Here is a 72,089-nt window from a genome sequence, read left to right as displayed (position 1 = left end):
TGATCCCGATAAAATTTATGACGCGTTACATTGGCAAAACAGAAGCAGATGCAGTGATGAGTGGTGTAGTAAAGTGCGACAGCCTCCTACCCCATTGAAACTATCTGAGGGCAGGTGGGAGGGTGAAAGCGTATCACGTGACGAGATAGGATACTTCCCGCTTGATTATCACAAATACTTGGCTTATCAGCTGTGATTGCTGCCTGACACTAAACGAAAACGACGGAAGCACGACCAATACAAACGGACATGATGCGTTTGCTTCATGTGACTTTCTTCGCACTCCGAGTTTCGCGTGGGAACAGTTCGAAGTGTTCTCGAGTGACCTCTGCGTCACAATCTATAACTGCTCAGCCATTGGATCACAGCACTCAGGTCCTCTTCCTCCAATGGGATGCACCATTAGTTGTGAGTAAGCGCTTGTCTGCCTCCTTTCGTCCTTTTTATATGTGTGCACTTGTTAAAACCAACTTGTCAAAACGGCAAGATCTTGCTATTAGGACGCCCCTTTTTATTCTGGCGCAGTATCTTCTTTTGCGCTGTGATTTTGCCTGTATTAACGCTGTCTCTGTGAAAGAAAAATATGTGAAGGTGAAGGCCTGTAAGTGGATGACTACAAAACGTTTCTGTGGAAGTGTTTCTTTTTGCAGCGCATCTTTACGGTAACTTTTAATCGGCTACGCTGCTGCGACCTTCTAGTGTGTTGGCAGGAAAGGCGTACCTCCTGTTCTGGTACCAAGTCTTGACCTGCGTCTCGGTGAGTCTGAGTGCCTCGGCTACTAAACTGCGGTCGGAGACGCTCAGGTACTTCTGGTAGCGGAACTTGGCCTCGAGGAAAGCCAGCTGCGCCTGGGTGAACGCCGTGCGGCGCCGTCGCGGCTTCTTGCTGTCCGCCACCACCTTCTTGGTTGATTCGCCACACTTGGCGCTGCACGATCTCCGGGCCTTGTTCTGAGTAGAATCTGCGAATGTGAAACGTCACATCCTAGGCGGCTTTAGTGAGTTTGGCTTGTCCTCATCTGGCAAGTTTCATTGTGCACCTGCCTCGCTTGGCTATATCAACTTGAGTGAAAGTTCGTGTGACCCAACTTGGACATCAGGGGCCCTATAACGTAAAACTATTCCAATATGTTTTTATTCCAATCTCCTGACGTCAAATTTGCGTAACCGCCGACGGAAGCATCGGGCGGTGACCCGCAGGGTTGTTTAAAGCGACCAATCAAATGCTTTCCTCGTTCATAGCAGGTCACTTTTGTTTGCTTTAAAACACTGCCTAAATAGAGCGCCTTGTCTTATCTAGAGGCGAGGAGCACAGCTCAAATGGAGAGGGGTTCTATGGGGCCGAGCCAGTGCACTGAATATCGCTAACCGGATAAAGAGGGTGGTGCTGTGTCTGCGGTTGGTCCGCTTTCCCTTACTTAGCTTAGGGTGGCTTGTCGAAAATCGCAGCGGCATGCAACGGAAGGTTAAAAATGCTGCTAAAAAATGTTATCAGCAAAAAAAATTTGACAGAGCAGGGTCGTAAACGTGCCGAAAGTGCTCGAAAACGTTACACAGCCACGCAAAATGTATTATTTTACGCAAATAAACCCATGCTCTCCGGCAGGCGCGAGTAGTCAGTGCCTCAGCGATCGGCGGCAGCCATCTTTTATTCCTTTCGGAACGGGGCAGCCTACGGCTATTCAGAGAAAATAAAATTCCGTTTTGTTCGCCATATTAATGCATCTTGAACGCGTACACGCCTCTTTGACGCGTTGAGTTTTCGCGGTATTGTGACGTCGCGTGACAGGCAGGTGAAGTGGGTGCCGCCCGAAAATTGTTGACCGATAACCGAGGTCTAATGGCGAAAAGGCGTCTAATCAGAAATAACTATCTTTCTTTTGTTCTTTGCAGTCAAGCATAATCAGCGTGTTCATATCATATCAGATGGGGAGTTACCGCGGTCTTCGTGACGTCGCGTGGCAGACAGGCGAAGTGGGGATGGTTAAAAGAAGTTGTTAGCCAATGGCGGAGGGATGATTTTAGAATTGGAATAGAAAAGTTTGGAATAGCTCTACGTTATAGCGCCCCAGTTGACAAAAAAAAATTATGAGGGCAGGGTGCCCAACTAAATATTAAGCGGAGACCGTGCCCGAATAATAATTTCAGCTGGTAGTTAGCCTCAACCACTATTCTTCCTACTTTACTCGAGTCAAGCGTTGCCTCTATACTAGAAAAGGCGTATGTTTTGCCCCAGACAAAACATACAGCGTAAGTTGTGTGCTAGAACGCTGGAAGGTACGGGAGAAGCGACGCTATTCACATCTAGTTGCCGTTCGTTTAACCAAAAGAATGGGCAAGCAGCAGGCATATACCTGTAGCCTACAGCACCATATTCGTCACCGAGGTGGTTTAACCGCAAAATTTCACAGCTTGGGCCCCAAGACGCCAGCCCCCAGTGCTGATATAGCAATTCCTTTAGTGTATGAAAAAGTTCCCTATTATAAGGGGAAGTCATAATCTTCTTTCTGATATATCGGAACGAAGAAACCGTTTTGGTCGCAATTCACAGCGCAACATTTCAGGAGGCTTCTAGCGCTACCAAGAAAAAGTTAAAATTATTCAGTAGCGTGTATAATGTTTGTTTAGGTTCCCAATTAACATTTGAAAAAATTGTGGAAAGTAGCATAAGTTTAGAAAGCTGAAGCATATAAATTACAACTTCGCCTAAAAACTGACATTTCCTAATCTTATAAAGTGGGGTCTTTTGAGACGCCTAAAATAGATACACTTATTTGCGTGTAAAAACAAGCAATCGGAAACGCGTCACGTCACCTGTTCCAACCCTCCGTGGTTGCTCAGTGGCTATGGTGTTGGGCTGCTGAGCACGAGGTCGCGGGATCGAATACCGGCCACGGCGGCCGCATTTCGATGGGGGCGAAAACACCCGTGTACTTAGCTGCAGGTGCACGTTAACGAACCCCAGGTGGTCGCAATTTCCGGAGTCCTCCACTACGGCGTGCCTCATAATCAGGAAGGGGTTTTGGCACGTGAAACCCCAAAATTTGATTTTTATATTTACCCACTGCAGATGGTCGAACAGGTGCATCAGCAACATACTTCGTTTTCTGTATGAAGTTGCGGATGCATAAACTTTGTGATTTAGCTCTTGCTTAGCCATAACAATATTTCCAAATTATTGTAAATATATTCAGGCTTTAAATAAAGAAACACTGCATGCACACACGGTAGAATTGGCTCTTAGATGCAGGGAATTAAATTTATTTGGTTCAGTGGTTCACAATTTATTTGATTAGGTGAGAGCGTTCCTTAGAACGACAGAAAGCTGAGCTAGTTGGTACGGATACATTATGCAAAATAGAAGTGAGGCGTGCAGACAGGACACAAGAGTAGAGAAGTGGACAACACGAACGCCGGCGTTCGTGTTGTCCACTTCTCTACTCTTGTGTCCTGTCTGCACGCCTCATTTCTATTTTGCATAATGAAAGCGTTCCTGCATTTTTTTTTTCTAATTTCAGACGCCAATAATAGAAATTAAACAGGGCGTACCGCAGGGATTAAAATTAAGCCCACTGCTTGATCCCGCTTCTATAAATGATATAGTAAATATACGCCATTACCCAGACGTAATAATGTAAGCAGATAACACCAACTTGTTTTTACGTCAAATAATATCAGTGAATTAGAATACCGGTAAATGATTCTTTAATATGTCTGTCAGTAAGCTTCAAGGAGAAAAAACCTAGAATAACTTATATAATTTTCTGGCGATTGCCAAGTGAATACAAGCACAGCCGCCAAAGAGTTTCGAAGGAGCTACATTGAACCGAAGTTGTTAGGTGTTTGGTTGAGCGAGTAAACTTGGAACTGCTACATTGATAACTTCTCCAATTAGTGGTGCCAAGTCGTAAAGATTGTCGACGAGATATCGCCTATACTACCACTTTCGGTATAAATACAGCTTTAATTGGCTTTTTTATTCTAGACTTTGCTATGGAGCAATAGTGTAAGGAACCGCGAATAGGTATAACACATACAAATCGTGACGTTACACACACACAAAAAAAATATTTCTCTAAATTACCTATCAAGGTCGACAGACAGGTCTAGCAACTTCGACTCTCGTACATGCATTTTTTACCTTGTGTACGTATCACATGCACTATTTAAAGGTATTCTATATATTGGAGGCCTGTCCCGGAAATTCGGGCAGAACACTTAAAAAGATTGCATTTCACAAATTGCCAGACTCATCAATGCGGTGACCTTCGCAATAATCCCACTTACACGGAATGCATGAATTATACCTCTTGCCTCTTGTTGTATTGCTGGGGGCATCCTGTTGAAGTGCTCTTTCTGGCAAACGCTCCTGAAGTAATGTCGTTTCTTCTTGAATTTTCGTTAGATAATTGGAATCGTGCCCCCGGAGCAGCAGCTTGCATATAGGGATCGAAACAATCAACAGTCGCAAGCGGGTAAATCTCCCACCAGGGAAAGCGTTCCACCACAGTTATGAATTTGTGTGCCAGATTCCCGGACTATTATTACAAGGTGCAGGTGCATTATCAATGATGATAATGATGATTTATGTCATACCCTTTTAAACGGACCGGTGACAAATAGTCATCAAGCCTACTTGAGTTAAGCAGGCATGGTTTTTATTCTAGCATATTTATACATCGCCTTAACCTTTTCTTCCTGAAAACTTCTATATGCACCTTGTGCCGCTACCTGTGTATTAAAATACCGAAATATACCCAAATTATAGAACACATTTTTTGTGACAGACATAATGTTATTAGATTGTAGCAATGGTAGAGAGCTAGTATTATAGGAACTAGAGGTCACAATTCTAATTGCTTGGGTTTGTAATGTTTGAAGTGAACTGAGGTGAGTATTATAGGTATTTCCCCAACATATTAACCAGTAGTTAATGTGTGAGTGTATAGTAATATAGCGAGACAAGTGTAGAACGGTTAAAGAATTGGCGGCCTCTGATCAGTAACCGAATGCCGTAAGCAACTTTCTTTTTAATATTCGAGACATGATAATGAAACTTGAGGTTAAAGTCTAGTTCCACCCCTATGTATGAGCAACGAGTGCTAGAAGGGATTAAATTGGAACTAAGATTCAGCAATGGAACTGAACAAGATGGTTTCTGGGGGGAATTAAATACAATAAACTTGGTTTTCGAGGGATTAATAACAAGATTATTATTTATACACCAGTATCTAACCTGAGCTAAGTCATTATTGAGTTTAGTAACCAAGGATGGAATATTTTAGCGTAGATAATTATGGTTGTGTCGTCGGCGTAGAATACGCAGTGTGAGGATGTTAGACAGTGAGGCACATCGGTAATGTAAATTAAAAATAATAAAGGTCCGAGAATAGAACCCTGTGGCACCCGTAGGTTAATAACCTTAGCTTCGGAAAAAACATTAGAAATTTTAACTATCCTGCAGATAGGTTCGTAGTAACATTAGTGCTGGCCCAATTATGTCTATACCTTCCAACGTTGAACGCAAATGTGATGGTTAATAGCATCAAAAGCTTTCGTAATATCAATGAAAACTGAACCGGCAAAATACCCTTTATCAAAACCACCCTTTGAGCGATCCGTTAGAAAGATAAAAGCAAGGTCGGTCGAATAGTCAGGACGAACACCATACTGAGAATTGGAAAGAATACTAAGTTTAGACAGGTAATTGGCTATTCGAGTAACAGTGAACTTTTCAATCACTATACTGAAGAATGTCAGTATACATATTGCGCGGTAATTTATTAGTAAAATATGATCGCCTCTCTTTAAAACAGGAATTACCTTTGCTGGTTTCAGCAGGTTTCATCTCAGATGGAAAAATGCCGGTCCTGAATATCAAATTGATAATAAAACATAAAACATCACATATGACATGTGCAAGAAATTTTACGTTACTAGGATGAATATTATCAAGAACTGGCACTGGTTATTTTCAGTGTGCGAATGACATCAAGAACCACATGGGGAGTTGTAGGCTAAAGAACAAATCAATGCGGCACACGATTCGGTGAAAAAGGACCGCTACTGATGACTCGTTTGTCCGAAAGAAAGGCATCACTGAACGCTCTTGCTATCTCAAATGGTTGATCATATGCAATGTGATCGTTTGTGATAGTATCGATAAATGAGAGTGGTTCATTTCTGCGCAAAAAGGAACTTAAAACTTGGAACTTTTGTCTTGAGTTTCTGCCAGACTGACCAAGTTTGTGCTCATAGTAGCTCTTCCTTGCATCCTTTATTTTGCTGAGTGCGTTGCAAAATTTTTTGTATCGTGCAGAGAGGGTGACATTAAAAGGTTGCCTTTTAATTTATTATATAGGTTGTCACGTTTCCGCATATTGGCTAGTATGCATGTATTTACTGAAGGGTTTTGAGGAAGGGAGAGGATTTCCTTGCATTTTTTCTTGACGGTATGTATCAATTGTGGATAACAAAATTGCGGAGATATGCAAAAAAGCTTCTTGCGGATCATTACTTTCAAGGACAGCTGACAAGTCAGTTTTAGTAACAGATTACCAAAACGTATATTTGTTCAGTACGTAGCTGAAGTATGAAATAGTGGGTGACTGCGGCTCTGAGTTGAAGAAAACAAAGATCGGGTAATGATCTGTTATGTCGACATCAAGGATACCAGCCTCTGGCGGTGACGTCATGTTGTTTAGCGCATGATGTAGTAGTGTGCCCTCATTTAGCTTATTACAACGAGTAGGATCTCTCCAATGCTATACACAGCGTGTATTCAGAGACCTGGAATGGGAAGACTTGGGGATAAAAGTTTATGGAGAATACCTTAGAAACTTGCGATTCGCCGACGATATTGCCTTGCTTAGTAACTCAGGGGACCAATTGCAATGCATGCTCACTGACCTGGAGAGGCAAAGCAGAAGAGTGGGTCTAAAAATTAATCTGCAGAAAACTAAAGTAACGTTTCACAGTCTCGGAGGAGAACAGCGATTTACAATACACAGCGAGGCACTGGATGTGGTAAGGGAATACATCTACTTAGGGAAGGTAGTGACAGCGCATCCGGATCATGAGACAGAAACAATCAAAAGAATAAGAATGGGCTAGGGTGCGTTTGGCAGGAATTCTCAGATCATGAACAGCAGGTTGCCGTTATCCCTCAAGAGAAAAGTGTATAATAGCTTGCTTTACCAGTACTCACCTACGGGGCAGAAACTTGGAGGCTTACGAAAAGGGTTCCATTTAAATTGACGACGACGCAACGAGCTATGGAAAGAAGAATGATGGGTGTAACATTAAGGGATAAGAAAAGAGGAGATTGGGTGAGGGAACATACATGAGTTAGTGACATCTCAGTTGAAATCAAGAAAAAGAACTGGGCATGGGCAGGACATGTAATGAGGAGGGAAGATAACCGATGGTCATTAAGGGTTACGGACTCGATTGCAAGGGGTGGGAAGCGTAGCAGGGGGCGGCAGAAAATTAGGTGGGCGGATGGCATTAAGAAGTTTGCAGGGACGGCGTGGCCACAATTAGTACATGACCGGGATTTTGTTGGAGAAGCATCGGAAAAGCCTTTGCCCTGCAGTGGGCGTAACCAGGCTGATGATCATGATGATGAGGTAGCGTTGCCAAACATTCAAAACCATAACTCTGAAAACAGTTGTGCTAAAGGGAGGAGGTAGGGGAAGTTTTATTGGATAGGTGAATATCATCAGCGGATCGCAAGTTAGTGAAGTGTTCTCCATTAATCATTATCCCCAATTCTTCCATATCCAGGTTTCTGAATACCTCCTCTGAAAACGCTGTGAATAGCATTGGAGAGATCGTATCTCTCTTCTTGACGCCTTTCTTTATTGGGATTTTGTTGCTTTCTTTGTGGAGGAATACTGTGGCTGTGGAGCCGCTATATATATGTTTCAATATTTTTACATGCGGCTCTTATACACCCTGATTCCGTAATGCCTCCATGACTGCTGAGCTTTCGGCTGAATCAAACACTTTCTCGTAATCAATTAAAGCTATATTAAGAGTTGGTTATATTCCTCACATTTCTCTATCACCCGATTGATAGTGTGAATATGGTGTATTGTTGAGTAGCCTTTACGAAATCCTGCTTGGTCCTATGCTTGAGAGAAGTCTAAGGTGTTCCTCATTCTGTTTGCGATTACCTTGGTAAATATTTTGCAGGCGACCGACAGTACGCTGATCGGACTGTAATTTTAAAGGCTTTGGCGTCCTCTTTCTTATGAATTAGGATTATGAGGGCGTTCTTCCAGGATTCCATTACGCTCGAGGTCATGAGGCGTTGCGCGTACAGGGTGGCCAGTTTTTCTACAACAATCTGCCCGCCATCCTTCAACAAGTCTGCTGTTACCTGATCCTCGCCAGCTGCCTTCCTCCTTTGCACAGCTCCCAAGGCTTTCTTTACTTCTTCCGTCGTTACTTGTGGGATGTCAAATTCCTATAGAATATTGTCTTTTCCATTATCGTCGTGGATGCCACACGTATTGTACAAATTTATATAGAACTCCTCAGCAACTTGACCTATCTCATTCATATTAATAATGATATTGCCGGATTTGTCCCTTAGCGCATACATCTGATTCTTGCCTATTCCTAGTTTCTTCACTGCTTTTAGGCTTCCTCCGTTCCGGAGAGCATAACCAATTCTATCCTTATTTATCCTTCCTTATGTCAGCTTTCTTACGCTTGTTGAATAACTTCGAAAGTTATGCCGGTTCTATTCTAGCTGTAGGTTTGGAGGCTTTCATGCACTGGCGTTTCTTAAAAAGTTATTTCGTCTCCTGCGATAGCTTACTGGAATCCTGTCTAACGGAGTTACCACCGACTTCTATTGCACACTCCTTAATGATGCCCATAAGATTGTCGTTCATATCTTTAACTCTAAGGTCCGCTTCCTGAGTTAAAGCCGGATACCTGTTCTGCAGCTTGACCCGGAATTCTTCTATTTTCTCTCTTAGCCCTAACTCATAGAACCAGTACCAGTTTCTTCCGTTCCCTCCTAAAGACTAGGCAATTCCAGTTTTGACCATCCTATGGTCACTGCAGCGCACTTTTTCCAGCACGTCCACATCTTGTATGATGCCAGGATTAGCGCAGAGGAGAAAGTCTATTTCATTTATAGTCTCGCCATTCGGGCTCCTCCACGTCCACTTTTGACTATCGCGCTTGGGGAACAAGGTATTCATTATCCGCATATTATTCTGTTTCGCAAACTCTACTACTAACTCTTTCCTGCTATTTCTAGAGCCGATGCCATATTCCCCTACTGACTTGTGTCCAGCCTGCTTCTTGTCTACCCTGGCATTGAAGTCGGCCATCAGTATAGTGCATTTATTTTGACTTTACCCATCGCCGATTCCACGTCTTCTTAGAAGCTTTCTACTTCCTGGTCATTATGACTCGATGTAGGGGCGTAGGCCTGTACGACCTGCAATTTGTACCTGTTATTAAGTTTCACAACAACACCTGCCACTCTCTCCTTAATGCTATAGAATTCATGTGTGTTAACAGCCATTTCCGTATTAAGCAGGAATCGGACTCCTAGTTCTCGTCTCTACGCTAAGCCCCGGTGGCACAGGACGTGCCCGTTATTTTGCACTGTATACACCCCTTTCTTCCACTAACCTCACTGAGCCCTATTATATCCCATTTATTGCCCGCTAATTCCTCCGATAGCACTTCTAGACTCGCTTCACTGCATAACGTTCTAGCGTTAAACGTTGCCAGGTTCAGATTCCAATGGCGGCCTGTCCGGACCCAGGGATTCTTAGCACCCACTGCTGCGTCACATATCACCGCACTAACATTACTGACACATGCATGCATTTTCTGAATAGTGCCCCACTCTATCATGTTAAATTCTACAAGTATATCGGCCTTTCTACCACTGACGATCTATCGTTGCACAAGCATGCTGAACATATAACCTCTAACGCTGGTCGCACGCTAGGCTATCTGCGCAGAAACCTTTACGCCGTTCCTGCATCTTTAACGCTGACGCTGTATGAAACACTTGTTCGCTCAAAGTTAGAATATGCCTCGGCCCTCTGGGATCCCCCTGAAGCATCACTAACCCTCTCCGTCGAAGCCATTCAGAATCGCGCGTCCCGCTTTATTCTATGTAATCACTCTCGTCATGCTAGCGTAACACTCATGAAGCAACCCATAACATAATGGATCTTTCAGTAAGCCGCGCATACAGTCGCCTTTGCCTTTTCCACAAGATTTACGACAACCAGGTAATAAAAGAGGAACTTCTAACACCTCCTTCTTATCCCACTTCTTATCCTTCTTATCCCACTTCTCATCCCACTGCGATCCCCTTCATAAAGTTTCCGTGCCATCTTGTCGTAGGAACGCGTTCTATTACTCGTTTCTTCCTCGTGCGTGCAATTACTGAAACCGCCTTCTAGAACTGGTACAGAGCAATATACAAAGGAAGAAACAAGCCGAGCCAGCCAGATAAAGGTACAGTGCTGACTCCGCCTTCCTGCATCGGTCGCCACTATTACAGACGCATGGAGGTTCAATACTGCTGCTCTCAATGCCACCTAACAATTCCTTTATTGTTTGTTCTGCGTTCCTTGTATGTGTAATACCATTCCTTTCTGTGGCGCCTACGGGCCTTGAAAGTATCTAAAATCACTAAAGTTAAATAAACAGAAAGCAATGCTAGGCAAACGGAGCGCGACAGATCACGATTAGGTAATTCCAGCAACACAGGTGGCGCCACGTGGTTCTCCTCCGAAGCAGTCACCCGGTGGTAGAAATCTGCGACACAGTTTGGTCTGCAGTACGCATGGACGCGCCGATGAGGAAAAAGAGGAATAGTAATCGCATGGGCAGGGTGCCGCAGTGCTCGAACCATGTCGTAGCGAGTGTTCACTGCTTATGTATTTTTAAAATGCACTTCAAGACAGGCGTAAGGACCTGAGCCACTGGAACCTGTTACGAAACCCGTACTACATAAGAGAGTTTTAGCAGTGCCATATTACGGTAAGGTAAGTGCGGTATACTGTGTGGTATTACCGTTCCGTACTAACCTACCGCGATGACCGGTGACGTTTTAGCTGCGTGTGGCGCTCGATGCATACGGTAATGTCACAATTACGATAGTGGCTAATACTGCGAAAACCATCGTCTTCCAGTACCTTCCAGTCTCAAACCAGCAAGTTAGTTCGGCACTGAATCGCACTGGGTACGCTGGCGATCGCTGGCGCTCGCTGGGACTCACTGGTACACCAGTGAGAACGCCAGATAAGAGCTGGGTTACACTGGAAGAGACGCTGGTTCCACTGTCATGACGCTGGGGCGCACTGGCTTGTGCTGTAAAGGCGCTGGTTGTCGCTGCAGTTCGTTGGCTCGCACTGGAAACTGCGCTGGTTGTGCTTGTACCGCCCTGGTTCCAGTACGCAAGGATGAGCACTGCTCTTTTATACAATTTCAACGCTTGATATTAGACTCTTGTCCTAAATAACGCTATATATCGGGGTAATAAAACTATATTTCGCGTCGCAGCTTGGAATAGAGACGCATGAGCTGCCCTGTATATTCGTGCACATTTGGCACTAAAAATGACTTTCGGTTTTTTTTTTTTGCATCTCCCCTTTTGACAGGGCACATAGCTAAATTCTTGCACGAAAGCACGCAAACGCAGAGGACGCCTAGTTTTTTAGTAATTCGACGTAACATTTGGCTGGGAGTTGTCGCCGTTGTCGCAGTGTTGTCGAGTGGACATGAAATCCAGAAGTCGTCTAGACGCGCTCGAACGGACCCCGAGTTCGAAGCTTACCGCTGATAGATATTATCGCGCTGATAACAAAGCTGAGGCGATTCGCGCGCTTCAACTTTCTCTTTTGTACTAAAAAAAGATTCTGAGGCTCAAATACACACATTTTTAGCTTTCGCCAGCTACCCGTGCCGAGATCGGTCCCCACCGAAGCTTAGGCCTAGCGTATCCGCCGAGTCCGTCTGCACGCTAAGGCCCATCAAGGATCAGGAATCAAGAATTCAAACAAGGATAAACCACTCTATATTTTAGCTTTCGCGTCAGTGTTCTTAACTAAACGATTTTTTCATGTCTACAGCGCCAGTAGAAGAAGCAATGTGCGCCGATTTGACGCGTCATAAACGCAGGTATATGTGCTGTAGCCGAAGGCTCCCAGCACTAGCCTGCGCTTCTATGACGAAGATATATGATTAGACAGACGTTTCGACTGAAAGGCGTCACTGAACTAAAAAAACGTTGCATATCCCTCGCGTGAAGAACAAGAAACGGCTATCCACATCGGCAGTAACAGCCCATACAGCATCCCGGGTATGTGGTTCGTTTAGAACTTTTTTCGAAGTTAAAATATCAACTGCAAGTGAAAATCGATGTTGTGGCACTTCCCAGCATGCTAGCGACTACAGACAGTAAATTTTCTTTGTGGTACAGGCGTGAGTTTTAGTTGCTGGGTGATAGCGCATCTACCATGTTTGTGCGAGACGTCTCTCTGTGAAACTTGAAACTGTTTCTCGATCTTAACATGGCAAATTATCCACCCGTGATCATCTGCTAGCATGGTGTAATGATGCAAGCTTAAAATTTCTTCAAATTCACTAGATTTTCAAGGGGAGTACGGTAGCGGAATCCTGGTCGGAGCCTTTTTATTTTTACGTTTTCTTTCTTTCTTTTATTGCATCAGGACGCTCTCTGTTGCTTTCTGTATTGCAAAAAAATATATGTGGTGTCCAGGCACCGCGTACTTAACGCGCTAGAGATGTTTTCCGCACCAGTAGCCAGCGCCTCCCAGTTCGCCGCACCTGCCCAGCGCCCCAGCATCCAGCGCACGGCACTGGGCCCATAATCCGGCGGTGCACTGGACACTGGATACTGGGTATTGGGTGTTGCAATAGGGTGGGGCCTTGCAGATTATAATAACTATGTGCTGAGCGCAAAATATTCATTTTGGCGAATACTAGCAAGGTTTAGCTTCTCCCCACATAAATAATTCTTTACGGAAGTGCCGTTTACGACAAACGTAGACGCCAGTCACAAGGCCTGTAGCGACCTCTTGTGACCCTTTGTCCTTTAACACGTGAAACTTTTTTTTGTTACATAGGTGTTTTTCTCTAAGCAATATATAAATATAGAAGCGTTTGTGGTCAGTTGCACCACTGCCGGCACTTTACACCAGCAGACAAGTATATTACAGTTAGTTACGGCAATCAAAACTCTGCGTCTCCTCTACGTAAATTCTGCGTCACTGGATAGCTCCACCAACCTGGGCTTTTTATGCTGATTTCTATTTTGTTATATATATATATATATATATATATATATATATATATATATATATATATATATATATATATATATATATATATATATATATATATATATATATATATATATATATCTTTGCTCATTTGGTTAACGTATATTATTCGCCCGTTACGAAGGGTACGTACTGCTACATGTTCATGGTTATATTGCGCTCAGTTTTACACAGATGATGTTAAGGAAGGACAGTACGTGGACGGACGTAGCGCAAACTACCAACTGTTTATTACTGTTGGTCTTCCTTCATGCACACCAAATAATCGTCAACATATCTGAAGCAGGTAGTTATGTTAGTTTCTTCAAACAAGGTGGTAAGTTTCCGATCCATTTAGTGTAGAAACTGTCATCAGCATGTTCAAAAAAGCGCATGAAGGTTTAGAGTTCACGTACGAGACTCCTACCGAAGGTCGTTTGCAGTACCTTGACATGAACATTATGCTCAGAGGCTCCCACATCTGCTGGTGCTACAAAACTAGAGAAAAAGAAATCCTGAGGTATGACTCATGCCATTCTAAAATCATAAAAAGAGGCATCGCCAAGGCTTGCATCAGGCAAGCAATTGAAAAATCATGCCGCCATGCGGTGAGGGAGAGCATTGATTTGCAAGTAAGCCGCTTAAGAAACCGCGGGTACCCAAATAGCATGGTGGTGCAAATCTGTGAAAACTTGTTGCCCGAAATCAGAACCAACAGGACAAGGCAGAAAACACAGGAAAAAGAAAAATTGAAAAAACGCGTGGTGTTGCCTTACATTCATGGCTTGTCACATAGGATAAAAAAGACAGCCCAACGCCATGACGTTCAAGTTCTGTTCTCCGCTACACAAAAACTAAAAGGCATGTGCAAGAGCGTGAACGCAGGATCCAAAGAGGCAAACCCTAGTGCTACGATCTGTCAGACTAAGCACGTGAAAAAGTACGTGGAATGTGCAACTTCAGTTGTTTACCAAATCCCACTAGATTGCGGGAAAGTATACATCGGGCAAACTGGACGTTGTCTAAATGATAGGTTACGGGAGCACAAATACACACGCCAGCTTCTGACAGCACCCAGCAACCTGGCTGCACATTGCAAACAATGCAAATGCTCTCCGCTTCTAGAAAGCGCCACAGTCATTGGCACATCAAAAACAAAAATGGAGCGAGAAATATAGGAGGCGCTTGCGATAGCTCAAGAAAAAGAAATGTGCGTAAGCACTTTGTCCATCGCGCTTATCAAAGCTAAGGTCGAGTTTGCCAGGGCGAACGGGTGCCAGTGAACGACGTATGCCTTACCCGAACTATGATCACATTCCGTGAACTTGTCATATCTTTTATACCCCCCCCCCCGCGCCATATCTCCTTGTATATAAGCGCGTTATTTAACAGTAATAAACAGGTGGTAGTTTGCGCTACATCCGTCCACGTCCTGTCCTTCCTTAACATCGTCTGTGTAAAACTGAGCGCAATATAACCATGAACGTTCACCAACTAGCCCCCTTCATTGCTTTACTAAGCTACATGTTCAGTTCAGTGAATCCCAAGTTTCCATCCTGGTTAGAAGGTCTGTCTTAACTGCTGCTACTTCGGTGCGCCGCAGAAGGTGAAATAAAATTAATTTGTGCCTTGGTCCTGTCACGGTGGAAAAGGCACGCGAGCCGTGGACATTCATAATGTGGACTCTGTGGCTGACGTCAGTTCCTCTCTATTTTGGCTTGATGCGACTCGGCTTGCAAAACACGGTGCGAGCAGAGCCTTACCGACTCCTTACCGTCAAGTATGCTGTACGGAAAGCCTTTCCGTACGCTAAAGTTCGCGCATACGCAGTACTCGGCCGGTACGGTGTTGCCGCACTTACAGTACAGCACCTTGGCACTGCTAAAACTCTAAATTTACATGACACTGAATCGCATACAGAGGTCATCCCACTTGTCTACAGTGATCGAGCTGAGCTCTGCGCATGGAAGAAACAAATTTTAAGGGAGGTGCCGAGTTACGAAGAAACCACTCGAAACGCAAGTGAAAAAATGTGAAACCGGTTCAGGCACAACCACTTCGTCCTTAGTTTGACAGCTACGCTAAACTTCAGTTCATTTGCTCCACCGTACGCTGCTCGAGGCTGTAGACAAGCGTGACCACCCCTGTACGTTACGAGTTTCGTAAATTGTTGTAATTTACAGCACTTCTTTGTTTATATCTCGAAATGCACTAAAGTTTGTTTCTTACTGCACAGGATTAATTAGTTAAAAACAGGAGCCTCCATCTATGAAAACGGGCCACCCACCGCTGCCGATGCGGCGGAGACCGCAGCCTCCAACGATGAAAACGTGCCACTCGCAGCTGCCGATGCCTCGACCTTGATTCGAGACTGCAATTTCGGAAGATGGTAGCCTCCATGCATGAAAACGTGCCGCCCGCAGCTGCAGACGCTGCGACCCTCATCCGAGAGAGCGAATTGGGTAGGTGCAGCCTCCATCTGTGAAAATGTGCCACCCGTCGCGGCCGACGCTGCGACCTTGATCCGAGAAAGCGATTTGGGAAGATGGCAGCCTCCATCGATAAAATCGTGCCACCCGCAGCCGCCGATGCTGTGACCCTGATCCCAGACAGCGATTGGAGAAGATGGCGCCCTCCATCCATGAAAACCTGCCCCTCAAGTTGCTGATGCTACGGCACTGATTAAAAAAACGATTTCGGAAGATGGAAGCCTCTATCTATGAAAAGGTGCCACCTGCTGCAGCCGATGCTGCGACCCGGATCTGTAACAGCGATTTGCGGAGATGGCAGCCTCCATCGACTAAAACGTGCCACCCGAGGCTGCTGATACTGCGACCCTGATCCCAGGCAGCGATTTGTGAAGATGGCAGCTCATGGTTATATTGCTGGTAGTTTGCGCTACGTCCGTCCACGTCCTGTCCTTCATTAATATCGTCTGTGTAAAACTGAGCGCAATATAACCATGAACGTTCACCAACTAGCCCCCTTCATTGCTTTACTGAAGATGGCAGCCCCAAATATAAAAATGTGCCACTCGCCAATGTCGATCCTGCGACTATGATCCAAGACAGCGATTTGGGAAGATGAGAAGCTCCATCTAAGAAAACATGCCACCGGCAGCTGCCGATGCTGCGACCCTGATCCGAGAACGCGATTTAGGAAGATGGCTGCCTCCATCTAAGAAAAGGTGTCACCCGCTGCTGCCGATGCTGCGACGCACATCGGAAACGGCGATGTGCGGAGATGGCAGTCTCCATCGATGAAAACGTGCTACCCGCGGCTGCCGATGCTGCGTCCTGCATCCGAGACTACGATTTGGGAAGATGGCAGCCTCCATCGTTGAAAACGTGCCACAAGCTGCTGCAGGCGCTCCAACACTGATCCGAGGCAGCAATTTGGCAAGGTGGCAGCGTCCATCTACGAAAGCAGGCCACCCGCAGCTACCGATGCTGCGACCTTGTATCGAGAGAGCGATTTGTGAAGATGGCAGCTTCCATATATGAAAACGTGCCACTCGCCGCTGCCGATCCTGCGACCATGATCTCAGACATCGATTTGGGAAGATGAGAGGATAGATATGTGAAAACATGCCCCTCCAGCTGCCGTTGCTACTGCACTGATTCAACACAGCGATTTGGGAAGGCAGCCCCCATCTACGAAAACATGCCACCCACAGCTGCCGATGCTGCGAGCCTGATTCCAGAGAGCGATTTGTGAAGACGGCAGCTTCCATACATGAAAACGTGCCACTCGTCACTGCCGATCCTGCGACTATGATGCCAGAGAGCGATTTGGGAAGATGGCACGCACCCGCACCCTACCAAGAAGATGAGGGGCACGCCACCGCAACAACAGTGGTCACAAAAATCCCCTTCTTGACGCAGGTTGTCGTCCTGTGGTTCGTACTGTCGCTTCAACTGAGCTTTCATGGCAGCAACACGTTTCTGGCTTATCACCAAAGCGCACAAACCCAGATGCTACCCATGGCCCCGAACGATTCCTCGCAAGTCTCTTCACACAAGACGTGCCTTGCCAGAGTCCGGTTTTTTGTCTGGCAACATCGAGCAACTATGCACGAGGGACAGCCACATCGACTACATATTGCACCGCCGGACTGGGGCCAGTTACGGCACGCCACCGCAACGACAGTGGTCACAAAAATGCAATTCTTGACGCAGCTCACTTACCTTCCCATCGCGGCTTGTGTCCACTCTGGAAATCGTTGTTTTCTTGCAGTGTCGTGCCCCCCCTTGTGTTATTGGAACTTGTTGTGGGCTGTTGTGTGAAATGTTATCTTTATACACAAATGCTAAAACAATTACTCTGCTCCTGTTGCTGTTGGGAGATGTAGAATTAAACCCAAGACGAAATGACGTTTTACCGCCGTCCATTGAAACTATTGCAAACGCCATATCTCGCATAGAAACATCACAAAGCTCTGTTCTGTCGGAACTTTCTTTATTCCGAGTATCACAGAATAGCCTTGAGGCCTTCATGACCAGCATTTCGGCTCGCGTTGATGCCCTGGAGAAGATTGGTTAGTCGACTCAGTCAAACGAAATAAGTTTAAAGCCGGACGTGATTGGTAGCCCTGCAATACTTTCCACTGAAATCAAAGTTCTTACCGAAAAATGCGATGATGCAGATAATCCACTGCGTCGCTCAAACTTACTTTTTTTGTGGAATTTAAGACACAAAGGGTGATACTTGGCTTGAGTCCCGGACAAAATAGTATAATTCTGCTCCGAGAAACTCGGTTTATCCGTAAGTACAGACCGACTTGGTCGTTACCAGGAAGACAAAACTAGGCCTATTATTGTAAAATATGCAAGATTTAAAGATAATTCAAGAATTCTTGCAGTGGCTTCTAAGCTCAAGGGCAATATTTTTTATTCTCGAGGACTACTCAGCCACAGTTCGACAGGCACGAAGGAAACTTTATCTTCATGGACAACAGAGCGGAAGATCAATTAAACTTCGCTTTGACAAGTTGCAGCTTCATGGCAAGAAATTCACGTAAAATGCTGAATCTGATTGTATAGTTGAACTGAGGGAATAGCGGTCACTGCATCTCTCCAGGCATGCGCGTCCCTCTTCTCACCCTCAGACCTGCCTCGCCTCGATTACTGTCGCTGTTTATCAGAATATGTCGGTCTTGCTCGCAAACATGCATAGTTATCTGCCAAAGAAAGACGCCCTAGCATCAATTTTGAAAGACAACAATACTGCCCTCGCTATACTTGCGGAATCTTGGCTGCATCCAAATGTTGCTGACCACGAGCTACTAAATGATAGCCAAACATACGCTGTTCGCAGGCTTGACAGGCTAGGGCACAGGGGAGGCGGCATTTTGATTTTTGTGAAAGATATTGCTCCTTCATATGTCGCCATACTGAACTGTCAACACGAAGTTTTGTGCGTAAATATATCACTTCGGTCAAGTATGACGGTGATTATTCCTTGTTATCGCGCTCCTGGCTGTGATGTTTCTTTCAACCATGAACGAATTTCTCTACTAGCGATTCTTTACTCATGATTCTCGTCTGCGAATTTTATGTTCAGTGGTGATTTTATATTCAGGACAATAACTAGACAAATATAGAGGCACATAACCAGCAATCCAAAGATTTTCTTCACACAATCCCTAGATCCAACTTTACTCAGATCATTAACATGGCAACCCGTTGGGAGGCCATTCTAGACTTTGTCCTTGTTTCTAACCCCAAAATAATAAAATCGCCATCATCCGTTGCTGGTCTAAGTCGATGACAGCCTCAATCAATGAAAACGCGCCACCCGCAGCTGCCGATGCTGCGACCCTGATTCGAGATAGCGATTGGGGACGCTGGCAGCCTTCATCAATGAAAATGTGCCACCCGCAGCTGCCGATGCAGAGACTCTGATTCTAGAGAGCGACTGGGGAACATGGCATCCTCCATATAAAAAAACGTGCCACCCGCCGCTGCCGACGCTGCGACCTTGATTCCAGACAGCGATTGGAGAAGATCACGCCCTCCATCCATGAACACATGCCGCTCCAGCTGCCGATGCTACGACACTGATTCAAGAAAGCGATTTTGGAAGATGGCAGCCTCCATCGATGAAAACGGGCCACCCGCCGCTACCGATCCTGCGACCATGATCCCAGACAACAATTTGGGAAGATAAGAAGCTCCATCTAAGAAAAGTGGCCACCGGCAGCCGCAAAGCAGCGACACTGATCCGATAAAGCCACCTGGGAAGATGGCAGCCTCCATCCAAGAAAAGGTTTCACACGCCCCTGCCGATGCTGCGACCGCGATCCCAGACAGGGATTTGGAAAGATGGCAGCGTCCATCTATAAAAACATGCAACCGCCAGCTGCAGATGCTGCGAACCTGATCAGACACAGCGACTTGGGAAAATGGCAGCCTCCATCTAGGAAAACATGCCACCCGCAGCCGCCGATACTGCGACCCTGATCCGAGACCTTCATTTGGGAAGATGACAGCATCCATTGATGAAAACGTGCCGCGCGCAGCTGCCGATGCTGCGACCTTGTATCGAGAGAGCGATTTGTGAAGATGGCAGTCTCTATATCAGAAAACGTGTCACTCGGCACTGCCGATCCTGTGACCATGATTGCAGACAGCGATTTGGCAAGATGGCAGCCTCCATCTATAAAACCAAGCCACCCGCAGCCGCCGATGCCGCGACCTGGATTCCGGAGAGCGATTTGTGATGATGACAGCCTCCATCTATGAAAAGGTGTCGCCCGCGGTTGCCGATGCTGCGACCCTGCTCCCAGACAGCGATTTGGGAAGATGGCAGCCTCCATCTAAGAAAACAGGCAACCGGCAGCTGCAGATGCTCCGACCCTGATCCGAGACAGCGATTTGGGAAGATGGCAGCCTCCATGTATGAAAACATGCCAACCGCAGCTGCCGATGCTGCGACTGTGTATCGAAAGAGCGATTTGCGAAAATGGCAGCCTCCATATATGAAAACGTGCCACCCACCTGTGCGAATCCTGCGACCACGATCCTAGACAGTGAGAGGATCCATATATAAAAACATGCCCCTGCAGCTGCCGATGCAAGACAGCGATTTTAGAAGATGGCAGCCTCCATCTACGAAAAGGTGTCAGGCGGCGCTGCCAATGCTGCGACCCTGATCCCAGACAGCGATTTAAGAAGATGACAGCTGCCATATATGAAAACGTGCCACCCGTCGCTGCCGATGTTGGGACCCTGATTCGAGAGAGCGACTTGTGAAGATGGCAGCCTCCATATATGAAAACGTGCCACTCGCCGCTGCCGATGCTGCGACTCGGATCCACAGATAGCGATTTCGGAAGATGAGAGGATTCAAATATGAAATCATGCCCCTCGAGCTGCTGATACTACGACACTGATTCAACACAGTGATTTGGTAAGATGGCAGCCTGCATCTATGAAAACGTATCACCCTCCGCTGCCGATGCTGCGACCCTGCTCCCTAACAGCGATTTGGGAACATAGCTGCCTCAATCTATCAAAACATGCTATGGCGGTTGCAGATGCTGCGACCCTGCTCCCAGACAGCGATTTGAGAAGATGGCAACCTCCATCGATGAAAACTTGCCACGCACAGCTGCAGATGCCGCAACCCTGATCCGAGACAGCGATTTGCGAAGATGGCAGCCTCTGTCTACGAAAACATGCAACCCGCTGCTGCCGATTATGCGACCCTGTATCGAGAGAACGATTTGTGAAGATGGCAGTCTCTATATAAGAAAACGTGCCACTCGCCGCTGCGGATCCTGCGGCCATGATCCCAGACAGCGATTTTGGAAGATAAGAGGATCCATATATGAAAACATAGCCGTCCAGCTGCGGATGCTACAGCACTGATTCAAGAGAGTGATTTTGGATGATGGCAGCCTTCATCTATGAAAACATGCCTGCCGCCGCTACCGATGCTGCGACCCGGATCCCAAACAGCGAATTGCGGAGATAGCAGCCTCCATTGATGAAAACGTGCGACTCGTCACTGCCGATCCGGCGACCATGATCCCAGACAGCGATTTGGGAAGATGGCCGCCTCCATCTATGAAAACGAGCCACGCGCAGCTGAAGATGCTGCGACCCTAATCAGAGTGAGCGATTTGGGAAGAGGGCAGCCTCCATCTATGAAAACGTGCCACCCTCCGCTGCCGATGCTACAACACTGATCCGAGACTACAATTTGGGAAGATGGCAGCTTCCTTAGATGAACACGTGCCACGCGCAACTGCACATGCTCCGACCGTGATCCGTGACAACGATTTGGAAACATGGCAGCCTCCATCTATGAAAACCTGCCACCCGCCGCGGCCGATGCTGCTACCTTGATCCGAGAAAACGATTTGGGAAGATGGCAGCCTCCACCGATGAAAACGTGCCACTCGCCACTGCGGATCCTGCGACCATGATTCCAGAGAGCGATTTGGGCAGAGATCGATTTGGGAAGATGAGAGAATCCATATATGAAAACAAGCCCCACCAGCTGCCGATGCTACGACACTTATTCCAGACAGCTATTTGGAAAGATGACAGCCTCCACCTATGAAAACATGAAACCGGCAGCTGCAGATGCTGCGACCCTGATCCGAGACTGCGCTCTAGGAAGATGGCAGCCTCCATCGATCAAAACGTGCCACGCCCAGCTGCAGATGCTGCGACCTTGACGCGAGACAGCGATTTGGGAAGATGGCAGCCTCCATCTATGAAAACATGCCACCCGCAGCTGCCGATGCTGCGACCTTGTATCAAGAGAGATTTGCGATGATGGCAGCCTCCATATATGAAAACGTGCCACTCGCCGCTGCCGATCCTGCGACCATGATCCCAGACATCGATTTGGGAGGATGGCAGCTTCCATATAATAAAACGTGCCACTCGTCACTGCCGATCCGGCGACCATGATCCCCGAATGTGATTTGGAAAGATGGCCGCTTCCATCTATGAAAACGTGCCACCCGCCTCTGAAAACGCTGCGACCTTGATCCGGGAAAGCGATTTGGGAAGATGACAGCTTCCATCAATGTAAACGTGCCACCTGCTTCTGCCGATGCTGCAACCTCGATCCGAGACAGCGATTTGGGAAAATGCAGCCTCCATCTAAGAAAACGTGCCACTCTCCGCTGCAGATGCTGCGACCATGATCCCAGACAGCGATTTGGGAAGATGACAGGATCCATATATGAAAATATGCCCCTCTAGCTTCCGATGCTATGGCACTGATTCAAAACAGCGATTTTGGAAAATGGCAGCCTCCATCTACGAAAACATGCCAGCCGTATCTGCCGATACTGCGAACCTGATTCCAAGGAGCGATTTGTGTAGATAGCCGCCTCCATATATGAAACCGTGCCACTGGTCGCTGCCGATGCTGCGACCCTGCTCCCAGACAGCGATTTGGGAACATGGCAGACTTCATCGATGAAAACGTGCACCCCGCCGCTGCCGATACTGCAACCCGGATCCGAAACATCCATTTGCAGAGTGGCAGCCTCCATAGCTGAAAACGGGCCACCCACAGCCGCCGATGCTGTGACCCTCATCCGAAACAGCGATTTGGGAAGATGGCACTCACCATCTACGAAAACATGGAACCCGTCTCTGCTGATGCTGCGACCGTGTATCGAGAGAGCCATTTGTGAAGATGGCAGCCTCGATATTTGAAAACGCGCCACTCGGCGCTGCCGATCCTGCGACCAATATCCCAGACAGCGATTTGCGAAGATTGCAGCCTCCATCTATGAAAACGTGCCACCCACCGCTGACCTACTGCTACCCCGATCTGAAACAGCGATTTGCGGAGATGGCAGCCTTCATCGATGAAAACTTGCTACCCGCAGCTGCCGATGCTGGAACCTGATCGCAGACTGCCATTTCGGAAGATGGCAGCCTCCATCGATTAAAATGTGCCACCGGTCGCTGTCGATGTTGCGGCCATGATCCCTGACAGCGATTTGGGGAGATGAGAGCCTCCATTTATGAAACGTGCCACCTGCACCTGCTGATGCTGCGACCCTGATCTCTGAATGTAATGTGGGAAGATGGCAGCCTCTATCGATGAAAACGTGTTACGCGCAGCTGCTGGTGCTGCAAACCTGATCCGAGAGAGCGATTTGGGAAGATGGCAGTCGCCATCTGTGAAAAGATGTCACCCGCCGCTGTCGATGCTGCCACTCTGATCACAAACAGCGATTTGGGAAAGTGGTAGCCTCCACCTATGAAAACATGCAACCGGCAGGTGCAGATGCTGCGACCCTGATCAAAGGCAGCAATTTAGGAAGATGGCAGCGTCCATCTACGAAAACGCGCTACCCGCAGCTGCTGAAGCTCCGACCCTGATCCGAGACAGCGATTTGGGAAGATGGCAGCCTCCATCTACAAAAACGTGCCACCCTCCGCTGCCAATGCTGCGACTCTGATCCGAGATAGCGATTTGGGAATATGGCAGCCTCCATCTGCGAAAACATGCCACCCACAGCTGCAGATGCTGCGACTCTGATACGAGACAAACATTTGGGAAGATGGAAGCCTGCATCTATGAAAACGTGCCAACCGCCGCTGCCGACGCTGCGACTCTCATCCTAGACAGCGATTTGGGAAGATGGCAGCCTCCATCTAAGAAAACGCGCCACCCGCAGCTGCTTAGGCTCCTACCCTTATCCGATACAGCGGTGTGCGAAGATGGCAGCCTCCATGTATGAAAAGATGTCACCCACCGCTGCCGATGCAGCGACTCTGATCGGAGACAGCGATTAGGGAAGATAGCAGCCTCCAGCTGTAAAAACGCGCGACCCGCAGCTGCCGATGCTGCGACCTTGATCCGGGAGAGCGATTTTGGAAGATAGAAGCCTCCATCCATGAAAAGCTGCCACCTCGAGCTGTCGCTGCTGCGACCCTGATCCGAGACAGCGATTTGGGAAGATGCCAGGCTCCATGTACGAAAACATGCCACCCACAGCTGCCCATGCTGCGACCCTGATTCGAGAGAGCGATTTGGGAAGATGGCAGCCTCCATCAATGAAAACGAGCCACGCGCAACTGCAGATGCTGCGACCCTGATCCCAGAGAGCGATTCGGGAAGATGGTAGCCTCCATCTATGAAAACGTGCCACCCGCCACTGCCGACGCTGCAACTCTGATCCGATACAGCGATTTAGGAAGATAGTAGCCTCCATCGATGAAAAATTTCCACGCGCAGCTGCCGATGCTGCGACCCTGATCCAAGACAACGACTTGGGAAGATAGCAGCCTCCATCTACGTCAACATGCCACCCTGCACTGCCGTTGCTGCAACCCTGGTCCCAGACAACGATTTGGGAAGTTAGCAGCCACCATCAATGAAAATATGCAAGCGGCAGCTGCAGATGCTGGGGTCCTGATCCGAGACAGCGATTTGCGAAGATAGCAGCCTCTATATTTGAAAAGGTGCCACTCGCTACAGCCGATCCTGCGACCATGATTCCAGACAGCGATTTCGGAAGATGAGAGGATCCATATATGAAAACATGCCCCCCCAGCTGCGAAAGATGGCAGCCTCCATCTATGAAAACATGCAACCGACAGCTGCAGATGCTGCGACCCTGATCCGAAATACCGATTTGGGATGATGGCAGGCTCCAGCTACGAAAACATGCCACCCGCAGCTGCCGATGCTGCGAACTTGTAACGAGAGAGCGATTTGCGAAGATGGCAGCCTCCATATATGAAAACGTGCCACTCGCCGCTGCCGATCCTGCGACCATGATCAGAGACTGCTATTTCGGAAGATGGCAGCCTCCATCGATGAAAACGTGCCAGTCGTCGCTGTCGATCTTCCCGCCATGATCCCTGACAGCGATTTGGGGAGTTGGGAGCCTCCATCTATGAAAACGTGCCACCCGCAGCTGCTGATGCTGTGACCCTGATCCGAGACTCCAATATGGGGTGACATGGGAGCCTCTATCGATGAAAACGTGCCACGCGCAGCTGCAGATGCTGCGATCCTGATCCAAGACAGCGATTAGTCAATATGGCAGCCTCCATCTATGAAAACGTGCCACCCGCCGCTGCCGACACTGCGACTGTGATCCGAGAGAGTGATTTGGGAAGATGGCAGCCTCCAGCTTTGAAAACGCGCCACCCGCAGCTGCCCATGCTACGAACCAGATGCGAGAGAGCGATTTGGGAAGATGGCAGCCTCCATGTATGAAAAGATGTCACCCACCGCTGCCGATGCTGCGACTCTGATCACAGACAGCGATTTGGGAAGGTGGCAGTCTCCATCTATGAAAACATGCTACCGGCAGCTGCAGATGCTGCGACCCTGATCCAAGACACCAATTTTGGAAGATGGCAGCTTCCATCTAAGAAAACGCGCTACCCGCAGCTGCTGAAGCTCCGACCGTGATCCGAGGCAGCGATTTGGGAAGATGGCAGCCTCCATCTACGAAAACGTGCCACCCTCCGCTGTCAATGCTGCGACTCTGATCGGAGACAGCGATTTGGGAATATGGCAGAGTCCAGCTATGAAACTGCGCCACCCGCAGCTGCTGAAGCTTCTGCCGTTATACGAGACAGCGATTTGCGAAGATGGCAGACTCCATCTATGAAAAAGCGCCACCTGGAGCTGCCGATGCTGCGGCCATGATCCGAGACAGCGATTTGGGAAGATGGCAGCCTCCATCTATGAAAACTTGCCACCCGCCACTGCCGACGCTGCGACTCTGATCCGACACAGCGATTTGGGAAGATGGCAGCCTCCAGCTATGAAAACGCGCCACCCGCACCTGGCGATGCTGAAACGTGTTTCTCGTGCGCAAGGTCCATGACGGACCTACTGATAAATATCTGGGAGGACCGCTTGCGCACGTTTAAGACTCAATGACGGAGCTTTTGATTAAGGTGGCCGGCGGAACTTCTTTCACGTGAAAGGATCTACGCCATAAGCTAGAAAATTTTGGGAACAGTACAGGTGACAGGATAATTCGCATTGGCGCGGATGTTAGTCACACTAGATTTTCCTATGAGCTGTATCCGCCCCGGGCGGAACTGCAAGCCTCGGCCTTTCCGATATATTGGCTACGTGCCGTAGTCGTCACATTGTCGCATTATGGAAGCAACATATTTGTAATGCTGTAGCGATGAAATTAGGAAAATATCGGGCGCTAGTTGGAATCGGTTGGGGCAGGACTCGGGTAACTGGAGATCGCAGAGGCCTTCGTCCTGCAGTGGACATAAAACAGGCTGCTGCTGCTGCTGATGATGATGATATTTTGTATGCATATTTGAAAGCGCACCGTTATCCCTACGCAGATGGGCTTTCCGCAGTCAGGAAAATATTGGTTGCGAGGGTATTTTGTCATCTCCGAAGGATACACGTGCCATCACTAGTTATTCGCGCTCGCGACCATATTTACGCTCAGCATGCCGACCTATCACGCACTCATCCACCGAATACAAAGCATGCGGATGAGCATAATATATCTTAAAGGGGAGTAGGGTAGCGCGCTTCGAAGACGGGGCAAAAGAAGGCACAAAGGTACACACACAGCGCTGTGTGTGTCCTGGTACGACGTGGTTTTCGATAATAAACAGTGTTGGAAGTTAGCGCTGTGTGTGTCCCGTTGTGTCTTCTTTTGTCCCGTCATTGAATCGGGCTACCGCCCTCCCCTTGAAGATGCATAACCAACAAGCCCACATTGCAACCCTCGTGAACATAATATAAATAGCCTAAATTAGCCGATCAGGCAGAACATGTGCGCTTACCAGTTTTGTGGCGCTCTCGTCTTTCTTCCGCAGCTTCCTCTTGGAGCTATTCCTTCAGGTTGTTTCCTGAATTTCCTGCTGCTCCAGGAAATGCTGGAACAACCTGAAACTGACCACCCTGTATACGCACTGCCTCATGACCTCCAGCGTACCGGAATCTCGGAAGAACGCCAACATAATCTTAATCCATAAGAAAGGGGAAGCCAAAGACATGAAATATTATAGATCGATCAGCTTACTGTCCATTGCCTACAAAGTATTTACTAAGGTAATCGTATATAGAATCAGGAACGTCTCAGACTTCTCTCAAGCAAAGGACCAGGCAGGATTTCGTAAAGGCTACTTTACGACAATAGACCATAGACCATAGACCAACAATAGACCACATTCATACTATCAATCAGATAATAGAGAAAGGGGCGGAATTTAACGAACTCTGAACATAGCTTTCATTGATTACGAAAAAGTCTTTGATTCAGTCGAAACCTCAGCAGTCGTGGAGGCAATACGGAATGAGAGTGTAGACGAGCCGTATCTAAAGATACTGAGAGATATCTACAGCGCCTCCGCAGCCAACGTAGTCCTCCTTCAAGAAACCAACAAAATCCCAATAAAGCAGGGCAGGGAGATACGGTCTCTCCAATGCTATTCAAAGCGTGTTTACAGAGGTATTCAGAAACCTGGATTGGGAAGAATTGGGGATAAGAGTTAATGGAGAATACCTTAGTAACTTGCGATTCGCTGATGATATTGGCTTGCTTAGTAACTCAGAGGACCAATTGCAATGCATGCTCACTGACCTGGAGAGGCAAAGCAGAAGGGTTGGTCTAAAAATTAAACTGCAGAAAACTAAAGTAATGTTCAACATCAACAGTCTCGGAAGAGAACAGCAATTTACGATAGGTAGCTAGGCATTGGAAGTGCTACCGGAATCAATCTACTTAGGGCAGATAGTGACCGCGGATCCGGAATATGAGACTTAAATAATCAGAAGAGTATAAATGGGCTGTGGTGCGGTTGGGCAGGCGTTCTCAGGTCATGAAGAGCAGGTTGCCATTATCCCTCAAGAGAAAAATGTATAACAGCTGTGTCTCACCAGTACTCACCTACGGGGCAGAAACCTGGAGGCTTACGAAAAGGGTTCTACTTAAACTTAGGACGACGCAACGAGCTTGTGGAAAGAAGAATGATTGGTGTAACGTTAAAGGATAAGAAGAGAGCAGATTGGGCGAGGGAAGAAACGCGAGTTAATGACATCTTAGTTTAAATCACGAAAAAGTAATGGGCATACGCAGGGCATGTAATTAAGAGGGAAGATAACCGATATTCATTAAGGGTAGCAGGTAGCAGCAAAAAGTTAGGTGGGCCGCTGAGATTAAGGTTGCAGGAACAACATGGCCACAATTAGCACATGACCGGAGCAGTTGGAGAAGTATGCCGAAAAATACCGCAACTTCAGGACCAAATTACTGAAACTTGAAAAACACCTAAACCCACCGGTAACGGGCGCTTTGCGCAAGCAACACAGCGCATCGCAGCTGCGAACGTCGCCAAATGGAATCAATTAGTCCAAACTATACTTCAGCACTTATGGCCCGGCAGCAATTTGCAACGATACATACTTTTTTTGCTGTAGAACGTGCCTTACGCTAATAAATTTATTCTTAACCTCGAGCACAGATGAGCAACCTATTTTTGCATTGAAGCACAGTCTTGATTTGACGAAGCAAGTCAGCTTGAGCGTCTATGAAACACGAAAGCTGACTTGGGCGTTTTGATGTCTGCTTCTTGATTCGGGCTGAGTCAAGTCCAAGCACGACCTAAGTTAGATCTCTGGATTCGGGGGTAAGGTTTGCAAAGAAGGTGCTGAAGCTGCAGAAGGAGTCAAAGTAACTGCAACGAAACCTGGTGTCCATTCTTGGAAATCATAATGGTAATCTGTCATGAATAAAGAATACGAAAGTTGTTTTTCAAAAGTTTGCCGTTTAACAAAGTTTACTGCTTGAGCACATGGATCTACATCGTGGAAACACGGAATTAATTTTTTTTTAGTCTGAGAGCATGTGTCTGCGTGTGCATATATGTTAGAGAATGGCAATGCTTTAATTTTCATCATCTGAAAACTGCCCTTGTTATAGCAGCCTAATTTTTAACGATAAACGCTATTATACACGCACGGTAACCTATTTTGCTGTACTGAACTCTGTTGCAATCCATCAGTGGCACACACCACGCAAAAATTGTTTAAATCCATGTTGCTACTCTTGCACTATTCACCAACAATGCGATACGGCAAATTTCAGTGCGCTGTATTGAACAGCGCCATTCCAGAGAGAGCTACGCGTTCTCTGCAGTTTGAATGCCGACAGCGCTGCAGTGAAGTGCTGGTTGCTGGTATGCTACCAGATTATCTACTGCATACAAGAATACAACCTTAGCGAGTTATAAAATTGGCGCTCGATTCACATGGGTGCGTAATCAATCACTTCGCACAGCGGGAGCCAACAATGCTTGACATGCCAGCTTTCCAAGTTCATTCCGCTGTAATATAGGCAGACCACCTAAATCGAGTCGCGGCCTCGAATGTACAATCAATACCCAACTTTAGCCTGCCCAGGTTTCCACCTGGCTCTCAACAGCGGGGAAAACTCTGGACCCGACAGCAAAATGTTTTGCTAGGCCACCACGCACTCTTTCCCCTGACACAGTGGCAGCGTTGCTGACGCAGAATGGCTCGGACAGCAGACTGGTCGCTTCATGGTCGTTCCACTGCATATCGCATTGGTCACGCATGTTTTCACAAATATTGTGCAGCGCACAGCACATACGCATAATCCGTGCTGAGTTGATAATACCACTCGAGTCCTTTCAGGATTTCACACCTTACTTTTATTGGACATCCTCAGCCACACTTCTGTGACATGTAGTTGTACACTTGTACAGCTGGGTCATTAGGATGGCGCTGCCAGTACGACATCATAAAGTTTGGCAGTAAAGAAAAGGCTTGGTGGCACAGTATTATGGCATCGACTTCAACTCTTTTAATCACTTTCTTTAGGCTTGGATAAAAGAGCACACTCTATTGTACTACGCAAGCTTGAGCGGTTGTACATGCTTGAGTCGTAGTTTCCGATCGCTCAGCCTACATTTGTGAAAAGAAATTTGTAATTCTGGTCTACAAGTGCCAAAAGAACAATACTATACCACCCTTATAGTTGTAATAATCTTGGCCGTTTAGAGGCGACACCTTTGTACGGAAGAGTATGCTGCTGGGCCTATTGGCAAATAGCTAGACAAACGACGAAACCCTGCCTTCGAAGAGGTGTACACAAGAGGAGAGAAAGCACACCACACTCGCCGGGACAAGCAACAGAGTTCTTTGAAGCACTTGGGTCGAAAACAAGACCAACGCGCGTGCGCCACACAAAAACAGGTTGACATGAAAAATGTTGGTGTACGACACATTTGACCGACGGCATCTTACCATAAAAGGCACTTCTTTGCATGATAGCGATAAGGCAGGTGCGCTCAACCACTCACTCTAAGAAAAAAACAGGAGGCAACGTTGCTTCATTAAGGGAGAAACTACGATGTCCCCTATGTTCGTCTTTAAATGGAGCAACTTTCCTTCCTCCTGCATGAGAGCAACGGTTTCTCCCTCTCCATAATCAACATGGCCAACTCCAGGCAAACAAACCCGGCCCTCAGTCCCCAGCAGCTGCGAAGCACCTGACCACGGTGGCGGTCCGACCTGCGACGTAGCAGGGGGTGCTAACAATCCCTGGCTCCGGACAGGCCGCCATTGGAATATGAGCCTGGCAACGTTTAACGCTAGAACGTTATCTAGTGAGGCGAGTCTAGCAGTGCTATTGGAGGAATTAGACGGCAGTAAATGGGATATAATAGGGCTCAGTGAAGTTAGGAGGCCAAAAGAAGTATATACAGCGCTAAAAAGCGGACACGTCCTGTGCTACCGGGCCTCAGCGGAGAGACGAGAACTAGGGGTCGGATTCCTGATTATTAAAGAATATAGCTGGTAACATACAGAAATTCTATAGCATTAACGAGACGGTGGCAGGTATTGTTGTGAAACTTAATAAGAGGTACAAAATGAAGGTTGTACAGGTCTACGCCCCTACATCCAGTCATGACGACCAGGAAGTTGAAAGCTTCTAAGAAGACGTGGAATCGGCGATGGGTAGAGTGAAAACAATATACACTATACTAATGGGCAACTTTAATGCCAAGGTAGGCAAGGAGCAAGCTGGAGACAAGGCAGTGGGGGAATATGGGATAGGCGCTAGGAATAGCAGGGGAGAGTTATCAGCAGAGCTTGCGGAAAGAATATGCGGATAATGAATACCTTCTTCCGCAAGCGGGATAGCCGAAAGTGGACGTGGAGGAGCCCGAACGGCGAGACTAGAAATGAAATAGACTTCATACTCTGCGCTAACCCTGGCATCATACAAGATGTGGACGTGCTCAGCAAGGTCGGCTGCAGTGACCATAGCATGGTAAGAACTCGAATTAACCTAGACCTGAGGATAGAACGGAAGAAACTGGCACATAAGAAGCCGATCACTGAGTTAGCGGTAAGAGGGAAAATAGAGGAGTTCCAGATCAAGCTACAGAACGGGTATTCGGCTTTACCTCAGGAAGAGGACCTTAGTGTTGAAGCAATGAGCGACAATCTTGTGGGAGTGTGCAATGGAAGTCGCTGGTAACTCCGTTAGGCAGGGCACCAGTAAACTACTGCAGGAGACGAAAGATCTGATCAAGAAACGCCAATGTATGAGAGCCTCTAACCCTACAGCTAGAATAGAACTGGGAGAACTTTTGAAGTTAATCACCAAGCGTAGGACATCTGACATTAGGAAGTATAATATGGATAGAATTGAACATGCTCTCAGGAACGGAGGAAGCCTAAAAGCAGTGAAGAAGAAACTAGGAATTGGCAAGAATCAGATGTATGCGTCAAGAGAAAGCCGGCAATATCATTTCTAATATGGATGAGATAGTTCAAGTGGCTGAGGAGTTCTATAGAGATTTATACAGTACCAGTGGCACCCACGACGATAATGGAAGAGAGAATAGTCTCGATGAATTCGAAATCCCACAGGTAACGCCAGAAGAAGTAAAGAAAGCCTTCGGAGCTATGCAAAGGGGGAAGGCAGCTGGGGAGGATCAGGTAACAGCAGATTTGTTGGAGGATGGTGGGCAGATTGTTCTAGAGAAACTGGCCACCCTGTATACGCAATGCCTCATGACTTCGAGCGTACCGGAATCTTGGAAAAACGCTAACATAATCCTAATCCATAAGAAAGGGGATGCCAAAGGCCTGAAAAATGATAGACCGATCAGCTTACTGTCCGTTGCCCGCAAAGTATTTACTAAGGTAATTGCGAATAGAATTAGGAACGCCTTAGACTTCCATCAACCAAAAAACCAGGCAGGATTCCGTAAAGGCAGTAAAGGCTTACAGTAGACCATATTCCCACTATCAATCAGGTGATAGAGAAATGTGCAGAATATAACCAACCCTTATATATAGCTTTCATTGATTACGAGAAAGCGTTTGATTCTGTCGAAACCTCAGCAGTCATCGAGGCATTACGGAATCAGGGTGTAGACGAGCCGTATGTAAATACACTGAAAGATATCTTTTGCAGCTCCACAGCCACCGTAGTCCTCCATAAGGAAACGAACAAAATCCCTATAAAGAAAGGTGTCAGGCAGGGAGATACGATCTCTCCAATGCTATTCACAGCGTGTTTACAGGAGGTATTCAGAGACCTGGATTGGGAAGAACTGGGGATAAAAGGTAATGGAGAATACCTTAGTAACTTGCGATTCGCTGATGATATTGCCTTGCTTAGTAACTCAGGGGACCAATTGCAATGCATGCTCACTGACCTGGAGAGGCAAAGCAGAAGAGTGGGTCTAAAAATTATTCTGCAGAAAACTAAAGTAATGTTTACCAGTCTCGGAAGAGAACAGCAATTTACAATAGGTAGCGAGGCACTGGAAGTTGTAAGGGAATACATCTACTTAGGGCAGGTAGTGACGGCGGATCCGGATCCTGAGACGGAAATAATCAGAAAAATAAGGATGCGCTGGGGTAAATTTGGCAGGCATTATCAGATCATGAACAGCAGGTTGCCATTATCCCTCAAGAGAAAAGTGTGTAATAGCTGTGTCTTACCAGTACTCACCTACGGGGCAGAAACCTGGAGGCTTACGAAAAGAGTTGCACTCAAATTGAGGACGACGCAACAAGCTATGGAAAGAAGAATGATGGGTGTAACGTTAAGGGATAAGAAAACAGTAGATCGGGTGAGGTAACAAACGCGAGTTGGTGACATCTTAGTTGAAATCAAGAAAACAAAATGGGCATGGGCAGGGCATGTAATGAGGAGGGAAGATAACCGCTGGTCATTAAGGGTTACGGACTCGATTCCATGGGAAGGGAAGTGTAGCAGGGGGCGGCAGAAAGTTAGGTGGGCGGATGAGATTAAGAAGTTTGCAGGGACGACATGGCCACAATTAGTACATGACCGGAGTTGTTTGAGAAGTATGGGAGAGGCCTTTGCCCTGCAGTGGGCGTAACCAGGCTAATGATGATGACGATGATGAGTTCAGGCAAAACCCATAATGAGAAGCCAACAAACAGACAGACCAAGGGCAACATAGGGAAAATTACTTGTATTTACAAATTGAATTTAAGAAATTATGCATTAATGTGAATGAAAGTGGGGGAAGAAACTAGTTGCCGCAGGTGGGGAACGATCCTGGCTGTGGGTTTTGGCTGTTCATGATATTATTGAAAACCGGGCCCCTATGTTAATCCCCTTTCTTCTTGTTCTAACATATAAACACGACACATACACGAACACCACTCGAGCTGCCTACTTGTATATGCCTTGTAACCTTATTATATAGCCATGATGTTTCTACCTGCATCCTAGTTCTCGTGAGTGACTCTCTCTTATACGTAATTCAGACATATGTTTCGACAGAATACTTTTTTGAGTACAATCGCTTGATAGGCACAGTAAGCCCAAATACATGTTAATACAGAACCGCACTATATTGAACGATTTTGACTAGCAACTTTAAGCTATCACCAAGGTGGCGACGGCGACATAAGCTATCCCTGATTTCACTTCGAAGCTGCGCGGATGTCACTTCAAGTACGGCTGACGTTTACAAAATTCATTGTGTGGTGATCGCTTCAACGTTTTCTCGCCTAATTTTAAACAGAAATGGCAAACAATCTGCTATTAGTGGCGTCTGTACGCCGCATCAAAGCGGGCGCGTGCGAGCCGGCGCGCGATGTGCCTGCGGCTGCCGGCGGTCGGGCTTGAAGCCGTACATATATTGTCTGGGGATGAATCTGACCAGGACGCTGTAGCCACCGCGTTGGAGCAAGCCTTGGAAAGAATGGCTTGCCTTCGGTCGCGGACGTCGTTCGCTCCTACACGCTGAGCAGTTGCGTGCGATTTGTGAGGATATAGTGGTTGGAAGAGAGCGCACTGTAAATACTAGCATAGTATCTAATGAGGCTATGATTCAAGTTATTCGCCGTGATGTCGGGATACTACTACATAAGAGAACCAAACACTACTCACCGCGATTGGCATGACTAGCCTCGCTCACCAATGACGATATCAGAAGGCTAACTAACTGCTGGTGTCGTGTTATATCCATCTCCAGGAGACTCATGCAAGCGAATAGTGTTGCGATGCAGTGTACAGTGGCTACAGCGATGCAGCGTAAATACAGTAATTGAAGCGTAACTGTCACGACAAGTGACCCGGAAGGATAGCTCCGATGATGGAGTATGTTGTCCGAGCACCTCTAGTGCAGAGCGGTTTCTGCGGGGTGCTAGCCGTGATTTCAGCGAGAGCGAGGGTGGTTTCACTTCGTACGGACCTTCAATCTCGACAGTGCCCTGCAGCTTTCTAGAATACCGGCACTCGACACAGTGCACAACGGTGCCGTCCTCATGTGTGTACCATTATAGCTTGGTCTCCCGTTCACATCTGGACATATCCGTTTGCCCCATAGCCTTGTGCCTTTCATTAGGCTTTTCTTACTTTGTAGTTTAAATTGTCGCTCTGCATGTTAATCTCGAGAGTCACTGCTTTTCTTCACAAACACCGATAGACGTATGAGCGAAGCCGCAACGTGAAAGTCAGCAATTTGTAAAACCTTTGTTTAAGTTTATTTTCTCCATACTTTTTATTCGTACGTTTCCTTGCATCTCGCCTTTTAGGAAAAACATCTTAGATTGCTAGTCGGTGCTTCCCGTCTCTGCAGTGTCGCGCGCGCTTAACGATGCATCACGGAGAAGCCGCCACACGCAAGCGAAGACGCAGAAGAACCGGAACACAAGTGACTTTGGATATACAGCTGCGTATTTCGTTGCATGGTGCGCTGTAGCGCCTACTTGCTTTGGTGCCAGGGTTTGTGCGTCATCTGTGGAAATGGAAGTGTCGCTTGCGGTGGTGGCGCGTGTACACTGTCCGGCTTACTTGCCGACGGCGCTAGCAAAGGTGTTTTGCTTTCGCTTCGAAGCCGTCGCTGATAGCTCTTAAAAACGACCACCAGATGCAGACATTTAACATCCCTTAACCTTCTCTTCATCCTCATTTGTCGAAGATGAGATGCACGAGTACGGCCTCTTCTCGCTGTGCGTCAGCAGCCAGAGGCTGCCTTCGAGTAAAACTATTCTCGTATCGCAGCTCCCGTTTGAGCTAGGGGTATTACACTGGTGTTCGCTTGTCATGCAATATTTAGACCTCAGGCTAGTTTGCATTACTTTCCGTCGATAAGAAGTTATTGAAGCCGATGTTCGGGTTACCGGCGGCCGCGACGCAAGATGCGCTGTGGGGATTGGGGGGCTCAATCCCACCGTTCGTAACCAGTGGTCAAGATTGGAGTCGGGCATGAATTAGAAGGTAGCTGGCCCATGCCGTCGTCCAATTTATCCACGCTGAGGACGTTGTTGAAGGGAAGGACTGCTTCTCATCGAGAACAAGGAATATAGGTTTACTTAAGTATCTACATTAGGATGTTGCAGTTCATCAGTCTAGCGTGACTGCAAGAGAAAGTGCACTGAGCAGCCACACAACAGCGGTTTATAAACACCCGGTCCTCCCTCGATCTCAAGGTAACGGACACGTTCTACCCGGAGACGAGCCGCCTCTCCGCGAGAGATTACACAAACACACACATACACACCCGCACAGGTTCATGATCCCCCCCCCCCCCTCAGGGCAGAGGGCCTTCGCAGAACACGGAGCTGACCCCCTCAGCGCGCCCGCCGTGGTGTCCATTATCTTGCTTCGTGAATGGCGCGTGGGAAGGGGCCTCCGTAGACGTTCCCGCGGAAACTCCCCCGCTCATAGCGGATCAGATCCGCGGTGGCGGGTTCAGGCACAAAGCCTGCTTCGTGAAACTCGGCTCCAGCGACGGAGAGTCGAGGACGTGTGTATTGTTCTCCACAAACAGTCGACTTAGTGACGCCGTGGCTAGAGGTTTGTGGTGGCGTTCCAAGAAAAGTTTGCCGCCGCTGTCGCAATTGGCTGGCAAAACATGCACGTTGCCACCTCGGCAGGCCATTCCTAAAAGCTAAAACTTGCATGTCAGCGGGCCGTTCTTAACAGCGCCTCCATGGCGCGGAAAATCTCGACTGTCCAGCGCTGTCAACCGCTGGGCAGAAAGTGATTGGCTGATGGCCAGGGGGCGATGCCTTGGCTCGCAGCGACCACTTGTGTAATGGTGTCACCGCTCCCAAAACATCCAACAAGGGCAGGCAACTGCAAAACGAACCACACAACACGGCTCTGCGCCGAGATGACATACCTTGGAACTCACTTTAGACCCGCTAGACTTCAAAGAAAACATAAGTGTATAAACAAAAAATGCTGCACTTCGCTATGCCAATTTTTGAAGCAACTTCGTGCTGTCTGATTCAGCAATCATGGCGGGAATCGTGTTAAATAGGAGGGGATCTTCTTGGCTTAACAAAATTAACAATAGTAACCCTAAAATTTTGGTGGGACCCTTATACGCAGAATTCAAATTAGCCTGTTCGAGCCATCCGCATTGCTGTGCAACTTTTCCTTCTTATATCTAACGGAGAAGTGGTACTCTTGGAGAGTGAAGCTCCATCGGAGCAAACGACCATTATTGTGTGACATTTTATTGCGCCCCCTCAGAGGACAGTGGTCGGTCTCGAAGATGAGGTTCGCTCCGTACAAGAAACAGGACAACTTCTGGGCGGCTCAAATTAAACAATCGCATTGCGTCTCTGAAGCTCTGTAGGCTTCCTTTCTTACATTTAGTTTACGGCTAGCATAGAGGATAGGATGTTCCTCGTTATCGTCGCCGACCTGACTAAGTACCACGCCCATACCTCTGTCGCTTGCGGCGCATTGAACTTTGGATTCAATTGTGTAGTCTGGCGCGCGAAGCACACGATGAGAAACCAATAGCGTTTTCAAACTTTGGAAAGCGTTCTCTTTGTCCTTATCCCAGTGTAAGCTAATAGGTGCTCCATTTCGGAGCGCGTCCGTTATAGGACTTGCCATTTGCGAGTAATTCGGAATGTACCGGTTGGGTACAAGTCCCAAAAATGAACGAAGTTCTGTTTTCGTGCACGGCTGAGAAAATTCTTCGATCCTAGCTATATTGATCTCCACCGGCGGTCTCGCGCCCTGGCCGACAACCTGGCCCAGATATGTTACCTGCAAACAACCAAATCTACACTTTTCCGCTTTCATCGTTAAGGCCCTTTCCGTCAACCGTGAGCACACCTGTTTTGAGTTGCGATACGTATTGTTCCCAGCTGACCGAAAAAATTGCTACATCATCAAGTTATGGCAAGGCGAACTCTGTAAGTCTTTTAGGAGAATATCCATTAACATAAGAAGCTAAACGGCGCGTTGTTCAGCCCGAAGCTGAGTGCGAGAGGGCGAATAGTGCCTAAGGTGAGATGAATGCGGCATAGCGGCTGGCACTTTCTGAAAGGGGAACTTGCCAGTAACCCCAGACGAGATCTACAGTTGAAATGTATTTAGCAGCGCTAACTCTTTCAATTCGTTCCTCAATGTTGGGTATCGGGCACAGCTGATCCCTAGTGATGGCATTTAACTTCCTGTAGTCAACACACGGACGAGGGTCCTTCTTAGGGGTTTCTACCAGTATTAGCGGTGACGTGTAGTCACTCTCAGTGGGCTCAATAAATCCCAAATCTAGCATGCGCTGTATATCTGCCTCCATAATCACTCTCTGTCTTGGAGACACCCTGTAAGGCTTTGATCTTACTGGTTCGGTTCATGTCAGCTCTATTTCATGCGTATTCAGTTCGGTTCTACCCAGCCTATCGCTGGGTATGTCGAGATATTCCCCTAACACCCCTTTTAGCTCATCTAGCTGCTCGGGTCTTAGAGCGTGCGAGCTTACCGAGTCTTCTACTATTTTTTCTAGGCCGATTTCAGATTGGAGGTCGCCCTGTGCTCCTTATACTTGGTACTAATGCCATCCTGCTCTTTGATGGTATAGTTAACGACTCCGCTCCGCTCTACATACGGCTTCATCAAATTGCAGTGATATATCCTCACTTCCTTCCTACGACCGGGCATTTTCAGAGCATAGTCAGTATCTGAAAGTTTGTGGAACACTTTAACGGGCCCGTCTCAGTGAACTTCAAGCTTGTTCTTTCTTGAAGGTTTGAGGATCATTGCCTGGTCTCCGGCATTAAACGTACGAAGCCTCGCATTCTTGTCGTAATAGAGTTTGGCGTTCTTTTGAGCTACTCCCATGTTCTTTTCGACTAGTCCTTGGGTTCCGCCTAGCCGTTCCAGCAGAGTTAGCACGTATTAAACCCCCGTTGGACTCTCTCCTCTTTCCTCCCACACCTATCTGAACATTATTAGTGGAGAACGGAGTGTCCTTCCATACACTGGTTCTGCTGGCGAGAACCCTGTCGCTTCATGTGGAACCGTTCGCAAAGCAAATAAAGTTGCTGGCAGACAGTTCTCCCAGTCCTCCTTGTGCTCGTATTAGAGTGCAAGCAAAACTCTCTTAAGCACTGAATGCCACCTCTCTACACTGTTTGACTGAGCGTGATAGAGGAAACTGTGTATTAACTTTACCTGCACTTTTGCAAGAATGTGGAAGTCAGTGCGCTGGTAAATGCTGACCCTTGATCCGCCTGATTTTCGGCTGGAAACTCAACTCGTGCAAACAGTCTCAAAAGCGCGTCTACTACTTCGGTGGAGCTGAGGTCTTTCAGAGGCATTGCTTCTGCAAACGTTGTAGCCGGACACAGCAATGTAAACAAGTACCTGTAATCTGATTTTGTTTTTGGTAGAGACCCTACCGTGTCTATTGCAAGTCGTCTGAAAGGCTCTGTTATTAAGGGCACTACCTTTAGTGGAGCTTTCCATGTCTCTCCTGATTTACCCGAGCGCTGGCAGGCGCCGCATGATCTTACAAAGTTTCCTACGCCTTTAAAACAGCCAGGCCAGTAGTATTCCATAAGCAATCTTTCCTTTGATTTGTTTATGCCTAGGTGGCCGGACCACCCAGTTCCATGACAGAGACTCAAAAGGTCCTCCCTGTACTTAGTAGGTACGACTAATTGATCTAGAATCCTACCGTTTCGATCTCTGTAGTGCCGATACAACAATCCGCCTCTCTCTTGTATCGTCATGTTGCGCCTAGCAATGCCTTCTTTAGCTGTGTGCTGCAATTTAGCTAAGCTCTCACGATTGTTTTGCTCGGCTGCCAATGACTTTCTGTCCACACATAAGAGCTGATCAAACTTCTTTGAGGCCGGTGATAGTAACGACCCTGTCTTGCTTGCGATTGCGTCAGCTTGCTCTTTCTGCCGGCTTGAACTTTGACACTCTAGGGCTACGCTCTCATTGAGCTGGTCAGCTGGCAGGCTCTCCTCAACTGTTCTTTTGTCCCTCGGGTCTATCTCTGATTCCAGTATTGGAGTTATTCCCTTTTCTGCTTCCGCTGGAGCAGCTTGTGCATTTCAGCCGAAAGCGACGCGATCGTACGAGCTTGGCCTCGCGTCAATGCCTCTACAACGCCCTCTCCCAGTTTAAGCCCTTTTTGACAGAGTAACCGATTTAAACGATTCAATAAGATGTAAGGGCACTGCAGTGACAAAAATTTGGAAACTGTATCCTCAGGCTCTAGCTCCCCGATTGGTCCCCTGATTTTTACTTTGGCCATGGGCAGACACACGCTGTGTTCTTCTACAACCTGTTTGATACATGCTACTTCTCCGGTGAAGTGATCTACCTTCACGTAAGACGGATGGACAATGTCCATCGTGGCGGCACTGTCTCTTAGCACTCGGCATGGTTTGTCATTAACTTGCAGTTCCTGAAGATAGGGGTTTAAAAGTTCCATACTCTCGTCTTTTTCCTCCACGTCGGAGAAAACTACGCTAGGTTTCCCGCAGTTTACACCTATATCTCCCAGTTTGTGGCATATATAACATTGGATCGGCCTAAAAGATTCGAATTTTCTTTTCTGCACTTTTCGTGCTGTATTGCTTTTAGATTTCTCCTCGCTCTTTTCTGAGGGCTTTTCCTCCACGTCTACAGGCTCCGGTTGTAGAGTCTGCGAACCCTTTTTGACCGAAAATGGTTTCCGCGGTGCATTTCGACCCTCCCAATTTCCGTCCTCGGCGTTCAACTTTCTACGCGTTGCGTACTCTTCGGCTAATTCAGCCGCCCTTTCCACAGTGTTTACATTCCCAGTGCCTTGCACCCAAAGTTTCACAGCTTGGGGGATGCTTTTGTAGAACTGCTCTAGACACATGCATTCAATGATCATGTCTCTGCTGTCGTACGCTTCCGCGCTTTTCAGCCACTCGACTAGGTTGGCCTTTAAGCTATATGCAAACTCCGGATATCCCTCGATATCTTTCTTGCCTGTCATTCTAAACCTTTGCTGAAAACCTTCGGCTGAAAGGCGGCATTTCTTCAGGAGACTAGCCTTAACTTGCACATAATCATATGCGTCCTCTGCACTGAGTCTGGCGATTACTTCAGCCGCCTCACAAGCCAACATAGACAGCAACCGCTGTGGCCATGTACTTGGACCGAAGTTCATCTTCTCGCAAGTCCTTTCAAAATTGCATAGGAACAAGCCTATGTTGGTCCAGAACTCAAATGACTTTAATAGCCTGTCCATGCGGCAGGATTCTGCCTCACTTAATCTTTCCTGAGCCCCTTCATTTCCTTGAGACAACTCCAAACCTTTGCTTTCAAGTTCAAGTTGCATTTTTGGTAACTCGCATTCCTCTCTCTCTGTGCCGTTCTTCTCCCTTTTTTTAGAATTTCCGACCCCATTTCAATTTCTTCCTCACTGGCCTGTTCGGGAATTGGCTTCAGTAATTCCGATTTTAGCATTTCCTTGCGTACATCTCGGCCCAGTTCCTCGTCAACAATCAACAATTCGTCTCTCAGCAGTGTCCTTAACTCCATGATTGCTGCTTTACTGCCTCGGTCCTGCTCGCTAAATCTAGCTAGGAAAACACAACCTATGCAACACTCAACAATCTAGCTTCCCTACTGTTCCAAACAGAACAACCACAAAATGAAGCCTAGAGAGTCAAAGCAAGAACCAAGCACTCACCGCAGATACAGCACCACGTCGCAAAGTCCATCTCACCGCTGTCAGCCAGTTGTCAGGATTGGGGGCTCAATCCCATCGCTCGTGATGCGTTGTCAAGATTGGAGTCCGGCATGAATTCGAAGGTAGCTGGCCCATGCCGTCGTCCAACTTATCCACGCTGAGGACGTTGATGAAGAGAAGGACTGCTTCTCACCGAGAACGAGGAATATGGGTTTATTTACAGTATTTACATGCATTTCATCAGTCTAGCATGACTGCGAGAAAGTAGGTCACTCTAACACGACTGCTTGAGAGACAGTGTCAGTCAAACATGACTGCTTAAGAAAGTGTCTCAGTCTAACATGACTGCTTTAGAAAGTGTGTCGAGCATCCGCACAACAACGGCTTATAAACACGCGGTTTCCCCTTGATTCCAAGGTGACGGAAAGTTCGTCCAGACATTGTAAACACGCCACCTCTCTACGGGACGGCTTACACACACACACGCAAACACACACACACACACACAGGTTCATGGTCCGGTCCGGAACCGACGTCACACCGACTTCGTAGAACTCGGAGCTGACCTTCGCAGCTCGTCCGGGTAGCCATTGTCCTGCGTCGTGGTCGGCGCGTGGGAAGGGGTTCCCGACGACGTTCCCGCGGCAACTACCCCGCTCACGGCCGAGCCGGTGTTTTTTTGCGGCACAGAGCCTGCTTCGTCGAACTCATTCAGTCACAATGGCGACGAGGCTAGAGCGTAACGGTGTTGTTGCTTGAAAGTTGACGCCGCTGTCGTCGCAACTGGCTGGAAACACTTGCACCTCAGCTGGGCCGTTCTTAACAAGGCCCAGGCTTCTCTACCAATGGGTTATTTCGACCAATCATGCAGGCAGGCAGCATCCAATAAGAGCCAGAGTTTAAGAGGCCAAAAATGGTCGCTTAAACACTCCGCATACAAAATCTATTCACCCATAACTAACCAATTTTGTCTCCCAATACAGCCGAGCGTGCACTGTAAGCAAAAATTAGCCGAGATGGGAGTTTTATCGGCTTATCAGCCCCAATAACTCCCATGCCCCAAGCATTTACTCCGTCATTGCGGAGTGAAGACGGCATATGTCTTCATTATACTCCGATAGGTTAGGAACGGAGTATAAAAACGACATGACACGATTATACTCCGCACGGAGTTTCAGGTCACGTGGTTGAAAACTCCCCACGGAGTTAATAGCGACGTGCGTGCGTGTGTCAGCGCGCGTCCGTGCGAAGCTTGTGAAGCTCCAGTGCCTTCGCTGGTTATTTCATGTGATCATTTGCCGAGAGAACGTATCATCAGTGCACCGAGTAGCTGCAACGACCGATTAGTGTTTTGTGTGAACGTGTCAAGGTTATTTGCACTCGCTGCTCAAACGCTGGACGTCTTCCCTGGATTCTACGCTTGAAAATCCGCGATGATATTTTCGGTGTCCGAGAAAACGCCAATGCGACAAGATGTCGTGCGCCTGTGCAAGGCATGTTTTGGCTGTGTACAGCCGCTCAATCTACGAGATCGCGCCGTTTGTACATTGAACGCAAAACGATTCGTGGTATACAACTGTCGGTAGCAGTTCACAAACTTGAGCAAATTGCAGCAGAAAGTGCGACTTCTCCGTCACAGCGACGATTACTAATCGAAACAGACGACGAAATGTATCACGCTGCCTCCTCGTTGCGTCGTCTGCAGCCGTCGCTGCCGCTTCCCTGGCAATCCTATTGCAAAATCCAGTACCGAGTGTCCAATACAACGCCGGATTATGGGCCCGTGTCGCGCGCTGCATGCTGGGGGCGCTAGTCAGACACGGCGTACTGGTGCGAAAAAGAGCTCTAGCGCGTTAAATACTCGGTTCCCGGAAACTTATATATATTTGTATATTACAGAAAGCAATAAAGAACGTACTAGTGAAGAAAAAAAAAGGGTTAGACTAGGAATCGAACGATCGACCTTCAGATCCCAAGCGCGGTGCTTAACCACTACGCCATGCCTGCAAGTGGTACTACACGAATAAATTTACTATATTTTACTTTGGCAGAGGGAGGTTTCGTACAGATAGCAAATAGTAATCATGCCAAATAGTAAACTCACGCCTGTACCAGAGAAATAAAGTTGCTGTTCTTATTGAGTAGTATGTTTGGAAGTGTCACACCATCCATTTTCACTTGCGATAGGTACTTTAACTACGAAAAAAGTCCTAAATTAACCACCGACCCGGGAAGCTGTATGGGCTGTTACCACTGATTTCGATAGCTGTTTCTTGTTCTTCAGGCATGGGATATGCAACGTTTTCTAAGTTCAGTGATGCGATTCAATTGACACGTCCGTTTAGTCATATATCTTCGTTAAAGAAGCGCAGGCTAGTGCTGGCAGCCTTCGGCGACAGCACGTATGCTTGTGTTTATGACGCGTCACATAGGCGCGCATCGCTTCTTGTACTGGCACCGGAGACACGAAAGAAAAAAAAACAGCTTATTTAAGAACACCGATGCGAAAGTTGAAATATGGAGTGATTTATCCTTGTTTAGACCTGTTGATTCGTGAGCCCAGACGCGCCGATAACGTGCAGACCGACTCGGCGGATACGCCCGAGCTTCGGTGGGGACCGATCTCGGCGCGGGTAGCTGGCGAAAGCTAAAATGCGTGTATTTGAGCCCCAGAACCTTCTCTTAGTACAATAGGGAAAGTGGAAGCGCGCGAATCGCCTCAACTTCGTTGTCGGTGCGATAATATCAATCAGCGGTAGGCTTCGAACTCGGGGTCCGTTCGAGCGCGTCTGAACAACTTCTGGATTTCATGTCCACTCCACAACACTGCGACAACGGCGACAAATCCCAGTCATATGTTACGCGCAAACTACTAAAAAACGCGGCGTCCTCTGCGTCTGCGTGATTTCGTTCAAGAATTTAGCTATCCGCCCAGTCAAAAGGGAAAATGCAAAAAACGAGAGTGATCTTCCGTGCGAAATGTGCATGTATAAACAGGGCAGCTTACGCACCTTTGCACCAAGCTGCGACACGATATAGAGTGTTATGACCCCAAGATATAACGTTATTTAGGACAAGAGACTAGTATCAAGCGATGAAATTGTATAAAGCATTACATATTCAGCAGCGATCGTCCTCGCGCACTGGAACCAGCGCGGCACAAACACACCCAGCGCAGTTTCCAGTGCGAACCAGCGAACTGCAGCGAGAACCAGCGCCTGTACAGCACAAACCAGTGCGCCCGAGAGTCATGGCAGTGGAACCAGCGTCTCGTCCAGTGGGACCCAGCGTTCTCACTGGTGTCCCAGTCAGCCCCAGCGAGCGCCAGCGTCCCCATGTGCGATCCAGCGTCAAAAAACGTGCTGGCTTCACACAGGAAGGCACTGGAAGCAACAGACTTGAGCGGCGGCGCTCTCCCTCGCGTTCGGGAAACACCTGCTTTGCGCGCGATCCGCCTTTTAACGCGTCGGAGTGGTTTCCGCGGCGGTTCGTGTGGTATATAGGAACAAGCCCCTGCAAACACGACCAGAATACTTCGCAGCCAAGAAGCTGCAAACAAACGTCTATGCTCAGCACTCCTTCGTTTTACACAAAACGATCTTACTAAACGCGAGTGTCGATGTTATGTCGACGCGATGTTATCAACGCGAGTGTCGCCGCAGCGGAGTGCCGTCTATTTAGGCTCCCCTTGCAGCCGCTGATATCGCTGGGAGCCACTAGGCTTAGAACGTCTCTACAATTTTGTTGACATGGTTGGCAGTGATGAGCAAACACATACGCAAGCCACGCAAACCACCGCGACTCACGATCGCTGTGCTGCCCGCCTATATCCGAGTCAACTTGTATCGCGGATCTTGAGTTGTGACTAAATTAATTAATGTCGTGCCTCAGGGACGGGCTGGCCACTTTTAAAACGCCGGGCCCTTTGGAGCTGGCTACTCATATAGGTCGAGGTGGTCTTTAAGCACAGTTGCAGAACCAATGAACCAAGAAAAATTGCTGTCAGCCGACATTGTCTGGCCATGACATAAATAAACTGCCAACATATTTAAGCAGAACACGCATAATCACGTAACTGTAACCAGAGATGATGAATAGTGTAACCTAGTGTCTCATGTTACCAAAGTTACATGTGCTATGCTGAATGAAATCTCTATAAGCTTACGCCAAGACAAACTGCCCTAATCTAACTAAACATAGAAAATTAAGGCTAAGCTTTAATAACATCAGCTCTACACATGTGACAGGTGGGTCAATACATATCGATTCACCCTAGCTTATGGAACATGCTAACCTACCGAAACTCCTTCAAAGTGTAAGCTGCTATACCATATCTAATACCTGTCACACTGGACATTTTAATGTCATTGGATGCAAATTACTTCAGTGCAATAAATGCCATTCGACCTGTGGTGGTGGTACACAACAAAAATTGATGTCATTCAGTCATAATATCAATAGCAATCATTGCGAAAAAAGTTGGTGAGAGAACAAGAGCAAGGTATATGTAGAATGTCTATGTAGAAAGTCAATTTATTTTAACATAAATATGGCGTGTCACTTCACCAGAATAACACGCATATAAAACTTCCAATTCCAGAATTTCTAGCCTCTACAAGCAAAAACAAGGCTTGACCAGCTTAGTAGCCATAGGCAATAAATTGAAGACAAACAATACGACTGACATGGCAGTGCTGGACGACGCTCGGTTGCAGTAGCCGAAGCAGTTAGTTGATGTGTGCTTTGCATTGTGAACAAAGCAATCAGAGGAAGAGGCGAGACTGTCAAATAGATCCATACAGGCGCCCGACTGCTTGCAGTATGACCGACTAGTAAAGCGACAGCTGCCAGACGCCACTGAGGTGGAGAGTAAAAAACATTTTGTGAAAGCCTGCCGTACAGCTTTTTTCTAGTAAAAATAGCAGATGCCTTAAATAACAGAAAATTAATTACCTCTTTACATCACTGCTTCTGAAATTATGAATGCTCAATGTCATTTTAGTCATTCACCACGAGTGCAAAGCCTACTGATTTTTTTTCAGATTCATTTGATTGCAGAAGTAATTCGATTCTAATGGCAATATTGCTGCGTAACAACCGAATAATGTCATTCAATGCTAATGCCATTCGATTCGAATGACAATAAAATTTCCAGTGTGACAGGAGTATAACACAACCACTTGTGAGCCACTGGCCATGTTACCACTATCCATTCATCTTTAGAATGCTGATTAATTATGTTTCAGAATGATTTCATTAAATATGCTAGTCCTATTCCCAAGCCTGTGTGAATCAGTCACTTGTGAAGAAACTTTCAATTTTTCTGTGGAGTATAGATTAGGTTGCTGCATCAGCTCAGATAGGGTACCAGACATTGTTTCTACCCGTCAAATGACGAAACACAAGTCTACAGTTACCTTCATTGCCTTTACATTGCACTTATTGTGCAAAGTATAAATGGTATTGCAGCTTTCGAAAAACTGATTCAAAATCAGCTATTTATTTTGCATCCGTATTTTGCTCATGGTGCACATCTTTCTACAGAAATTGCTATATCAATGTCAGCAGTAGAATCAAAACTAAGGTAGATCATTCTTGTCGCAGATTTTTAGAAAACATTTGAATATGAAGTATATTGCAAGCAATAAGTGCAGGCTGAAATTATTTATTTGCTTCATGACTTACAAACAACAGGCGATGGAGGAATCAGATTTTGTGTATTCATATACATACTTTGTACGTGCAAAGTAACTAAGCACGGCACAACATATAATACTCCTGAATTCATGTCGAAAGATTGTAACGCATACTGTTGAGTAATATCTCATGGTGTCTTTTTAACTCTAGAAGTGAACAATGCACCCATAAAATTTTTGTAGTTGGAGCAAATGATATGAAGAAATCATATATACTACTTCAGATGAGTAGACAATTACATTTGCCTTTAACATAGTGCACAGCCCTCAGCACTGAGAACATGCTAGAGATATTGACACATCATAGCAAGATTCACATACTGTAACAAGTTTAGATATTTTGCTTTACAGCTCGATGTCCAGAGCTGGATTGCTATTATCTTGTAAAATTACCACTCACGCCAATTTTCAAGGAATAAAAAGCCGGATTATTTCAGCCCCATTACAGATATTTCTTTTTTTTTTATTATCAAGCAAGAACGTCTATAAAAGGCCACTTATTGAAGAAAGCAAACAAAACACAAAATTCCACAATCACAATACAAGGTCATGCAAACGCCTCGTGGGTACTATCGCAGATGCAGGTAAATCACAAAGATAACGAGGAAACAGTACGTAATCGCGTTTATTCGCTGGAACGCACTGCAGCCACTTGGCTGCAAAAACATCGTACACCACCGCACATTTCTAGCACACACTACGTAGGACACATGTACGCTGCAGAGATGTGTTTTTTTTTTCTGAGGAATGTTCGTGAGTCGCACGATAAACACAGAAGGCACAGGCGACAGGCGCGCACCCCGCGCACATTTAACACACCGGCACGAAAGCAAATGCGGACGACACCGGTGTAACCTGCGCTACACGAGTGATGAACCCTGGTAGATTTGCTTTCCGACTGAAACAGTTAGAACACACACGGAAACATCGCACGCTGCACAAGCGTACATCTGATACCGTGTCAACAATTCCTGAGGCTACAGTTGATGTTGACGACAGCAGAAAGTTATTTAAAACGAAGTGACAACGCACGTAGCACGGGCAGGAACTCATAACGTCATGAAAAAACTTCAATACAGCTGACTTGCAGTGCGGATCTCGGAGGCCATACTTTTGCTGGCTGCATACGGCATAAGTTGTTCAAAATCGAAAATACGCCATAAAATTTTTTTTTCTACAGTGAATGAAGTATAGCGTGCAATATAGACGCTTCAATGTTTTTTTTTTGTCTCGCAACTATACGTAGTTGGGCGCAATACGGCACACAATGAGTGCGTACTGGTTAATATTAAGGCATCACGGGGGCCACACGACCGCACAGGTCTACAAATGACGCTCGCCCCATGCGATCGGTTGGTGGCGCAACCCACCACCCTGTTTCAAAGGAGACGCTCATAGCATTCATTCGTCTACACTGCTCTCTATTTTGCAACTGCCGCATACTGCCGGTCGCCGGTCGGTTGCGCGAGCTGTTGTGACGTGTTTTGTCTAATCGTGTGGTTTTGTGTTTGGTGTAACGAAATGTGACTTAGTTCGCGAACACAGAATTGCCAGAAGATAGCTTGTGTCTCTCTGAAGACTCGCCATATGCAGGCCGTGCCAGGCAAATGGGGACCAACGATTTTCATGCCCTGGAGTGCGTTCTCTTTTGTGTCTGGTTGTGGGAAGTTCGCTGGACGTCGCAAAGAAATGATGTGTATTATTAGCGTGCCTCAGCTCGTCCACTACGTAACGGCGTGTAGGCTGGGTGTCGACGCAGCACCGGCAACTTGGAGAGCGCTTTTCGACCGCGTCGTACCATTCAAAAGGTAAGTAATCGTGCTTGCTAACTACACGTGTATTGTGCGTGCTTCTCGTGTGTGCACAGAGTGCACAAGCGTAAAATAGAACCAATAGAACTGCCACGGCAACAGTGGAACCCGTGCTGATGCTTGCTGAGCGCTGGTTGTCAGTATTTAGCTAGGCAAGTTTATTGTCTTAATGCGAAATTTAAAATAATTATAAGCGTTTTCTTCCGTTGAGAAGTATTACGTTCGGAAATAATCGTGTTCATCATGTGCGCCTGTGCGTGAGCTCCCGCTTTTCTGCTTAAGTTGCATAACAACGCTCATCTGCATCTTAACAGATTCTAACTGCAATGACGTTTCCTCGCGTATAAATGCATCTACGTTGTAAATAATCTCTGCTTACGCGGTTCTGAATTTACGAGCAGTTAAAAAAAAAAAACAAGCAGTCAAAGCTTGCAACTGGTACAGCTTACTAAAATTTTTTAAGACAAGATGTGTTGACATAACTTATGCGTAACTAAACATGACACGAGACAGTTGCTTAAACTAAGTCATGAAAAAATTGAATTGGTATGTAAACAAAGATTTCTTTGTAATGTGTTGCTGCTTTGTGTGTGTTAAAAATTTTACGGCGATGAAGGGGTCCCTCTGTTGCCACCCTTCATTATTGCAAACATTATTTTAGTGACTATTTTTAGATGCTCCTTGCATGTGTTCACACTGTGACAGCGTTAGTGTGCCACTGCTATAAATTAACTGCGAACTTTCCGAACTTATTTTGTAGTGGCGAGGCCGTAACCCACACCAGTGTCCACATAATGGAGGAGCCAGCAGAAATGCAGGGAAACCTTGGATGACTGCCATAGCGCAGTGTGTAATCTGATTGCTTGGTTCAGGTATGTATGATGTGTATGTGTTCCAAAGAGTAGGACCTCGGTATCCTTCGTGAATAAGTTTATCAACATATTGCTCAACACAGCTTACTAAGTAGGCTAAGTATTTTTGCAACTTGCTGTTTGTTTTCATAGCTGTTATGCACATATTGTTTTCTACATGAAACTAGATCTAACATGTCCTGATGTTAAGTATTCTTTCTTGCATCAATTGCTTGGATGCAATTCAAATTTCATTTTTGTTTGACAGAATAGTTTGTGCGGAAACCCGCAAGGTGGAGAGAAGTAATTAACAAAGGGAAAATCAGACATCCACCCATTCGTTGCAATTGCTACAAAAAAAAAAAACCTGTACGGGTTCCTCGAAAGAAAAGCTTCGAAGTTCAAGAAAAATTCGTCATGGTCCGGGACTTGAACCTGGGACCACTGCCTTTCCGGGGCAGCCGCTCTACCATCTCAGCTAACCAGGCGGCTAGCAAATGGTAGGGCGAAGTCAAATTTGTCAACAGCTGACAAATTCTGTCCGATTTTCCCTTTATTATTTTTGAAAGAGCGTAGGTTTGGGCATGTTGGTATTTCATAACTTTTAGGTTTTTGGCGCACAAAAAGGGGTGAGAGACAGAGGTACGACGCGGACCCAGCGCTAACTTCCAGCAATTGTTTTATTCTACGAAGCGGTACACATATATAGGTAACAGACAACAGCGTACGCATGCGCATATGTACTGGTTTCTAATCAAATGAGACAGCAACGAGACATGTGTAACGGAAAGTTAAGATGATATCGAAGGTGATAAAGCGACCATGCATAGCGAAAAAATTTTTTGTAATTGCAAGATTAAAATGCCATCTCCGTCAAGCCACCCTCTGTGACGTTTGAAAAATCGAATTCTTTTTTTGAAAGATCAATTGAAGGGGCATGCTAACACAGATTATTGAAGTGGCGAAGATCGCTAGTTTGGGGAATGCTCGTGTTAGCGCACCTCCATTCGATCTTTCAAAAAAAGAATTAGATTTTTTGAACGTGTCACAGAGGGTGGCTTTATGGAGATGGCATTTTAATCTTGCAATTACAGAATTTTTTTGGATATGCATGGTCGCTTTTTCATCTTCGATATCATCTTAACTTTCCATTACACATGTCTCGTTGCTGTCTCATTTGATTAGAAACCAGTGCATATGCGCATGCTTATACTGTTGTCTGTTACCCATAAATATGTGTACCACTTTGTAGAATGAAACAATTGCTGGAAGTTAGCGCTGTGTCCGTGTCGTACCTCTGTCTCTCGTCCCTTTTTGTGCGCTAAAAGCCTAAAAGTTATTTTTGCTTAGTACACGGTGTATTTCTCACTTTTTATTTCGGCTTTATTGTTTTGAAACTGTTTCCTATGCTGCAGCTTTTATTTCCATCTTCTTTTCTGTTTATTCTACACGCTTGTGCAGTTTCTGTGCACATAAGAATTCAAAGTGTAGTGGGCCAACTATGTTGCATGTCTAAGCACATGGTGTGCTTACCATTGTTTAACATTCATATTTGCAATTATTTATCTCTTGTTCCCAGAATAACTGCCACTGGCAAATACACATTTGATGAACCTGAACTTTTTGAAATGATACATGAAGGTCATTATTCACTGTGCTGCAGTTACTGCTCTAACATATGGGTAACAGCACAAACGTGATCACAAGAAGGGGGACACATACACACAGTGCTGGCAAACAACTGGTTTTATTGGCAAGGATAGCAACCTTATATATGCCAGTGAAGCAAAAGAAATGAAGGGGAAAACATGTCAAGGGTGATAGCGTGCTAACCACGCAAGCAGAATACAGCCAACCAAGCGCGACAATATGCAAACAATTATTTTTCTTTGCCGTCTGAAGCCCCGGTAGCCACATGCAGAAGATCAAATTCAGCATCAAAGAGAGCAAGAGAAGGGGTGCTAAAGCACCTGCTACCAAATTTTCTAATGTGGTAGGCTTCTAAACTGATGCGTGCGGTCTTGTCACTGCCCTTTCCTAGAATCGTCTCTTTCAACCAGGCCACCCAATCCGTATACTTGCTGACATTCGCAACTAAATGTGCATATTTATCATCTAGTTGTTTCTTTTTTTCACTTTTTGAGCATGTTCCCCTAAACGGTCATTGACACAGCAACCAGTTTCGCCAACGTAAACCATCCCACATGACATGGGGATGCAATACACCACTCCAGTGGAACATTTTACTAACGGCGGTTGGTGGTTCTTCTGGCATCCACGTTTTCTGGCGTTACAGATATGTGGCCACAACTTTCCCAGCTTAATTGGGGCAGAGAAGCAAATTGGCACACCGTGCCTACTTGCCACCTTCTTAAGATTGTGGGAAAATTTATGGATGTAAGGGACCACCTCTGTCTTACGTGCCTTCCATTGATCCTCAGCCATTGTACTTCCTGATCCTCACTTGAATTTTGGAAGTAGGAATTCAGAAACGGCAGTCAAGACCAAGACGGGGAACCTGCAGCCAAAGGCGGCTTGCCTGATTATTAAACGTGGTCTTAATCTCATGTGGGCACAATTATTGGAGAGCTGATGCCATACGCAACACCGCTATACCTCTCTTAATTGTCTTGGAGTGTGCCGAGTCAAAGGGCAGCAACTCCTTCTTAGCTCGTCAGTAGTAGCCCCAGCAAACATGTCCATCACAGAACCTGATTTCTAGGTCTAAAAACTGTAAACTTGAAAGGTACGGGAGTTCATGGGTGAAACGCAACCAATGTCCATGTTTGCTAAAAATAGAAAATATTTTGCCTAATGTAGAGGGGTAGGGGAAGGTAGGCTGCTTTTTTAAAAGCACTAAAACATTCTCAAAATACCTAAAAAATTTTAAAACCGGTATCCATTAAACATCTGTTACAGTGCATTTTCCATCTTGGCCAGAAAAATGTCAGAAAGAATAGGGGCTACGCACGAGCCTATGCAGATGCCATCACGCTGCAGAAATGACTACTCGTCAAATACAATAAATGTAGTTAATTTAGGCAAAATGAGGTATCCACCAAATCGTAGCAATTGCTACAAAGGAAACCCATGCGGGTTCCTTAAAGAAAAGCCTCGCAGTTGAAGAAAAAGTCGTCCTAGTCCGGGACTCGAACCCAGGACCACTGCCTTTCCAGGGCAGCCACTCTGCCAGCTGAGCTAACCCGGTGGCTAGCAGATGGTAGGGTAGCAGATGTCAATAGTAGCAATTAATTTCTGCGATTGACATCTGCTATCCTACTGATTGGGTGGTTGTCTAATTTCTAATTTTCCCATTATTAATTACTTATCTTCACCTTGCGGGTTTCTGCAGAACTATTACCACAATAGAAGTAGAGTTCAAATGAAACTGCAATAATGATAGAAAGTTATGAACAGACAAACCGACAGTGTTCTGGAAGGATACGTCGCCATTTTCAATGCAGTCTTTGACACACGCTAGCAGTTGATCCTGCGGAACAGAATGAAACAAGTCCTGCACGTCTGCTGAAAAACCGAAACCAACATGATCATTTCCCTCTAAAATCTAATACTGGGACTGATTGCTTTAGAAGAAATGGGTCGTTCAAAGCTAGCATCTTGAGCTTCTTAGCAAAAACTAGCAAACACACTTCTGCCACGATCCCACTTCACTAACAATAGTGCTAAACGGAACTTCGGGCTTATGTGTCTTGGCTGTGAAAAACCCCCTCAAACTGTTCCCTCTGCTGTTAGATATGTCCCTGGCAAACTTTTTGAGGTCTAATTGCTTACAAAACTCAACGAACTTGGTTTTTACTTGCACTTCACTTTTCTCTCCGGGGTCAAAGTTCTTATTAGCCGCTACCAAACCTTTTTCATTGTAAATTCCCTTGGGTAAAACAATGAACCCACCCTGTTTGTTAGCTTGCATAAGCATCAGGTCGTTACTCTTAAAGAAAGAGATGTCATTCAACAATCTAGTACGGTACTAGTCCGGGGTTTTCGGAGCAAATTTTCGCAGGCAGTCAGTACCTTCAAGAAGGCAGCTGTACCGATTATCATCTTTTCCTGAGTGGCCACTTTTCGATTCATTGCAGTGATATCATGTACAGGAACATCAGCCTGGACCCCAAATTTGGATCCTTTCTGCAGATGTTGCATAATCTTCTCTGGTATATGGACGTCCCCCGTGACGCTGACATTGGCTAAGACGCAACTGGCTAAGGCGATCGGTCTGTAGGAGGAGAGCTCGTTAGGATATTTCCCCAGTTTAAGCAGGCCTACAACGCGACTGCATTTCCAAGAATCTGGAACATTTCCTGTCTCCCACATCATACTATAATAAGATAGAAGAAGACGTCATGATTCGATGCCAAGATGGGTAACGTCGGCACCAGGACCAGACGGAATCACATACGTTACCCAAGGGAATTTACAATAAACAATTTTTGGTAGCGGCTAATAAGAACTGTGTCCCTGGAGAGAAAAGTTAAGTGCGAGGAAAAATTAAGTTCGTTGAGTTTTGTAAGCAATTATACCTTGGAAAGTTTGCCAGGGACATATCTAACAGCCGAGGGAACAGTTCGAGAGGGATTTTCAGAGCCAAGACACATAAGCCCAAAGTTCCGTTTAGCACTATTGTTAGTGAACAGGGATCGGGGCAGAAGTGTGTTAGCCAGTTTTTGCTAAAGAAGCTCAATGCGCTAGCTCTAAACGACCCATTACTTTTAAAGAAATCAGTCGCAGTAGTACAGTTTTTAGAGGGAAATGATCATGTTGGTTTCGGTTTTTTGGAAGACGTGCAGGAGTTGTTTTATTCTGTTCCACAGAATCAACTGCTAGCATGTGACAAAGAGTGCATAGAAGATAACGGCGACGTATCCTTCCAGAACACCGTTGGTTTGGCCGTTCATGATTTTCTATCTTTATTCAGTTTTATTTGAACTCGACTTTTATTGTATTTGACAAGCAGCTGTTTTTGCAGTGCGATGGCAACTGCATAGGGTCTTGCGTAGCCCCTATTCTTTGTGACATCTTTCAGGTCAAGGTGGACAACACACTGGAACAAGTGTTTAATGGGGGGCCAGTTTTAAAAAATTTTAGGCATGTTGACACTTATTTGGTGCTTTCATAAACAGCAGCCCACCTTCACCTACCCCTCTACAGTAGGCAAAGTGTTATCTATATTTAGCAAACATGGACGTGAGTTGCCTTTCATCCTTGAACTCCCGGACCTTTCAATTTTAGGTTTTATACCTAAAAATCACGTTCAGTGGTGGACATGTTGGCTGGGCCTCCAACCCACGGGCTAAGGAATTGCTGCCCTTTCACTCGGCACACTCCAAGACAATTAAGAGAAGTATACAGGCGTTGTGTAAGGAATAGGCTCTCCAAAAATCGTGCCCACATCAGATTAAGCTCAGCTTTCATAATCAGATAAGCTGTCTTTTAGCTGCAGGGTTCCCCATCTCGGTCTTGACTGCCATTTCAAAAGTCCTCCTTGAAAAGTTCAAGTGTGGATGTGGAAGTACAATGGTTGAGGATCAACTGAAGGCACCTAAGACAGAGGTGGTCCCTTACATCCACAAACTTTCCCACAATCTTAAGGTGGCAAGTAGGCATTGTGTACCAATTTGTTTCTATGCCCGAAATAAACTGGGAAAGTTGTGTCAATGTATATGTAATGCCAGAAGAACCACCAACCGCCGTTAGTAAAATGTTCCACTGGAGTGGTGTATTGCATCCCCATGTCATGTGGGATGTTTTCTGTCCGTGAAATTGCTCGCTGTATCAATGACCGTTCAGGGGAACACCCGCAAAAACTGAAAAAAAAAACACTAGATGAGAAATATGCATATTAGTTGCACACGTTAGCAAGTATACGGATTGGGTGGCCTGGTTGAAAGAGACGATTCTAGGAAAGGGCAGTGACAAGACAGCGCGCATCAGTTTAAAAGCCTTACACATTAGAAATTTCGGTAGCAGGTGCTTTAGCATCCCTTCTCTTGCTCTCTTTAATGCTGAATCTGATCTTCTGGGTGCGGCCATCGGGGCTTCAGATTGCAAAGGAAAAGAAAAATAATTGTTTGTGTTTTGTTGTGTTTGGTTGGCTTCATTGCGCTTGTGAACTTGGCACGCTGTCACCCTCGACATGGTTTTCCCTTTCATTTCCCTTGCTTCACTCTGGCATATACAGGGTGTCCCGCATAACGTGAGCCAAGAATTTAAAAATTAAAGGCGCGTGTGAAGGGAATTGAACGAAACCCATATTATTCGCAATAGCCTATAGTAACTCAGACAATTTTTTTGTTTTCCTCATAACTTGCTAATTAAATAAGTTTAATTACAGAACTTTTAGTTATTGGCTGTGGACCCCAAGTATGGTACGCAGATTTGTAGAGAACCTTCAGAAACCACCGATCGAGTTCTTTCCTTTACTAAATGTCTCATGTAGTCCTTTTTTCCGGGTTGCAAAGAAAGCCCATGAAATATTAAGAAGGCCACGTGATAGAGCATAGTGGTATTGTGCTGCTCTCAAGCGTGTGTTCGGTGAACAAGGTTGGCTGCATCATGACTGGTGACGAGAAAGTGGCAGGGCATTCTTTATCTCATTGGCACCGCTCCGCCAGCAGCATGCATTTTCGCCATCATCCGACGGGAGCCGACCTTGTTCACCGAAGGCACGCTTGAGAGGAGCACAATACCACTGCGCAAGCACTCTGTCACGTGCCTTGTTTCATATTTCGCGGGCTTTCTTTGCAACTCAGAAGAAATGACTATGTGAGACGTATCGTAAAGCAAACAACTCGATCGGTGGTTTCTGAACGGGCTCTACAAATCTGTGTGCCATACTTAGGGTCCTCAGCCAATAATTAAAGAGTTGAGTAATTAAATTTAATTAATTGGTGAGTTATGGGGAAAACAACGGATTGTAGGAGTTACTATAGGCTATTGCGAATAGTATGCATTCGGTTCAGTTCGCTTCCAATGTGCCTTTCATTTTTTAAAAAATTCTTGGCTCAAGTTATGTGAGACACCCTACAAAGTGTGCTGAGACACGCAAGGTGTGCTATCCTTGCCAATAAAATCAGTTGTTAGCACGTGTACGTGTCGGCCTTCTTGTGGTCTGTTTGTGCTGTTACCCATATGTTCCGAGATGAACCAACTCTCCCAAAAGGAAGTATTGATGACGTTACTGCTGTACTGAGGTGTTTTCTAGTAAGCTTGATTTTTTTCTCTCCCATTAAAAAAAATTTTGGCAAGCTATGCCCATTCATGCAAATAGGCATTGTAGCAGTTAAGAGTCTATGTCCAGTTACATTATTTTTCACCTTAAGTAAACACAGTATTGATCACATAGTTAGCTGATAGATCCGTGTATTGATGCTCAATCATTAAAGAACACTATTTCGTACATAGTGCTCAATTGTCTGGTTGCTTTTGCTGTAGCATTTGCTCGTTGTTGCTCACCAAATGAATTTAATTTCAACTCCACCACATAGAACATTCCGATTGGCACTTCTGTAATTTTAATAGTGATAATCAACCAACAAGCCCTAATTCAACAGCTGTCATGAATAATTTCTAATACTTTGGGTCCCTTTTCATGTGTTCTGTTTCGCACTATGTATTTGGTCAGCACAGTGGGCATTCTTCTATTCAATCTGCTTGGTGCTGTTGAGGTCAGAATATCTTCAACCAGCAAGTCTAAATTATGATGCTCTCAGTAAAACTTCGATTACTGGGCAGATGAAAGCATTTTATCTCATTCTAAACGTATCTTTTTTGTAACCACCAGTGTCTAGAGCAAGCATCATATGCACAGCAACTCATAATAAGTTTTTAAGTTGGATGGGCGAGTATCTGTAGCTAAGTATACCTGTGCATATACTTTCTACATATTAGCTAGTGTTTTAGCCACACGAAACAGCCTGTTGTGTTTGCTGAAGTCAAATTTATGGATGATGCACCTGCTTTTTTTGTTGTGCACTTGCACTTCTGTGGTCTCTTAAGCACTGTAGTCGTGTGACAGCTGAAGTATTGCAGTAGTGTCGAAGTTAGCGTGCTACACTATGCCAACACATACCTATCACCGTATTCGTGCATTTTCTGAGAACCAGCTGTGTTCACTAGTTGAAATTTGTAGTGTCCTTATGAGTTTGCCGTTCAGTTCATGTAACTTTTCAGGACAGAATTTGCACAGGGAGGGAAGGGAGACCATACAACATGACTGCTGCTAACAACTGTCTCTTTAGTTTCATGGAAGGATTAAAAATAACAATATCACTGGATATGTGCTTTTATTGTGCACAAGTTCTTTCAGAGGGAAGATGTAAGTTGTGATATAAAGGCATTAAACCACGATAAACAGTATTTGCATAAAAAGAAAAGTAAATATGTACAGAATAATTTCTGTTCCTTGTCATCTAGAAAGGACGCTTTTTTTGCATTGACAATGAGGGCTGGCTCACATTTTACTTATGTGGTATGCCTCACTGATTTCTCTCGTCAATTCTTCACCGTGGGTGGAAACAGATGAACAATCTTAATTTAGCCTGAGGCCCTATCGTGGCAATGCACGGCCTAGTTGGACGAGCATACTAGTGATTGTTTTGGCACACATTTGGCACATTTAGCTATGGCCAGTCTGCCCTGTGTACATTTGACCACATGTGAAAGGAATACAGTACACTGCCTCTCGCACACACTAGACAAACTTGCATTAACCAAGCAAACCTCGTTTGCCTGCTCGTCTTTCTCAATTCACTTGTGTACTGTTGTACATGTGTATACATATGTATGTGTGTACAAATGTGTATCCCTAGCAAGCAATCTACAAGCGAATTGAGAAAGGCACCCAGGCTAGGGAGGCTTGCTTAGTTAAAGATACCACCAAATTTGTCTTGTGTTCGTTAGCAGTAGTGTAGTCTATTCCTTTGATCATCTGTATATTTGGTCAAATGTACATTGGGCAGACTGGCTGGTGCCTAAACATGCACCCAGGAGAGCACCATATGTCCCACATGACAATGCATTGACATGACTGATGCTATGCGTCAGATTTAGATTGTTCATCTGTTTTGTTCACCTCTGGTAACTGAATGGCCAACAATAACAGTAAGGAATATCACTTAAATACTGGGACGTGTCAGTCCACTCTCATTATGATTGCGTGAAAAAGAGGAACACTCTCTAAATGACACAGAATAGCAATCACTCTGTGCTTTCTAATTCTATTTGTTATGCAACATTTGTCCTCATTCTAAAAGAAAGTTTGTGCAGTACAAGTGCAGATGCAGTGTAAATATTTTCTGTATTCCTTCCCATAAAATAAACATTTAAACATTGAATTGTTAGCTTTTGTGCCCTGTGGTCTCTCTTCTGTTCCTTGTGTTGTACGCAAAAGTTAAACATGAACATGCACCAACTTTCTCAGTTACTCGTCAGTCAGTGTTGATAAACTCAAAATGTTTCCAGCCAGAACATTCTTACCATTTATGTCACATCCAGTCAGTATAGTACTACTCTGGCTTTTCATAAAGCATGCTAATATGTACTTCTGCATTTATAGTTTATGTAATGATAGCCTAACAGCACAAGCCAAGAGTTGTAGAGATACAAGCTGTATTTTGGCTATCACTAATTGCTTAGAGGGTGATCAGAGGCGGATACTAAGAGAGCTCTTCTGATTGGCTGGTACAAACCGTACAACACCACAGTAACTTCCTCTTGAGCGAGTTGGTCTTTGCTAAATGCCATGCTGTTGTAGTGCAACAAACTGCAAAAAGAAAGATACGAAAGCACAGAAAGAAGGGAAAGAAAGATGGCACTACACTCACAACTGTTTATTAGGCACAAAACTTGCTACATATATATTGCGCACACTCTTGACATCAGGGGCAGCAAAAAGAACAAGTGACAGGTCATGTTGTTCGTGTGAAATGCAACATTTTCATTTCCACATCATATAAAAACATATGTTTGACTAACACATGCTTGACCACTGATCCGAATGTGATATGCCTCTAGTAGTTCCCGCGCGGTTTTATCTCTACTCTTACCTGGGATTCTCACCTCAGAAAAACGTGGCTTACAGGAGCACGATTTGCAATGTGCAGAGAGATGGGTGGTCATACCCTTTTCTAAATTGTTTTTGTTCCCTCATTCACACAATGGCCAATCTGCCCGACACAGGTTTTCCCATAACTTAGCGGTGTCTGGTAAACCACAGCAGTGGACCGCTTTTCCACATAGCTTTTTTGTCTAGTTTCAAGCATCATGTCCAGCAGCTTTTAAATTCCATATTTCCTCATTCGGTCATCACCTAGTGGCAGAAACCTCACTGCAGCAACTCAGATGTAACAATAATCCGAAGGGGAGTGAGGGAAGTAAGCACGATTCCCAAAGAAAGGCTCAGGTGGCACCTTATTACCACAGGGTGAGCCACAGCCTCAAGGCGGTGAACAGGTATGAGGTACCTGTTGTTTTCTTCCTCGAACAAGCTGTCTTGCCTATGTCCCCGAATCATAGAGTGTGCAGTGCAGACGTACATTCAAACATGCAAAGTGCTACGTGGAAAAGTGTTCCACTGCTGTGGTTTCCCAGATACCGCTAAGTTACAGGAAAACCTACATCGGGCAGACTGGCCGTTGTGTGAACGACTGAATGAGGGAACATGCAAACAACTTAAAAGCGCATATGAATGCCCATTTTTTCTGCGTATTGTATACCGTGCTGCTGTACTGTAAGCCACGTTTTTCTGTGGTGAGAATCCTAGGTAAGAGTAGCGATAAAACTGCGCAGGAACTGCTAGAGGCATATCACATTCGTATAACTGGTCAAGCGTGTGTTAGTCAAACATCTGTTTTGTTATATGATGCAAAAAGAAATTGTTGGGTTTGACGCAAACAAGATGACCTGACACTTGCTCTTTTCTTCCCCTGATGTCGAGAGTGTGCGCATATATTGTAGCAAGTTTCGTGTCTAATAAACAGTTGAGTGTGGTGCCGTCTTTCCCTTTTTTCTGTCCTTTAGAACCTTTCTTTTTCCAGTTCTTTGTGCTGCAACACCATGCTGTACAACCTGTACCACTTTCTACGCTTCACAAAGCTGAAAGTCAACTTGGGCTCACTGAAACTGGTTATGTATTGCTTGTGTAGTCTCTTTAAAGATTGCTTTCAAACAGAGGTAAGCCATATAATTTTGTGTGGAGCCCCTACACTAATGCTACTGGACATACTTCTTCTTGCTGCCAGCAGTTAGTGACATAAAACCAATGGCCGATTGCACAAACAATAAAAATGCATAAAAAATGCTTGATGTCAGATTTCTCAGGTTCCTGTAAACAAAGCAAATTAGCTGCTTTAATGAGAAAGTTTGGCAGACTGGGTGGGAATAGAACCTGGGGTGTGAAACAAGGACACTTCTGTGATGCCACAATATCCATGTGCTTTTGGAAGTAACTGTTGCAGATGTAAACACTACTTAGGGTGAGCTTTGTGTTGTGCCAAGAACTAGGTCCTTATAAATCGGTTGTCAGTCCCTTTAAGGTGTGCCTACTGTGTGTGTCATATTGTGCACGTCACATTGCAGCCATCTGGTTCACTAAAGATGCTTTCACGTTCCCACACGTAAGCAGTCTTAACGTGCCTCTGCCCTTTTATTGCAGGTACACCTAGGAAATGTATACATTGATGAGGAGTGGCACCTGCTCTAGTGCCATGGCTAGGACTCCGTGTTCTGCAAAGAACTGGCGAAACTGGTGTGGGGAGTTCTGGCACTCAGGATAGGAGCATCACAGGGGCTCTTTGGTGGTGCTTTCTGAACGACCGCAATGTCATTGAGAAGCCGGCATTGAGTCTCCATAAATTGGAAGCTGTGGACAGTATCATCGACATTGTTTCAAATTTGTTTGTGTAATGTTTGTAACAATACACGTATAACAGTGAAATGATTAATTTTCCAGATGCACTTGATGCATATCTTTCGAGATGTGGTGCCCCTGACCGTAGCCTAGCAGACATGCCGAGAGAAATTAAGTAAGCGCGTAATTGCAAACATGTGTACATGCAGTAAACCTCATTAATTTGAAGTCGTGGGGGCCATGCGAAATGTCAGGACTAAGCAAACGCAACTAAAATGGTTTAAAATATATATTTATGTTTTGGCTTCGCACGGGAGCCTTGTTCACAATGAAACCAGCAGCAGAGTAGGTAGCGTTCTTATCTGCAGCTCAAAACACGATTAAGGTACTTGGCATACATGGACATGGATGATTAGAGATTCAAGATAACGACACGTAAAATGATTTCATTCCTTAGCACTCGAGCGATATTTTTCCTAGCTAATTGTGATGTAGTTGCGCAGTGCTCGGCCAGGGCATTCGATGCAAAGTTTCGTTTCTGGACATCGTTCCTGTGCTGTTTAAGTCTTTTGTCGGAGTTACCGGTTTCTTCGATGTAGACATACTGACAGTTCGCACACCAAAGGCCCTACAGTACGCCTGGGAACTTGTTTTTTTCCGTACGGTCTTTCACATGCATGAGCTCGTTTAAATTTTGGAATGTGCACAGCCTCCACATCATATGACCACAACGCATGCAAGGGCCTTGCTTATGCAGGGGACATATGGTATTGAGGCCCATCTTTCGGGGGGTCCAGGGTGGGTGGGTACTGCGCAAGCCAGCTGGCACCCTACTGTGTCAATGGAGAACTCAGGGTATCCACAAGCCATCAATTCCCAGTGCACAAGGGAATTGTCTGCTGTTGTGCACACATTTTTCACCCAACAAAGGAGACAGCAGACAACAGACCTCTTTTGCGAAGCAGGGTGCACCAGTGTGTAGTTGAGGTAGTGCCCCGTGTGAGTTAGCTTCCTAAACACCTCGAATAACAGGTTTGGCCCTTTACGTTGCACGAGGCTGTCCAAGAATGACAGTTGGCCTTAAGATTCCAATTCTATGGTGAACTTAATTGCTGCTTGCATTACTGTTTAAGTGAGCCGTGAAGAGGTGAACATTCTGTTGTTGCAAAACTCTGAAACAGTCAACATATCTGGAGAAGACCTTAGGTGTCGATTAAACGAATTAACCTTGAGTTAAACCTCGACCTCTTCACGGCTCACTTAAACAATATGCAAGGAAAATTAGGTTCACCATAGAAGTGGAATGTAAAGGTCAACTGCCATTTTTGGACACCCTTGTGCCACGCGAAGGGCCAAACCTGTTATTTGAGGTGTTTAGGAAGCCAACTCACACAGGGCGCTACCTCAACTACACATTGGTGCACCCTGCTTCGCAAAAGAGGTCTGTTGTCTGCTCTCTCCTTCGTTGGGTGAAAAATGTGTGCACAACAGCAGAAGACCACATGGCAGACAATTCACTTGTGCAGTGGGAATTGATGGCTTGGGGATACCCTGAGTACTTCATTGACTCAGTAGGATGCCAACTGGCTCACGCAGTACCCACCCACCCTGGACCCCCCCTAAAAACGGGCTTCAATACCGTACATCCGTGGCATAAGCGAGACCCTTGCTCATGTGGAAGGGCACGGCAGGAAGAACAAATCCTGACAGGCTTGCCAACTGTCACGAATTTCAGTGCTCCAGGAATGGACAGAAACGCAATGAAAATATGTTAAATATTTTTTTCAAGACAACATAACCCATAACAAATGAACAGCAAAGTAAATGCGCACAAAATAAACCCTGTACACAAAAGAGATATCCACAAAACTAGGTATATAATCAAAACAAATTAGATATTATCTGTATAATGTTTATAGTCTGACTGGCCAAGTGACACGGTCCCCAAGAATTGAATGTTCTGACTGTCAGAGTAGCAGTGAACGTCGGCATGGCGTGGTACAAGATGTCAGTCTGCGTAGTTCCAACACAGCGTAGACATAGACCTTCATTGTGAGTGACGAGGTTGTAGCCCCCTTACGAGACTTGCATTGCACAGGACACAGTCTGGACTAGTCGGGCATTGTGTGGCTGACGTGGTCAGGTGATTGTGGCACTGGACAAGGCCGGTTACAGCAGCGTAGCGTTGGGCCGGGGTTGCAGAGCATAGTCATGGCGATGTAGTCAGGTCTTGGAAGCTGTTGTTGGCCAACTCTTGGATGTCCTCTCGTCTGTCCGTGGTCTCAAGCTAATACTTCCCATCTCCAAAGCACAGCTAGAGATGCGACTGCTGTGCTTCTCATCCATGTCAGCAATGCGCGCTCCTTGGTTTTCCTCCCCTTTTCCTTCAATTTTTCTCTGACACTTCACATACTTCCTCACCTCATGTATCCATTCTCCATTTCACTGACCAATGTCGTCTGCTCCACATTATCGCACATGCTCTGCCGGTGACTCGTGACAGTGTGAAAAGGGAAAGCATGGCAGCAAACATATCCACGTGTCAGTCAGCACTGTGTTTGTCTTTTGTTTTATCTCATCTGTTGGTACTGTTCCTTGCCAAGGTGGTTTGTATTGAACATATGAAAAGAGTGCAGTGCAAACCGGAAAAGATATAGTACCCTGGCTTGAATGGAAGCATACTCCTTGACTTCAGTTGCCCAAATGGCCAGGAGTGTACACCTTGAGACACTCCAATTTATGGCATTGTAGGTCTTGAAGGCCGTGGAATTGGCTAACATGGCTAACACTTTTCTGCATGCTTCACTTGATGATTCTCGTAAACCGCAAGTGTTCTCAGCATTATGTTCAAATGCCTTATGCCATTTTAATGTGATATTTAACATGCCTCCCTTCTCTGCTACTAGTGCACTTTTTATTTCGTTGCTTATATGTACCTTTTATTTACTTATTAGTTGTGTAATATCTGCAGTGTCATTGTCTTACAGCGACACTGTTACGAGGTGTTTCGCAATGGTTACAGTCTATATTCTTTTTTTATGTGCAATATATGCAGTACCATTGAGGCTTCCAACATCTTATGTGATGCTGTTAAGAAAAGTTACACTGTGGATGCAGCTGCATTAACTGTAAATGCAATGCTGGTTCGGAGCCTTGAACTTGTTTTGAAACATAATTATCAACAATTATAAAATAAAAGTTACCTGCATATACCTTGTTTGAATATGTAGCTTATTTGCACGGTTTCTTAATAATTCATAATTTTTGTTGCTCGCATTTTGTTATACTGGCTTTCTGTTAAGTCAGCAAGGACCTTGTATGGCTGCTGCCGTAAAAGCAGATGCCAAGCTGCTGCTAGTCTGCATGCAGGCTATCACTAATACAACCAGCCTTGACCATGCTCGAGCGCAGCAGCACTTGCTGTGTGTAAGCAAGGCTGTGAGCCAGCAATCAGGTCCCTTATTCCTCTAAAGGGTGTGAGAAATCTCTTATAACAATGTTGTCAGATTGGCACAGTAAAACTTCATTTGGGCCTAGTTGGTACATAATTCTGAACTTGACGTTACAGTGCAAACACCTAAGACGAACCACAAGAAGCGCCAGTGTGTATCGTGTCTTTTTGTGGTTTGTCTTAGGTGTTTGCGCTGTAACGTTAAGTTCAGATTGGCGCACTTCTTTGAAAGATTTTTTTTTTTACTTTTTTATCCTTCCCAAGATGTTGTGGAATGAAGCTTCCAAAAGTTGTTATCTCAACTAGTCCACATGTTCTTTTATGATGCGGTCTGCAGCACTGCCTGTTTTTTGCCTTTAATCGTCAGAAGTGAGCCCAGGCGGTGGTTCTGAGGCTCTGTAAGCCTTCTTGCACCAGCAGCATTGTCCAGGTGGAATATCAGTAAGGAAGCTTGGATGATGGCCATCAGAAGCCCACTTGTCATTATTCTGCCACATTTGTTGGTTTTCTTCAGACTGCTTTTTTTTTCAATGTTATTGTGTTAAGAATTTAAGCGTGGTGTATGTTCGGAGCTAAGGACTTGATCCACCAACTTCAAAGTTCCTAGAGTCAGTCTGTGCAAGGAATTGTGAGGCGGTGCTGCTATTAAGGGCATTCACTTTCACCCGCTCTTAAAATCGGGGTACAATACAATGAACATTTTACCATCCCTTACAACTCTCTCTTAGCCACTGTTTGCCTTTCGGTAATATGGGGGAAAAAAGCAAAGCTGAACTCTGCTTTATTTAGTCCACTCTGCCAGCTTGTCACAGCAAAAATGGCTTTGTTAGTGCCTACCAGAACTTTCATTGTCCTAATCATTTAATTTTTAAGTGCAATAAGTGTTTTGGCGTCTTCTCAACTTTTTGCTGCTTTAACTCTTGCACATGTCAATATCAATGAGAAATGATGTCCTCTTTACCTTTTGTAGTACCACAGTCTATATTTGTCGGATAATGCACTGTTATAGCTATGTTATTTCTACAATGACTGTATTGCACCTTGTTTGGGCACTTGTGGCTGATTTCCATGTATTTTTTATGTACTTCATAAGGTCTTGGCTTAAACCTGCAGCTGGATGAGTTGCTTTCTATTCTTACTGTTTGGTTTGGGCTGATAACACATGGGCAAGAAATAATCAAAAACCAGTTGAGAGATTGTGCTTGCGTCGTCCATTTCTTCCTTGCCTCTGCTTATGCAATAAATTTATATTCTACAAAGCACTACTTTGCTTACTTTTGTTTGGATCTTCTAGCTTGCAAACCAATATATTGTGTATTTCTCAGTGTGGAAAATCAATATTGAAAATTCTTAAATTGGCATACTAGCCGAGTCATGTGAACAGATACTCCCATATGTTGTTGTAAAACCTCCATGATCAAATTAAAAAAGTATTCCTATAGCTTCCTGCAAAAGCTCCGTGATGGATGTAAACACATGCTCCCATAATTCCCTGCATAAGCTCCTTGATGGAGGTAAACATTTACTCCCGTAGTTCTCTACAAAAGCTCCGCGATGGAGGTAAACACGTGCTCCCATAGTTCCCTGCAAAAGCTCTTCGATGGAGGTAAACATTTACTCCCATAGTTCTCTACAAAAGCTCCGCGATGGAGGTAAACACGTGCTCCCATAGTTCCCTGCAAAAGTTCTTCGATGGAGGTAAACATTTACTCCCATAGTTCCCTACAAAAGCTCCGCGATGGAGGTAAACACGTGCTCCCATAGTTCCCTGCAAAAGCTCTTCGATGGAGGTAAACATTTACTCCCATAGTTCCCTACAAAAGCTACGCGATGGAGGTGAACACGTGCTCCCATAGTTCCCTGCAAAAGCTCTTTGATGGAGGTAAACATATACTCCCATAGTTCCCTGCAGAAGCTCCGCGATGGAGGTAAACATATATTCCCATAGTTCCCCGCAGAAGCTCCGCGATGGAAGTAAACATATACTCCCATAAGTACCTCCACCACCTCCGCTCAGCAGCGGAGTAAATCTTTTACTCCGCCTACCCGGTGTAAATTTACCTCCCATCAGGGAATGCGCTAGAGGACAAGTCATTTACTCCCATCTCGGATCATTTTTGCTAACAGTGTGGGAAGAGGGCGCGACACGTGCTGACGTCAGGTGCGGCGGCGTCCGCCGGGCCAGAACACATGCCCGAGGCGCCGTCGCTGTCATTTCTGCAGAAAGGCTTGCCCCGCATCGAGGCGGCCACAACATTCGCGGAAAGAAAGAGGGGTCGCGCTATACTATCTTCGCGACGACTGATTGGCCGACTCACGGACATTTCGTTGAAAGTTCATTCGCCACACCACTTGAGAACCTGTCGCACTGGAAATGCGAATAGAAAAACCAACCAATGTAGAAACGTATGGCGTGAACAAAAGAACCGATGACGTGAGTGCGGTGGCTACACGTCTCCCCAACTGAAAATCCAACAGCTCCTATTGGATCGTCTAGGACTCACGTTTCAGTGTTTTTCCCTCTAGGTATGGTTTGCAGTTAAAAAAGACAAATTTTATTGTGCAAAAATAAATAGTACAGCTTTCAAAGATAACCATGCAGAAGCAGCGAGGAAATATGCAGTAATATATAGAATATCGCTCTCGATTCAGCGCGCTCCCGTGATAGCAAAATTTAACCCGTGCGACCGTGTAAGTCATGAACTTTTATGCCAGTTCGGGCCGTTAAGGGTGACCGTATAAAGGGTTTTAAACCGACGCTCAACGAAAAAATCAGTGTGTACGCACACAACGCTAAGGCCGGAACGTAGCACGCTCCACCAAAGACCCGATTGAGCATGGTGCGCCATCTTTGTCATTTTGTAACCAAGGTGACAGCGCGTCGCTCGCATGTTTGGGCGCTCACAATATACATGCGCTAGCAACTCGCAGCCACTATATTATATAGTCGCTCGGCGTTAATGACATCCGCTCGATTCTATGCCAGTCTTATCACCTGCCGCTCACGGCCGGCTGGAGCGGCTCATTAGATTGTCACTATGATCACTGACCAAGTGCCAAAATGCGTTAGCAATGGCGAAAACTTTGCTTCAAAATCGCGGCCCACAATGCCGCGGAGTTTGAAATGTCAGCGGAGAGTACCGTAAGCGGCGCTCGGCTAGTGGCATAGAATGTCCGTACGCGTGGATTTTACCCACCTGCTTGCGGCGGCGGATCTTCGCGCGGCGGCGAGTCCCCGCGGAGGATGTCCTCGATGAAGAATGATTTGGCGCTCATGACGGGAACCCTGTGCGCCCAATTGTGCCGAGCGACTCTGGACGCCGTACGAGTAGGGCTCCGAACACCTCGCGCATGGGCGTGGCTGGAGGCGGTCCGCTTTTCGTCGCTCGCCAATCGCCGCTCCGTTTCGTTGAAGGCTCCCGCCCTCACGAGCGCCTCCTTCCACGAGCCTGCTTTCACCTCGCAATTCCCATACAGAGTGGCCTGCGCCCATCCTTCTGTCCCACGTGGTTACGAACACTCGCACGCATACGGAAAGAAGCAAAAATTGCCGTTTGGTTTTTATGTAGAGAGATGTCTCGTAGGACTTTAAGCATCGCGAATTTTCTCGCTGACGAGTCAGGCAAGAATGAAGAAACCACCGCACGCGGTTCATATAACTGCCGCCTGCTTTTCTTTTATCTTAAGACGCGTTGAAGAGCTACGATGTCGGTTCTTCGGCGGCCGTTTTCTATTTAGCATCCGTCGAAATAACTTAGAGGAAGCAAGCCCTTCATGAATATTTAGTTCTTGAAACAAATGAACTGTGAACTGAATGCTTTTGTTTAATTTGTTACATTCTGCTGTTTAATTTTAGGGGTGTTGAAATAGTGAAATTTGAAATTGTATTAAGTACGACATTCGAGTTAGCAACCACCGAATATTGAATCAAAATTCGAATGTTTTAGATCTTCTCCCAGTGATAAATATAATGTTTGCATGTGGCAAGGTACTCTTGTGCCCGGCGGCCGTTCAGAGCCACCCGGGCGACATGCAGTTGTCGCGCTCCACAATGCGAATATTCACACCTATAAGCAGCGCAACGGCACGCTCTTAGGATGACAGAGCTTGAACACAAAAGTCAGATTCTTAGATGGCAGATAGCGCGACGCCAGCTCCGCACTTTCGAGGCAGACTACGATATAGTTAATTTCATCACTGATTTCCAAGTGTGCGTGAGAGAGTGTCAGCCAGAACTTGTGGACCGCGAGATTACCAGTGCTAATCCCGTTGAGTATCGATAAGTGCTTCATGAACTGCTTGTCCGAGGAGAAAGCACGAGGCTACGGTAGGGCTAAGAAGGCTTTGTTCAGACACTTCGGTCTGGAATTTTGCGCCGACTTCGAAGGCCAATAATAGAGAGTGGTAGAATTCGCCGATGATAGCGACACTCGACAAAGTTTACGCAATGCGCGGCGACAATCAGAGAGAAGCGAGAAAGCGCGATATGGATCCGGGAAGCAAAAGGGTAGCAAGTCTGTCCGTAGGAATGGTAAACCGGAGACTCAAATTTCCCGGGCACGCATCAGGAGAAAGAGGGCGACGCACCTCAAGCAGAGAAAATACGCACAAGGGCAGCAATTTCGGCCAGCCAGCAAGAGCAAGTCAGCTATGGCTCTTCGAATGGTCGGAGCAAACGCTGACGGAGCGAGGACAACCCTTCTCCGATATGGGAGCTTTCAGGGTTAAAACACTGGAGCAGACTCGGAGACTGATAGGCGTGTCCCTTGTTGAGCAGCCGTCAGAGGACCAAGGAACGATTTCCGAGGTAGCTGCGTGCAGTGGCGAGTCAGACGTGTCAATGAGGTGGAAGCGAGGAGAAGGCGTTAGAGAGCGGCGATTTTCCCGCACCAGGAACGGAGCATCCGTTAGACCGAGTGTGTAAGGAGGTGGCAATTGCGACTAGCCTGCCAAAAAAGCACAGGAAACAGAGGGATGGTTAAGACAAGTTTGTACGGAGGCAGAGAGTTCGGCCACCCTGCCGGAAAAGGTGACCTATGGTTGTTCGGATAGGTAAGAACAGATGGTGAAGAGAAGGCGTATAGGCACGGGAGGCGCGAACGTGAAGCAGTATAGAGAGATGCAAGCGACAAGCAGAGGAGCGCTAGAGGCCCTCCTCTGCTTCTCGCTTGCTTGCTCTACTCTATTTCTCGCTAGAGGCGCAGGCGAGAAGTAGAGCAGGAGTCACTGAGCACGCGCTGGTGCTTGAATTGGTTATACACGATTACAACGAAGGCGCCAAATAAAACAACGTACGAAGGGAGGAGTCACGAGGCACCTATGCGGTTGCCTCGTGTCTCCTTCGTTCGTCCGTTGTTTTATTTGGCATCTTCGTTGTAATCAGAGGAAGGGGACGCTCGGAAACAGTGTGATATTCGGACATGCTAAGACGTTACGATAGTGTGCTCCGATAGATGCAGCCGTTTTGTAAATCTCAACCATGTACCTTTTAGAATAAATTCCTTTTTTTTTCATTCTCTTAACGTCCCACGGAACCCTTTCTCCCGGCACCTGGCACGCAACAATCGACGGAAACTTTGTTGGCCGCACGGACCCCCGACTTCACAAAAGTGGAAGGCCGTGGTGACATTGACCTCACGGAACTTCGGACGTGCTGACTTCACAAGAGTACCCAATAACGTTAAACACATAACTTATGTACAGGCGTATGTAAATGCATGCTATGCCAATCACCCGCCACTATATAGCGCAGTGGATATGGCATCCACTGCTGAGCGGGGCTCCGATACCGGCTGTAGTATTTCGATGGTGGGGAAAATGTGACAACGCTCGCGTTCTCATGTGCACGTTAAAGAAACCCAAGTGGTCTAACTATTGCAGAATACCCCACTACGGCATGATTTATAATCTTAACATGAACTAAAAGCCCCGGAATATCATCGTCATCATCAGCCTGGCTACGCCCATTGCAGGGCAAAGGCCTCTCCCATACTTCTCGCATACTTCTCCCATACTCCCATACGCCGGTCATGTGCTAATTGTGGCGATGTTATTTATCCCTGCAAACTTCTTAAATTCATCCCTCCACCTAACTTTCTGCCGCCCCTGCTACGCTTCCCTTCTCTTGGAATCCATTCCGTAACCCTTAATGACCATCGGTTATCTTCCCTCCTCATTACATGCCCTGCCCATGCCCATTTCTTTTTCTTGATTTCAACTAAGATGTCATTACCTCCATTTTTTTCCCTCACCCAATCTGCTCTCATCTTATCCCTTAACGTTACACCCACCATTATTCTATCCATAGCTCGTTGCGTCGGCCTCAATTTATGTAGAACCATTTTCGTAAGCCTCCAGGTTTCTGCCCCGTAGGTGAGTACTGCACTGTAAAAAATTTCCGTAATTTTACGGTCAAACCTGCCGTAAAAATTACGTAGACCGTTCAGTTTCATGAAAAACGGCGGAATTCTACGTAAAAAAACGGACGTGAGCTCTGTTTTTTGAAATACGGAGAACCGTCCGTAATTTCATGTGGAGGGCAACTGAGCATGTTAAGAGCGAAAAATCAACACGCAACGAATATAAAGAAAAGACACCGCCCACGTTTACCAGCAGTTACATAATATCACCATAGGTAACGCTGCTTGAACATTATT

At 46.1% G+C, this 72,089-nt stretch overlaps 1 long non-coding RNA gene across 1 annotated transcript; it reads left to right on the top strand.

The window, feature by feature from the left end:
* Window positions 1-49,043: 49,043 nt before the first annotated feature.
* Window positions 49,044-62,646, top strand: LOC139052086 (uncharacterized). Its single transcript, XR_011509692.1, has 3 exons — window positions 49,044-49,265; window positions 50,029-50,140; window positions 61,788-62,646. It is a non-coding gene; the product is annotated as an uncharacterized lncRNA (long non-coding RNA).
* The last annotated feature ends 9,443 nt before the right edge of the window (window positions 62,647-72,089 follow it).

Source organism: Dermacentor albipictus, unplaced genomic scaffold, assembly GCF_038994185.2.
Source record: "Dermacentor albipictus isolate Rhodes 1998 colony unplaced genomic scaffold, USDA_Dalb.pri_finalv2 scaffold_18, whole genome shotgun sequence".
Classification (NCBI taxonomy): Eukaryota; Metazoa; Arthropoda; class Arachnida; order Ixodida; family Ixodidae; genus Dermacentor; species Dermacentor albipictus.
This window is presented reverse-complemented; position numbering and strand designations above follow the sequence as displayed.